Below are 72,089 nucleotides of genomic sequence, written 5' to 3' on the forward strand. Positions count from 1 at the left end.
GACCACTTCAGTTTATAGCCATTTGGCAATTTTACTGCACTTTTGTAATATTGATATATTTTTATCTGGAGTATTAAAAGTTAAGTTTTAGTCCCTGCTATTATCTTGTATATATTGGACTATTGGGCAATATTTACCTGCTTGCAGGTTTCTGCTGTTGTATCGAATATACTTAGCAAAATGAAGGTTCTTGTGTGCCCATCTACCATGATAAGGTGACCTTTCTTTGATGGGACCCTATCCTAGTGTTATGCCTCTCCTGGACTAAAATTCTACAACTTTATGGCCAGGTAGGACCTGGCACTAACTAAAAACACCTTGTGGCTAATAATAATATTTATTCACTTATATAGCGCCATTAGTTCCACAGTGCTTTACATAAAGTTGCATTACTGTACCCACAATCTAAATTGTCTATCAGTATGTCTTTGGAGTATGGGAGGAAATGAGAAACCATGGAAAACCCACACAAATACAAGGAGAACATACAAACTCCTTGCAGATGTTGTCCTTGGTGGGATTTGAACCAAGAACTCCAGCTTTGCAAGACTGAAGTGCTAACCACTGACTCACCATGCCACCCATGTCTAATGGGGAGTGAGCACAGTCAGAAGAAGCAATCTACACCTTCAATATTTACTGCAAAAAAAAAAAAAATAACTGCACCTCCAAATACAGCAAGTGCTTATTGATGGGCGGAGAGTCAGAATAGGAGGTTATTCCCCTCAAAAAAAACAAGCACTCATAAAGTCTGCCAATACTAAGAAAGTTATAGCTATCAAAATATGGTGAAAAAACCCCAAATTTGTTGAAAACTAATTTTTAGTATGCAAAAAAAGTAGCAAAAAATGACAAATTCACTAAATTTCATGATCGTAATTATCCAAAGAATAAAGTCGCCTAACCACTTGCACCGCATGACACAGGGCATAAAAAATAGATACAATCAATTTTAAATAAATATATATATATACTAGAAGGTTGCCCGATTCTAACGCATCGGGTATTCTAGAATTTATTGTGTAGTTACTGTATGATTTTTGTTATATATATATATATATATAGATGTTGTCTGTAGTTGCCAAGCGTTTGTGTAGGGCACTGTAAATGTTCTGGGTGTTGTTTGGGTGGGGGTGTGTGAGAGCGGTGTTGTTTATGTGTTGCGTTGTTTGTAGAGCGCTGTGTGTCTGCAGCGTTGTGTGTGTGTGTTGTGTTGTGTATGTTGTGCTGTTTGTGGAGCGCTGTGTGTCTGCAGCATTGTGTGTGTGTGTGATGCTGTATGTGTTGCACGGTTTGTGTGGGTGTGTGTTTTGGGGGGAGGTATGTTTTGTGCAGTGTGTGTGTGTTGGAGGAGTAGTCCTGGAGGGAGAGGAGTATAATAGGAGGGGTAGTCCTGGGGGGAGAGGAGGATAATAGGAGGAATAGTCCTGTGGGGAGAGGGGTATAATATGAGGAATAGTCCTGGAGGTGAGGAGTATAATAGGAGGAGTAGTCCTGGAGATGAGGAGTATAATAGGGGGAGTAGTCCTGGGGGGAGAGGAGGATAATAGGAGGAGTAGTCCTGGGGAGAGAGGAAGATAATAGGAGGAGTAGTCCTGGGGGAGAGGAGTATAATAGGAGGAGTCCTGGGGGAGAGCAGGATAATAGGAGTAGTCCTGGAAGTGAGGAGTATAATAGGAGGAGTAGTCCTGGGGGGAGAGGAGGATAATAGGAGGAGTAGTCCTGGAGGTGAGGAGTATAATAGGGGGAGTAGTCCTGGGGGGAGAGGAGTATAATAAGGGGAGTAGTCCTGGGGGAGAGGAGGATAATAGGAGGAGTAGTCCTGGGGAGAGAGGAAGATAATAGGAGGAGTAGTCCTGGGAGGAGAGGAGTATAATAGGAGGAGTAGTCCTGGGGGAGAGGAGTATAATAGGAGGAGTCCTGGGGGAGAGGAGTATAATAGGAGGAGTCCTGGGGGAGAGCAGGATAATAGGAGGAGTAGTCCTGGAAGTGAGGAGTATAATAGGAGGAGTAGTCCTGGGGGGAGAGGAGGATAATAGGAGGAGTAGTCCTGGAGGTGAGGAGTATAATACGGGGAGTAGTCCTGGGGGGAGAGGAGTATAATAAGGGGAGTAGTCCTGGGGGAGAGGAGGATAATAGGAGGAGTAGTCCTGGGGAGAGAGGAAGATAATAGGAGTAGTCCTGGGGGAGAGGAGTATAATAGGAGGAGTCCTGGGGGAGAGGGGTATAATAGGAGGAGTATTCCTGTGGGGGGAGCAGGATAATAGGAGGAGGAGTCCTGGGGGGAGAGGAGTACAATAGGAGGAGTAGTCCTGGGGGGAGAGGAGGATAATAGGAGGAGTAGTCCTGGGGGGAGAGGAGGATAATAGGAGGAATAGTCCTGGGGGGAGAGGAGGATAATAGGAGGAATAGTTCTGGGGGGAGAGGAGGATAATAGGAGTAGTAGTCCTGGAGGTGAGGAGTATAATAGGAGGAGTAGTCCTGGGGGGAGAGGTGGATAACAGGAGAAGTCCTGGGGGTGAGGAGTCTAATAGGAGGATTATTCCTGGGGGGGAAGAATAATAGGAGGAGTTGTCCTGGGGAGAGAGGAGGATAATAGGAGGAGTAGTCCTGTGGGGAGAGGAGGATAATAGGAGGAGTAGTCCTGGGGAGAAAGGAGGATAATAGGAGGAGTAGTCCTGGGGGGAGAGGAGTATAATAGGAGGAGTAGTCCTGAGGAGAAAGGAGGATAATAGGATGAGTAGTCCTGGGGTGAGAGGAGTATAATAGAAGTAGTCCTGGGGGGAGAGGAGTATAATAGGAGTAGTCCTGGGGGGAGAGCAGGATAATAGGAGGAATAGTCCTGGGGGGAGAGGAGGATAATAGGAGTAGTCCTGGAGGTGAGGAGTATAATAGGAGGAGTAGTCCTGGGGGAGAGAGGATAATAGGAGGAGTAGTCCTGGGGGGAGGGGAGGATAATAGGAGGAGTAGTCCTGGGGGTGAGGAGTCTAATAGGAGGAGTAGTCCTGGGGGGAGAGGAATCTAATAGGAGGAGTATTCCTGGGGGGAGAGGAGGACAATAGGAGGAGTAGTCCTGGGGGTGAGGAGTCTAAGAGACAGTGCTGGGTCACTTGTTGGTCTCCTGCTGTGCAGCACGCATCAGCGTGTGACAGCGGGAGACCAACGATCTGAATGGGCAGGGAGCCGGCATACGCTGGTAACCATGCTACACAATATTACCCGATGTGTACCATGGTTACCAGCGTACCCCGCCCGCCGCACACACGGGAGCCCACACCAACATACGCCGGCAACCCCAGCAATGCGAGGGTATGTGTCGGCTGGGTTGCCGGCGTACGCTGGTGTGGGCTCCCGAGGGTACAGCACTCACCAGGGAGTCGGGGCTCCGTGTCGGTTCGGGAAATGCGTGCTGGAGGCGGGGCCAGAGCGAGCGTGCAATGCGTGAGGGGGGCGGGGCGTGGCTGAGTTGCCAATGCGTGCAGGGGGCCGGGGCGAGAGGCCAATCCGTGGGGGGGGCGGAGCCGAGGCGAGGCGAGCGGCCAATGAGACGCTTGTCACGGTAACGACCGAATTTTGGAGCAAGACAGACAGACAGAATAAGGCAATTATATATATATATATATATATATATATATATATATATATATATATATATATTAGTACAGACCAAAAGTTCTGTAGATTCACATTGAAGGCATCAAATCTATGAATTAACACATGTGGAATGAAAACAAAAAAGTGTGAAACAACTGATAAAATGTCCTATATTCTAGGTTCTTCAAAGTAGCCACCTTTTGCTTTGATTACTGAATGCACACTCTTGGCATCCTCTTGATGAGCTTCAAGACAAGAGGTAGTCCTAAAACTTTATATATATATATATATATATATATATATATACAGTACAGACCAAAAGTTTGGACACACCTTCTCATTCAAAGACTTTTCTTTATTTTCATGTCTCTAAAAATTGTAGATTTACATTGAAGGCATCAAAACTATGAGTGAATTAACACATGTGGAATGAAATACCTAAAAAAGTTTGAGACAACTGAAAATATGTCTTATATTCTAGGTTCTTCAAAGTAGCTACCTTTTGCTATGATTACTGCTTTACACACTATTGGCATTCTCTTGATGAGCTTCAAGAAGTAGTCACCGGAAATGGTCTTCCAACAGTCTTGAAGGAGTTCCCAGAGATGTTTAGTACTTGTTTGCCCTTTTGCCTTCACTCTGTGGTCCAGCTCACCCCAAACCATCTCGATTGAGTTCAGGTCTGGTGACTGTGGAGGCCAGGTTATCTGGCATAGCACCCCGTCACTTTCCTTCTTAGTCAAATAGCCCTTACATAGCCTGGAAGTGTGTTTGGGGTCATTGTCCTGTTGAAAAATAAATGATGGTCCAACCAAAAGCAAACCGTATGGAATAGCATGCTGCTGCAAGATACTGTGGTAGCCATGCTGGTTCAGTATGCCTTCAATTTTGAATAAATCCCCAACAGTGTCATCAGCAAAGCACCCCCAAACCATCACACCTCCTCCTTCATGCTTCATGGTGGGAACCAGGCATGTGGAGTCCATCCGTTCACCTTTTCTACAAAGACATGGTGGTTGGATCCAAAGATCTCAAATTTGGACTCATCAGACCAAAGCACAGATTTCCACTGGTCTAAAGCCAGCTTTACACCTTACAATTAGGTGTGCGATCTCGTATGCGATGTGACACGCCCAGGTCGCATATGCGATTGAATGAGATTGCACGTAGGTCGTTCATTTGCTGTCACACGTGCGTTAGTAGTCTATGTTAAATTGATCAATTTTGTGTGCGATCCTTTAGATCATGTGTTCTGTGACGTATGCATTGGGCACCTTTTTTCTTTTTTTATTTATTGACTTGACAAGCGTGTGTAATGTGTAGGGATGCGTTTTTACTATGTCATCTGCCATTCAGCTCTGCTACATGGCCGCTGACAGCAGACATAGACAGTCATGTAGCAGCGGTGAATGGCAGATGACAGCAGACACAGACAGAGCCGCACTGTCAGAATGAACTCGGGTGAACCTCACCCGACTTCATTGTCATGCTGCGGCTCTGTCTGTGTCGCGCCCTGATTAGCGGTCACCTGTGAAGGACTCATCGGTGACCGCTAAACTCCTGAGTAACTGAATTGAGCAGCCCTCTCTCATATACTCACCGATCCCCGATCACCGGCGCTGCACGGCATTCACATTGCTGCGGCTTTTACTGTTTTGAAAAAGCCGGCCGCCCATTAAACAATCTCGTATTCCCTGCTTACCCCGCCCACCGGTGCCTATGATTGGTTACAGTGAGACACGCCCCCCCACGCTGAGTGACAGGTGTCACACTGCACCCAATCACAGCAGCCGGTGGGCGTGTCTATACTGTGTAGTGAAATAAATAATTAAATCATTTAAAAAAACGGCGTGCGGTCCCCCCTAATTTTAATACCAGCCAGATAAAGCCATACGGCTGAAGGCCGGTATTCTCAGGATGGGGAGCTCCACGTTATGGGGAGCCCCCCAGCCTAACAATATCAGCCAACAGCCGCCCAAAATTGCCGCATACATTATATGCGACAGTTCTGGGACTGTACCCGGCTCTTCCCGATTTGCCCTGGTGCGTTGGCAAATCGGGGTAATAAGGAGTTATTGGCAGCCCATAGCTGCCAATAAGTCCTAGATTAATCATGGCAGGCGTCTCCCCGAGATGCCTTCCATGATTAATCTGTAAATTACAGTTAAAAAACACACACACCCGAAAAAATCATTTATTAGAAATAAAAAACACAAACATATACCCTGGTTAACCACTTTAATCAGCCCAAAAAAGCCCTCCATGTCCGGCGGAATCCAGGATGCTCCAGCGTCGGATCCAGCGCTGCTGCATGGAGGTGACCGGAGCTGCAGCAGACACAGCCGCTCCTGTCACCTCCACGCAGCTAATGAAAAGAGCCGCGCGATCGGCTGAGCTGTCACTGAGGTTACCCGCTGTCACTGGATCCAGCGGTGGATCCAGCGGTGGCCGCGGGTAACCTCAGTGAAAGCTCAGCTGATCGCGCTACTCACCGCCGCTCCTGTCACCTCCACGCAGCAACTGAGGTGAGTTGCGCGATCAGCTGAGCTGTCACTGAGGTTACCCGCGGCCACCGCTGCATCCACCGCTGCATCCAGTGACAGCGGGTAACCTCAGTGACAGCTCAGCCGATCGCGCGGCTCTCTTCTGCTGTGTGGAGGTGACCGGAGTAACTGTGTCTGCTGCAGCTCCGGTCACCTCCATGCAGCAGCGCTGGATGCGACGCTGGACCATCCTGGATTACGCCGGACAAGGAGGGCTTTTTGGGGCTGATTAAAGTGGTTAATCAGGGTATATGTTTGTGTTTTTTATTTCTAATAAATGATTTTTCGGGTGTGTGTTTATTTACTGTAATTTAAAGATTAATCATGGAAGGTGTCTCATAGACGCTTAACATGATTAATCTAGGACTTATTGGCAGCTATGGCCTGCCAATAACTCCTTATTACCCCGATTTGCCAACGCACAAGGGCAAATCGGGAAGAACCGGGTACAGTCCCAGAACTGTCGCATATAATGTATGCGGCAATTCTGGGCGGCTGTTGGCTGATATTGTTAGGCTGGGGGGCTCCCCATAACGTGGAGCTCCCCATCCTGAGAATATCAGCCTTCAGTCGTATGGCTTTATCTGGCTGGTTTTAAAATTAGGGGGGAACCGCACGCCGTTTTTTTAAATTATTTAATTATTTATTTCACTACACAGTATAGACACACCCACCGGCTGCTGTGATTGGGTGCAGTGTGACACCTGTCACTCAGCGTGGGGGGCGTGTCTCACTGTAACCAATCATAGGCGCCGGTGGGCGGGGTAAGCAGGGAATATGAGATTGTTTAATGGGCGGCCGGCTTTTTCAAAACAGTAAAAGCCGCCGGAGCAGTTTGAACGCCAAGCAGCGCCGGTGATCGGGGATCGGTGAGTATGAGAGAGGGGGTAAGAGGGATAGACTGACATGGACAGAGAGTGAGGGACAGAGATAGTGACCGACTGACAGAGATTAGTGCATGACAGACATTGTGAGGCGCTTCAGAACGCAGCTTTTCAGCTGCGCTCTGAAGCGGACCTTTTTTAAGCTGCGGTGCAGAACGCACACCTGCGCACATAGCCTCAGACATCAAAATCGTATGAGGGATGTCACACGTTTCAATTGACTAGGTTCGTGCAACAAAACGTCCAATGTATGAGGAATAAACAACGTGTATGCAATCACCGTATTTGCGTTCAATCTTGATCGCACGTAGGTGTCACACGCAAATACGTCACGAACGATGCAGGATGTGCGTCACTTACAACTTGACCCCGACGACGGATTGAAAGATTTATTGAAGTGTGTAAAGCAGGCATAAAGTCCATTCCTTGTGTTCTTTAGCCCAAACAAGTCTCCTCTGCTTGTTGCCTGTCCTTAGCAGTGGTTTCCTAGCACACAAAATCTCGTCTTAACAGTTATTCTAGAGATGAGAAGGTGTGTCCAAACTTTTGGTCAGTACTGTATATATATATATATATATATATATATATGATAATATCCAATGTCATGAGATTGAGGAGGGATTCAGCCTATGGAGTGATGCTGATCCAAGAAATGAGTATGTGTTTTTGGATAAAAAACAATTATTGTGCGCCATATTGACACTGAAAAGGGATTGTACAGTAATGGAAAACACCTTGAAGTAGATCTACAAATAACTCTTTTCCCCACTCTCATGCCTTAGATTCTATATACTGCCTGTTAAATTGAACATTTAGTAGCTAGTACTGGAATGTTAATTTCATTTAAAGACTAAACTTAAGAGAAAACTGCCAGCCTTGAAGATATAGCCAGTATTTATTTGGTAACAGTGTTCTAGGCAACTGAATGCACAGGGATCTGCCAACAAATATTTTTGTTCTGTCAGCGTATGTGTGCATTTTATATATTGTATAGCCTGGCCATCATGGAGTGCACGTGCAGCAAAGCTGTGTCTTACAGTATATAACCTCCAGGGTGCAATAAGTTCTGATGTACTTATCGGCAATTTCTGGCTTTAATTACTTGTAGATTCCCCTTGTCATTGGATATCCGCCTTTCCCTTGTTTCTTATTTGCTTTTTTCCATTATGTGAATTCTCTGGAACTTGGGTTATGAACAGTAAAACCATTATGCATGTATTTTTCTATATTGCATGAAGCATATTTGCTTGTCACTAGTCAGGGCTATTTTCCATCAAACTATAGGAGAAATATGCTATGTAAATAAAAAAAGTTTTAATAAGATTTCTTGGAACATATCTTAAGAAAATCAAGCAGCGAATAAAATTATAAAAAAAGTACCGTAATTAAAGCCAATTGAATTAATTAAAAAATGAAAAGAACGTTTTCAGAAATGAATAATATGAAAAATGCTATAACCAATAATTTGGTTCAGGATTTAGGGCTATAAACAATTTACACTTTTGGATAATAAATAATTTTTGCAATTTTTCTCATGATACATGGGGCTTAATTTTTACAAAATTTTTATACTCCTCTTTTGTCTTCTTGGTATCAGGAAAAATATTTTAAAAAATGTAAATATGAGTCAATTTTTCACATTTTATATATACTGTATATACAGTGCCTTGCGAAAGAATTCAGCCCCTTTGAATTTTTAAACCTTTTCCCATATTTCAGGCTTCAAACATAAAGATAACAATTTTAATCTTATGGTGAAGAATCAACAACAAGTGGGACACAATTGTGAAGTTGAATGAAATTTATTGCTTATTTTAAACTTTTTTAAAAAATAAATAACTGAAAATTGGGGCGTGCAATATTATTCGTCCCCTTTAAGTTAATACTTTGTAGCACCATCTTTTGCTGCGATTACAGCTGCAAGTCATTTGGGGTATGTCTCTATCAGTTTTGCACATCAAGAGACTGAAATTCTTGCCCATTCTTCCTTTACAAATAGCTCAAGCTGAGTGAGGTTGGATGGAGAGCGTTTGTGAGCAGCAGTTTTCAGCTCTTTCCACAGATTCTCGATTGGATTCGGGTCTGGACTTTGACTTGGCCATTCTAACATCTGGATATGTTTATTTGTGAACCATTCCATTGTAGATTTTGCTTTATGTTTGAGATCATTGTCTTCTTGGAAGACAAATCTCCATCACAGTCTCAGGTCTTTTGCAGACTCCAACAGATTTTCTTCAAGAATGGTCCTGTATTTTGCTCCATCCATTTGCTCATCAATTTTAACCATCTTCCCTGAGCCTGCTGAAGAAAAGCAGGCCCAAACCATGATGCTACCACCACCATGTTTGATAGTGGGGATGGTGTGTTCAGGGTGGTGAGCTGTATTGCTTTTACGCCAAACATATCGTTTGGCATTGTGCCCAAATAGTTCAATTTTGGTTTCATCTGACCAGAGCACCTTCTTCCACATGTTTGGTGTGTCTCCCAGGTGGCTTGTGGCAAACTTTAAACAACACTTTTTCTGGATATCTTTGAGAAATGGCGTTCTTCTTGCCACTCTTCCATAAAGGCCAGATTTGTGCAGTGCACGACTGATTGTTGTCTTATTTTTTCTTCCCTTTCTTTCCAGAGCCATCACTTTTTTTTTTCTATCCACTTAGACATATGAGTGCCTATTTTCTTCAGAACAAATTGTTCTTTTGAATTAGACCATTCATTTTACCACATACCACAGAGTGTACTGGAAAATGGGGAAAAAAATCAAAATGGGAAGAAAAAACACAATTCTGCCTTTTTTGGTAAATTGTTTATATGGTTTACATTTTGAGTTCAATATGGCATTTTAATAAGTTTCTTCTCATAAGCACAATTACAAAAATAACAAATATGCCCATTTTTTATTATTGTTGTGCTAAAAAAAATCAAAGTTTTTCCTCCTAACATTTGATTGGTTGTGTTGGCATATTCCAAGATATGGAAAAAGGTAACATTTTTATTCTTTGGTCAATAGAGCTGTGTGATACCTTTCTTTTCGTGGGACAAGACAACATTTCTATTGATACCGTTTTGGGATAGATATAATGTTTTGATTGCTTGTTACAAATATTTTTGTGGTATTGTAGTGACCAAAAATGTAATTTTGACATTCTTGAGGTGTTTACTGATTGGGTTAATTATTTTTATAATTTGATATCAAACGGTTTTCAATCCAGCAATACCACATATGTTAATAGGCAACAAGAGGGTGACTTGAACTTTTATGTATTTTTTTAATTCTTATTTTGTAAAACATTTTTTGTCCTACTTTTCACTTTTTTTAATAGTCCTCTTAGGGACCTTGAAGTTGTGATTGTCTGATCACTTGAGCTATGTACAGCAATGCTCCAGAATTGCTGTATATAGCAGAAATTACAGTCTCCTTTGAAGTCCAGCCACAGGCGGGATTTTAATGATGCACCTGTATTATAAGCAAAAAGGTCTTCAACAGACCCCCTCCTGTCATAGCAAGGTCACAGACAGGCCAATGGGTGCTTAAAATAGTGCACCCCTATTTGGCAAATGTTAAATCCTGTAATACAACACAACCATTGCCTGCCAAGTATGGGGTGGGCTCATGCCATGAGCCTACTCTATACACCCGCATTCAACTTGCGCCATACAATTACGGCAGATGTCTTGAAAGGGTTTATGTCCAAGTTACCTTAACATATCTGTATAAAGGGCACTTTACACACAGCGACATCGCTAGCGATTGCTATCGCTGCCTATCGCACCCGCCCCCGTCGTTTGTGCGTCATGGGCAAATCGCTGCCCATGGCGCACAATATCGTTAGTCCCCATCACACCTACTTACCTGCCTAGCGATGTTCCTGTGGTCGGCAAACCGCCTCCTTTCTAAGGGGGCAGTTCGTTCGGCGTCACAGCGGCGTCACTAAGCGGTCGCCCACTAGAAGCGGAGGGGCGGAGATGAGCGGGACGAACATCCCGCCCACCTCCTTCCTTCCTCATTGTGGGCGAACGCAGGTATGGTGATGTTCCTTGCTCCTGCGGTGTCACATGTAGCGATGTATGCTGCCTCGGGAACGACGAACAACCTGCATCCTGCAACAGCAACGACAATCGGGAAAGGAACGATCAATGATTAGGTAAGTAGTTTTGATCGTTAACGGTCGTTCATGCGTTTCACACGCAACAACGTCGCTAACGAGGCCAGATGTGTGTCACAAATTCCGTGATACCAACGACATCTTGTTAGCGATGTTGTTGCGTGTAAAGCGGCCTTAACACGTACCAGGAAAACACGGACATCCCAACACCCAAGGGGGAGCCTCCTTCCTACAGGACGTATGCACTGATACCCTTAGAAGCACCTGGCACTTTATTGGGTATGTGATGCATTACTTTCATGATATGCATTTATCCTTGTGGGCTGCATGATGATGAGTGATATTTCCATCTCCCCATTGTATGCTTTATATTGGAGAAAAAAACTTTTCCTGCACATGGCACTTTATAAAGAAACCAATAATGTTACAGAGTTCATAGAAGGAAACAGCTGGGCACTATTGATACCAAAAACATTCCATTATTAACTCATCCTCTTATTTAAGGGAAAAAAATTCACACTTCTCAGACTTAGTATATACGACAGTTCGGCAGCAAAGCTATATCCAACCCCTGGCAAAAATGATGGACTCTCCTGGCTCTGAGGATGTTCATTCAGTTGTTTACTTTTGTTTAAAAAAAGCAGATCACACACATGGCCCAAAACTAAAGTCATTTCATTGGCACTTGAAAAAATCATGAAAACATAATGTGCTAGCCAGTAACGGTTACTTTTCAAGAACAAACGGGGAAAAAAATATGGAATCATTTAATTAACAGGAAAAATTATGGAATCTTGAAAAACAAACAAGGAAAAGAACACTCCAATACATCACTAGTATTTTGTTGCACCACCTCTGGCTTTTATAACAGCTTGCAGTCTCTGAGGCATGGACTTAATGAGTGACAAACAGTACTCTTCATCAATCTGGCTCCAACTTTCTCTGATTGCTGTTGCCAGATCAGTTTTGTAGGTTGGAGCCTTGTCATGAACCATTTTCTTCAACTTCAACAAAAGATTTTCAATTGGATTGAGATCCAGATTATTTGCAGGCCATGTCATTGACCTTATGTGTCTTCTTTCAAGGAATGTTTTCACAGTTTTTGCTCTATGGTAGGATGCATTATCATCTTGATGAATGATTTAATCATCCCCAAACATCCTTCCAATTGATGAAATAAGAAAAATGTCCAAAATTTTAATGTAAACTTGGGCATTTATTGAAGATGTATTTTTTTTTTAGTATTTCTTAAAGCCGGAAAATTGCCATTTGAAATGACTTTAGTTTTGTGCCATGTCTGTGGTCTGTTTTTTTTTTAAACAAAAGTAACCAACTGAATGAACATCCTCAGAGCCAGGTGATTCCATTATTTTTGCCAGGGCTTGTAATACCGTGGTACTCTACTCCAGATCAGGACAAGCCAAAACAGTAGAATTTTTTTTGCCGTAGAACCAATGGCACTCACTGGTATAGATGAATCAAAAAATACTTTATTCTTGCGTCAAGTTACATTTGAAGGCGATAGGGGAGGGGGAACACAAAGCACGTAAGACTACGGCCGTTTCGCGCCCACACACGGCGTAGATATACTATTGGCGATATGTATTAATGTCTATCATTTTATGCCCTTTATCTAATGTTGCAGAGCAATCAAGATTCTTTTTTAGTGCCAAAAAATTGTTGCTGCTATCCATTGTCCTGGCTGCATATCATGGCTCCTAGTCTACCACAGCCTCCATCACCTCAGCCAGATTGCTAAACAGTGGGTGAGCACATGGGACTTTAAGCAGTGACGTAATCTCTCCATCTGACAGCCCTTGTACTGCAATGGCCTTCAAGAAGTCATAAGCTGGAAGTAGCCTGTGAGTAAGGGTACCTTCACACTTTAGCGATGCAGCAGTGATCCGACCAGCGATCTGACCTGGTCAGGATCGCTGCTGCATCGCTACATGGTCGCTGGTGAGCTGTCAAACAGGTAGATCTCACCAGCGACCAGTGACCAGCCCCCAGCCAGCAGCGACGTGCAAGCGACGCTGCGCTTGCACAGAGCCGGCGTCTGGAAGCTGCGGACACTGGTAACTAAGGTAAACATCGGGTATGGTTACCCAATGTTTACATTAGTTACCAGCGCACACCGCTTAGCTGTGTGTGCAGGGAGCAGGGAGCCGCGAACACTGAGCGCTGGCTCCTTGCTCTCCTAGCTACAGTACACATCGGGTTAATTAACCCGATGTGTACAGCAGCTACATGTGCAGAAAGCCGGAGCCAGCAGCACAGGCAGCGTGAGAGCGGTGGAGGCTGGTAACTAAGGTAAATATCGGGTAACCACCTTGGTTACCCGATGTTTATCTTGGTTACAGCTTACCGCAGCTGCCAGACGCCGGCTCCTGCTCCCTGCTCGCTTCATTTGTCGCTCTCTCGCTGTCACACACAGCGATCTGTGTGTCACAGTGGGAGAGCGCCTTTGAAGAAAACGAACCAGGGCTGTGTGTAACGAGCAGCGATCTCGCAGCAGGGGCCAGATCGCTGCTCAGTGTCACACACAGCGAGATCGCTAATGAGGTCACTGCTGCGTCACAAAAAGCGTGACTCAGCAGCGATCTCGGCAGCGAGCTCGCTGTGTGTGAAGCACCCCTAAGAGGCCGATGGAGGATGGAGATACTGTTGAAATATTTTCAGACCATTGCACCCATCTGTCTGGCTCTCCTGTTGGGATGGGGGCAAAATGCCGCACCTTGAAAATCAACTCAAAATTCTGCCTGAAGGGACATGCTTATCTTGCCTCATTGCAGAAGAGAGTCTGCATTTCTAGATAGACTCTCAGGTATATCAAAGTCTTCTATTGCAGGCATTTGTTGTGATACCTGTGATGGCAAGTGCTAGATCTGATGTGATCTGATATTTTACTGTAACAATGTTATACTTTTGTAGATATTACAAAGCAAAAATAGTGTAGTTTTCAAAACCCTAATTTTAATGGAAAGTTTCTTAGCATGATGCAAGCTGTTTTTTTACTGTCACAATAGTATATATCAGAACAATATGGAAAAATTATACATATAATTGAAAAACCCATTTTTTGTGCACTTATTAATTTATTTAAATATGGTCATTTATTTTAATCCTAAAGCATATTTCTTTAATATGCTACACTTTAATTACATTCCATAATGTATTACACATTCCTATTTAATATGTAATTTGTATACAATAGCCTTTGCAGCCATTTGGTTTTAGATGATAACCATGCTGTTTTAGCAAAAAAAAACCCCAATTCTCTGGAAAGTTAAAGCCACATTTAATGATTGCTTATTTTATTTTATCAGATTTACTATGCACATGAAAATCCTTTTATTATTATTTTTCCAAATAATCTCCAAATGTTAAATATTTTGTTTGAATATGCCATTTTTTGGATGTTTTGTATATTTATGATATGACATTTTATAGACTAATGTTATAAACTATCAAGCAAATACAATTAGAAAATCAAAACTGGAAATATTTCTGGTTAAACATTGAATTATGGACATATGCTTGATTACTGACACCTGGACCAGCAATGAGTATAAGAAATGAACATAAGTATCTGAAACACATGTGAGTAAAGAGAATTTACCAACGACATTTAGTTTTCTTATCCACAAATACAAGTCGTCTTTCTTGAACTGCAAGTTCCCACTTCAAGTCATGGAGAAAAAAAATCAAGAAGTTTAGTCGTCTTGAGTGGCTAAACTATAGAGATCTCCATTCTTTTATAAAGCAAGCCTTAATAATGTAAATGGACAGAAACAGTCTATGTAGAGCTTCCATTGTTTAGTTTCTATAAGGCTACGCACAAACGAGTGTATGGCGCTCGCGAGTCTCGCATTGCATCACCCAGCGCGGCTGCACACTCTTCTGACAGGAGCGGGTCGGTTGCATGTATTTCTATGCAGCTGAGACACTCCTGTCTGGAGATTATGTGGCTGCGCCAGGTGATGCAATGGAAGACCCGTGTGAGTCATACACTTGTGTGAGTGCACCCTAATACTTGTAGCCTGTATACACTTGAATACAAAGAAAGCCATGGAACCCATAGGGTGTAGGGGAGACATGACAGCCCAGAGGGTAGGAAGTTGATGGGGCTAAACAGTGTTGGTTCGTTTAGGAATGAGGAATGGAAGGTGATTGGTTAGGGGGTGGAGTGTGGTGGTAGGAAAGGAGGGAGCTTCATGGTGTATATAATAGGAGGTGGGAGTCAATTACCTCCTCTTGCACTTCCTGGATGACAGCTTCCCACCCACCCTCCCTTCTATTGTGTATTGTTATTATTGGTGTTTATATGGATGTATAATTATTCAATTTTAAGAGCCGTTACAAAAAAAAAAAAATGAGAAAAGAAAGGATTGGAGAAAGTGTCTCAAATATTTCTTTGTGGATTGTGATGTATATTGTCATTTGGGATTCTTGTAAGTGGGTGAATCAGATGGGGGTAATGTGGGAATATATGTATATGTATATGATGTGTATGATGTATATGTGTATGGTCAGCATAAATAATGGGGATTATGTCCTTTGTCACAGCAGCAGGGGTAGGTCTGGTCCAGAGGAGCTCTAATTGTTACTGGTGTTTGGATGGAGAGCCACTGGGGAAGGTACAGTGGCTCCGGTTACTGGTGACCTGCAGGTACAAGGTTGTCTGCAGGGAGGAGGTATTGCTCCGTTGGTGATCAATGCCTTATATATGGGTCAGGGTTGTTGCCAAGGATTATATATTAAGGAGTTGATGGTTGCCAGGGAGTCACAGGTGGCTACAGTGCCCCAGGTGATAGGTAATTGAAAGTACGGGAGTTTTTGGTTTGGGTAAGGGTATTACTCCTTTGGTGACTTTTACCTCATTTAAATATGGGACCATTGTTATGGTCAGTGATCCATTTTGGTGAAATGGTAATCGCAGGAGGAGTCATTGGTTGGGGTCATGGTTCTGGATCCAAGTGCAGTGCAAGCACGTGGTTCTGCAAGGCATAGGGGTTTTGATCCGTAGGTGATTAATACCTCTTATCTCTGGGCTGGTTGCAGCCGGGGATGTTGTTGGATTAAAGTCGCTAACGGGCTTTAAGGTTTTTGAGGTCACAGTTACTGTTATGCACATGGGGGATTGATCCGTAGGTGATTGATGCCTCATATCTCTGGGCTGGAGGTTGCAGCCGGGGATAATATTGAGTTGGAGGTAAAGAGGAATGTAAGGTTTTGAGACACGGTTGATACTTGATGCTTCTTGGGGGGGGGTTTAATCCGTAGGTGATTAATGCCCCCATCTCTGGGTCGGTGTGTTGCGGCCAGGGATCGTGTTTCTGACAGTTGTGTGATTGAAGGGTCACTTGTAGGATATAGCAGCTTTGGTTACAGGGATCTTGCCGGCATGGGGTCCTGCAAGGTTGGGGTATTGATCCGTAGGTGATTAATGCCTCGTATCTCTGGGTCGGTGTGTTGCGGCAAGGGATTGTGTTTTCTGATGGTTTGTGTGATTGAAGAGTCACTTGCGGAATACAGTGGCTTTGGTTACAGGGATCTTGCAGGCATGGGGTCCTGCAAGGTTGGGGTATTGATCCGTAGGTGATTAATGCCTCGTATCTCTGGGTCGCTGTGTTGCGGCCAGGGATCGTGTTTCTGAAGGTTTGTGTGATTGGAGGGTCACTTGCGGAATACTGTGGCTTTGGTTACAGGGATCTTGCAGGCATGGGGTCCTGCAAGGTTGGGGTATTGATCCGTAGGTGATTAATGCCTCGTATCTCTGGGTCGGTGTGTTGCAGCCAGGGATCGTGTTTCTGAAGGTTTGTGTGATTGGAGGGTCACTTGCGGAATACTGTGGCTTTGGTTACAGGGATCTTGCAGGCATGGGGTCCTGTAAGGTTGGGGTATTGATCCGTAGGTGATTAATGCCTCGTATCTCTGGGTCGGTGTGTTGCAGCCAGGGATTGTGTTCTGGTGGTGGAGTATGGCTTCTGGACCGGACTTATGGCGGGGGTAGGTCTGGTCCAGAGGCGGTTTAACGGATAATGTTATTTTTGATTGGAGAGTCACTTGTAGGATATAGTGGCTCCGGTTACAAGGATCTTGCAGGCATGGGTCCTGCAAGGTGGGGGGTATTGATCCGTAGGTGATTCATACCTCATCTCCGGCCCGGTGTGTGTTGCGGGCAGGGATCATGTTTTGGTGGTGGAAGGTGGTTTCTGGACCGGGCCTACCCAGGGTTACGTATTGTATTACGTACTGTATTATTATTATTATTATTATGGTATTACCTATTGTTAAATGTTGGGCAAGCCCGTTGGACGGCGCCCCCTTGTGTTAGTGTGTAAACAATAGGCAATAAAGGGCTGCTGTGGCCAATATTTACCAAGTCGCAAGCAGTGTCCGTGTATTATTGATACCGGGTAAGGGTAATTGGGAATAATATAGGAATCAACGACTGGAAAATCCCTCCTGGAAATGTCATGATAATAACTCAGCGTTGTGCTAAACAAATGATCACCAAAAAGTTGCTGATGAGCTGGACAGCATGTGGAACTCACTAGAAGCAGATATCTACCTGTAGGGAGCTATCTGCACTCAGGAAAAGGTTGATAAAAGCTAGTCCCATAAAGACAAGAAAGTCATGAAGGGGAATTACCGTTAAGTGTAAACTGTAACCAGAATACTGGAGCTATTTGTATGCTGTTTTAAGAGTAATTGGCTATACCCTGGGATTTGTTGCTGCAGAGATAAAGTTCTGAATGATCCCAAACTGTTGTTAGTCATCTGATATCATAACAATAAAGGTACTGTCACACATAACGAGATCGCTAGCGAGATCGCAGTTTTGGTGATGCAGTAGCGATCCCGTTAGCGATCTCGTTATGTGTGACATCTACCAGCGATCAGGCCCCTGCTGTGAGATCGCTAGTCGTTGCTGAATGGTCCAGGTCATTTTCTTCAAAGGCGACGTTCTGCTGGGCAGGACACATCGCTGTGTTTGACATTGTGTGACAGGGTCACAGTGACTGCTGAGATCGTTATACAGGGCGCTACTGCGACCTGTATTGTTCCTGCATCGCTGGTAAGATCTGACTGTGTGACATCTCACCAGCGACCTCCCAGCGACTTACCTGCGATCCCTATCAGGTCTCATCGTTTTCGGGATCGCTGGTAAGTCGTTGTGTGTGACTGGGCCTTTAGGGCTTATACAGATAATATAGGTTAGATATCTGCTGTCCGATTTTTAATCTTATAACACAAGGACAGCACACCAACCCATGTTAAGGTGGCTTTACACACTGCAACATCGCAAACAACATCGCTGTAACGTCACCGGTTTTGTGACGTAATAGCGACCTCCCCAGCGACATTGCAGTGTGTGAAACACATCAGCGACCTGGCCCCTGCTGTGAAGTTGTGATCGCTACAAATCGTTCAGGACCATTCCTAGGTCCTTTGTTTCCCGCTGTGCAGCATGCATCGCTAGAAAGTTTCAGTGTGTAAAGGGGACTTTACAGCGACTTCCCTTTCAAATAGCAGCTTTGACACGCCCCCAACAACCAGCTAGGTCACTCTGCAGGTCCGGATCGCTGTTGCGTCATTGGCCAGGTCTGCCTGTTTGACAGCTCACCAGAGACTTTGTAGCGATCCCGGCTAGGTTGAGATCGCAGGTTGGATTGCTAGAAAGTCTCAGTGTGTAAACCCAGCTTTATTCAATAGGACTGTTCAAATGAATGATCTTTCTCAGCATGCGCTAATTTGATGTGTGTATCAGATGAGACTCAGCCATTAAAGTCAATGGGTATATAAAAAAAAACATATCCCACACTGGACATCTATGTGGCATCTAATTTCTACTGATTTCTGCAAAGTAAGTGATACATAACTGTAATCAGGTTCTCAGCTCCTACATCATGTAGCTCCTTGATGAAGTAGCAAAAACCTGGAGGTACATTCCCTTTAAGCAACTTTCTAATGTTTAGTTTATACACATTAACTTGATACAAAATGCACAAAAAATATATATTTTATTATTACATTATGTTGAATAAACCTAATGACAATCAGCCTTCCGTCCTGCTGTGTTATTTCAGCCAATTAAGGCTAAGTTCACATTTCCGCTAAAATGTATCAGTCACAATCCGCTGCTCTTGTAAACAACGGAATCCGTTTAGCGGATTCCATTGCTCCCATAGACTTGTATGAGCAGCGGATTGTGACTGATGATGCTGCGTTGCACCCTCTGCCCGACTGATCAGTCATGGAACGACTGACCGCCGGGCGGGAGGAACGCAGCATGTAACGTTTTTTTGAGCAGCGAGATCCGTCGGATTTCGCTGCGCATGCTCTCTGGCTCCCTGCACACGTCACGAGCTTTGGTTGGTTACCCGATATTTACCCTGGTTACGGTGCAAGGAGCCAGCGCTAAGCGGTGTGGGCCCGTAACCAAGGTAAATATCGGGTAACCAAGGTAAATATCGGGTGCTTTGCTACCCGATATTTAGTCTGGTTACGTGTGCAGGGAGGCCGACACTTCCCCGCTCGGCCCCGCCCCCTCCCGCACTCCGCACATGTGTGTACACACACACACACACACCTGTCCCCAGTCAAGCAGACAAGCACTGCCATTGACACCCTCATCTGGCCCCACCCCCCGCTCTGCTCCGCCCCCTCCCGCACTCCGCATGTGCACACACATACATATATACATACATACATACATACATGCGCACACACACACTCACTCACAGATACACTCACCTGTCCCCAGCCATGCAGACCGCAGCACTGCCACTGACATCCTCAGCACCTGGCCCCGCCCCCCGCTTGGCTCCGCCCCCTACCGCATTCAGCATGTGTATACACACACACACACACACACGCACTCACTCACCTGTCCTGCAGTCCCTGCGGCACTGACGTCCTCAGTGCCACGGCCCCGCTCGGCTCCCCCCCCCCCCGAACTCCGCCCCCCGCACACAATGGAATCCGACAAAGAATTCTGTTCTTTGTCATCCGTTGTACAGCGTTGAACAGCGCATCAGTCACATGCGTCAAGCGACGCATGTGACTGATACAAAACAACGGAAATGTGAACTTAGCCTAACAGAGTATTGAACACCATTGGAGTCATCATCTCCACTGACCACTTTTTTATCCAGATGTCACTGATTACATCTAGAGGACCCCCTATAGGTGGGTGAGATAATTGCTTTCTATTATAATATAATAATGCTCCATTTTGGGTATATAATCTTATCAGTTGTTAACATTTGGATTAGACCATTGTTGACCAAGTGGTTGTCATTATAAGTATTTATAGGTTTATGGGATATTTGTACCACTGTCAATTATCTCTAAAGATATTATCTTTCCTTCATTGGATTTAATTGTTTATAAAAGAGTTGTGCTTAAAGGCCCCGTCACACTAAGCAACATCGCTAGCAACATCGCTAGCAACATCGCTGCTAACGAACAACTTTTGTGACGTTGCTAGTGATGTTGCTGTGTGTGACATCCAGCAACAACCTGGCCCCTGCTGTGAGGTCGTTGGTTGTTGCTGAATGTCCTGGGCCATTTTTTAGTTGTTGCTGTCCTGCTGTGAAGCACAGATCGCTGTGTGTGACAGCGAGACAGCAACAACTAAATGTGCAGGCAGCAGGAGCCGGCTTCTGCGGAGGCTGGTAACCAATGTAAACATCGGGTAACCAAGAAGCCCTGTCCTTGGTTACCCGATATTTACCTTTGTTACCAGCCTCCCCCGCTCTCACTGTCAGTGCCGGCTCCTGCTCTGTGCACATGTAGCTGCAGGACACATCGGGTTAATTAACCTGATGTGTGCTGTAACTAGGAGAGCAAGGAGCCAGCGCTAAGCATTGTGCGCTGCTCCCTGCTCTGTGCACATTTAGCTGCAGCACACATCGGGTAATTAACCCGATGTGTGCTGTAGCTAGGAGAGCAGGGAGCCAGCGCTAAGCAGTGTGCGCTGCTCCCTGCTCTGTGCACATTTAGCTGCAGCACACATCGGGTAATTAACCCGATGTGTGCTGTACTAGGAGAGCAGGGAGCCAGCGCTCAGTGTGCGCTGCTCCCTGCTCTCTGCACGTGTAGCTGCGTGAGCTGGTAACCAAGGTAAATATCGGGTTGGTTTCCCGATATTTACCTTAGTTACCAAGCGCAGCATCTTCCACAAGGCGCTGGGGGCTGGGGGCTGGTCACTGGTTGCTGGTGAGCTCACCAGCAACTCGTGTAGCGACGCTCCAGCAATCCCTGCCAGGTCAGGTTGCTGGTGGGATCGCTGGAGCGTCGCAGTGTGACATCTCACCAGCAACCTCCTAGCAACTTACCAGCGATCCCTATCGTTGTTGGGATCGCTGGTAAGTTGCTTAGTGTGACTGGACCTTTAGTCTTGACCTGGTTATTTTCTGCATGCTGTTGTAACTCAGTGCTTGTTATGACCTCATTTCTATCATTGCAACATTTACCTTGATTGAATCTGGGCAATCTATATTATGACTCTAAGGGTTCTTTTCCACTTGTGTATTGCTTCACATGTGAGAACATCAAAAGCGATATGCTAATGACCCGATGCTGCGAGCATCAGCTGAGGGTCAAGCAACTGTGATGCAATCTTGCAATCGCATCACAGCTGTGGAGAAGATGGAGGGAGCAATTTCTCCCCATCTCCTCTGCTGTCTGTCTCTGCATGCACCGCACTGCAGTCGCATAATTTGCGAGTGTAGTGCGATGTTTCACATTCTCCCATAGGCTTGTACGGGGGTGTGTGAGCTGAGACTCGCTGCAAAACTGCCTCATTGCTTAACACTGGTGCAAGTGCAATCCAATGTTTTATCAGATCGCACTCACACATGAAAATCGCAAGTGGAAAAGAGCCCTAATGGTGTTTAATACTCTGTTAATCGGCTGAAAAACCACAACAGGACGCAAAAATTGATTGTCCGCTTTGTGGTTATATTTTTTTTATTTTAATAATCACGAGTGTGTGTTCACAATTTGTCATATTTTACGTAGTTAAATAAAAGGTATGTTTTAAAATTCTCACATTATATTGCTTTCTAGTACCTGAATCACTGCATCTTAAGGCCGCTTTTCACGCTGCAATATCGTTACCGATATTGCTAGCGTGCGTGCCCGCCCCCATCGTTTGTGCGACACGGGCATATCGCTGCCCGTTGCGCACAAAATCGCGCACCCCCGTCACACATACTTACCTGCATAGCGACATCGCTGTGACTGGCGTACCGCCTCCTTTCTAAGGGGGCAGTTCGTTCGGCGTCACAGCGACGTCACTAAGCGGCCGCCCAATCAAAGCGGAGGGGAGGAGATGAGTGGGACGAACATCCCACCCACCTTCTTCCTTCCTCATTGCGGGCGGCCGCAGGTAAGGTGAGGTTCCTCGTTCCTGCGGTGTCACACATAGCGATGTGTACTGCCGCAGGAACGATGAACTACATCGCCCAAACATCAGCAACGATAATTGGGAATAGGGGGGCATGTCACCGATGAGCGATTTTGAACGTTTTTGCGACGATTCAAAATCGCTCATAGGTGTCACACACAACGAGATCGCTACAGCGGTCAGATGTGGATCACAAAATCCGTGACCCCAACGAGATCGCTGTAGCGATGTCGTAGCGTGTAAAGCGGCCTTTAGACTGGTGAATATACTGGTCCTTTTTTTGCTGTGTATATGTTGAAAACAATAACTTTTAAATGAGAATTGAAATAACACAGTTAAGTAAAGTTCAACCAAAACAAATAAAATATGCATTTGCGAAGCTTACAATTAGCAACACCCTTCCTGAGAAAAATATACACACACACAAAATCAGAAGTTCAATTAATTATGGGAATTGTGTAAGATAGAGTGAAAATACTGGCTTTGTCTAGGCCCACTGTTGCTATGTTATGGAAAATGGTATTGGTGTATACTGATTAAATGAGATGTAAAATTAGGAGCAGTGGATGGGGGAAAAGCAAAACAAAATGAAAGGGTAAAGTTTTACCCAATATGTTGGCGCTATATATATAAAATTAATATTATTTCAGGGGGCTCAGTCTGGATGTGTGACAGCTTCTGTAGTCTGAGTTAAGGATGGAAAAGCAGATAGCCCTCAGCCCAGTAGACCACTGCGCAACCAGCTCTGTCCTCACCTATTGTACCATCACCCATTCCCTGTAGACTGTGAGCCCTCGCGGGCAGGGTCCTCTCTCCTCCTATACCAGTCTGTCTTGTACTGTTAATGATTGTTGTACGTATACCCTCTTTCACTTGTAAAGCGCCATGGAATAAATGGCGCTATAATAATAAATAATAATAATAATAATAATAATTCGGTGACGTGGCTTTGTATGTCACACAGATCAGGACGAGGATCGATTTTCTCAAATGCAGGCACCGTTGGCATCTGGAGTGAGCAAGTTGCCAACATTGCAGCAAATAATTAATTTGAGTCATTTCTGGCTGCCCACCGAAGAACATAGCCATCTTCATAAACTGATGCCTTTTATGTTTCTTATTGGCTATTTGAGAATGCCATAGGTGGAAATCTGAATAAGTAATACTGAAGAAATAGGTGGAGATCTGGCATACGGGGCAGCAGCAGACCCTGAGGTCTATTTCAACTTCCTGCTATGATATTGCTGGAGCGGGCTCTTCTTCCTGGGCTCTATCTGTCACCCCTTAGGGCCCCGCTAGTTCCCTTTTTACCTCCTCTACTTTAAGTGCCAGTAATGCAGGAGTGGCCTACCTTTCCCTAGGCATCTGCTCATTTTTCTGAGCATGACTGGAAGTTTGCAGATGATTTAAAAGTAAAAAAATAAAAATATATATATATATATATATATATATATATATATATATATATATATATATATTCATTTTAAAATTGCTCATGCTAGAACATTTAGGCAGATATCTGAACCTTATATCACAAACAGTAAAGGGTCAAACACTTTGAAATATTCAAACATTCCAAATACGTGACACAGAGATCAGTTACTGGCTCCCATGGACACTGCTCCCTCAGCCACTTCACTATGCCATGATTGCCGAACTAGGTTTGTATGAGTTAAAATTATTTGAGCTAAAGTCAAACTTGAAAGTTATCTGATCCTGGTACCTGATGGACAAAATGAACAGCAGTTCCTCAAAACTTGAGCTATATGGCCTTCGACAGGTAGAGGAGCTTCTCTTCTCCAACACTTTGTCCAGATTTCAACAATGTTTTTAAATCATCATCTGAAATATTTGCAAAAAAATTAGCTATTTACAAAAATGCACAAAGCTTGTAATTGTTTACTCAAGAAGTAGGAGGGCACCAAATCCTGGGATCACCCCTGGCACTGAAAGCTAATAATTAATAGAGAGAAAAGAAGTGCCAAAAAAACTTTTTTGCCCTTGAGAAAGTCACCAAGTGTGACGACACGCATCAGGTGGGTAAGGTGATTCCCTGGACCTTCAAACAGCTTTGTGCTTTACATTATCCTGCTTTAACCCTTTGGACTTTGGTGCATAGACACACGAGTCAAGTCAAAGATCTGTCTCCTTGAGGAAGGCTATTTTTTGCACTCATTTTCTCAGCCCAGGGCTGGGGATTATCAGGCTGCAGCTCTGGGAATTGGGGTGCTCAGGTTCAACTTGGGGTTATGCTAGTTGAGATATTGGGGTCTTTATCATTTCTCTGCACAAGGCTGCTTTGTCTCAGTATCAGGGTCTATTATGACTGCATTATAAGCTATTGCTGGGTTGAATATGTATTATAATTATTTGTGAAGCGCTACAGCACATTTTTTGCTATGTTGCAATATCATGTGCCTTGAAAATTTAACTAACTTCTGATCTGTTCATTATACCAGCTAGCTTGGTTAGAATCTTGGTCCACTTTATATAGGGAATCACATGGTCTCTGTTTTGTATGTTTTTAAATGTTTTTAAAATTTGTCTATGGTTGTTGTGATACCATTTGGTGTTGTGTGACACAAATGTGCTTTTTATGTTCTTTGATATACAATAAAACATTTTTGATTAATTATGTATATGGTGATCCCTCAGTTTTTTGGCACTTCTTTTCTCTCTATTAATTCACAGCTTGTAATTGAGAGCGAGGTAAAAAAAGAGATCTTAACTTGATTATGGAGAAATTACTATAAGCATTATTTAATATAGGTATACTCAACTAATCCATAAAAATTTGGGACTGGGCATGCATGTAACGTCAAATTATGTTTGTATACCAGCTTTGTTAAAATACACAATTGTCACGATTCCTCCTATTGGTGTGTCTTTATGCAGTGAGTCACAGTTCAGTCGCCAAATCTTGGGCATGGGTGTGACAGTATGGTGATGGACAGTTCAGCCATCCAATAAGAGGCAAGGGCATGCTGAGCTGTCAGTATGGTGATAGACAACTCAGGCATCCAACCAGGGCTAAGGCTTGCAAAGTTTCTTTCATGTGTCTCCTGTCTAGAATGATTACCTTGCTATTTAGCTGCCTTTCTACTTTCAATTGCTGTTAGTGGTAGGTTTAAATTGATGGTGTCTAGGTGACTTGTGTTCCTATGATCAGTTTAATCTATTGTTTGCCCGACCTTGGACCTTGCTTCTGATGATGATCCATGTGCCTAACCCCTTTGTCTTAAGGCCCCGTCACACTAAGCAACATCGCTAGCAACATCGCTGCTAACGAACAACTTTTGTGACGTTGCTAGCGATGTTGCTGTGTGTGACATCCAGCAACAACCTGGCCCCTGCTGTGAGGTCGTTGGTTGTTGCTGAATGTCCTGGGCCATTTTTTAGTTGTTGCTGTCCTGCTGTGAAGCACAGATCGCTGTGTGTGACAGCGAGACAGCAACAACTAAATGTGCAGGCAGCAGGAGCCGGCTTCTGCGGAGGCTGGTAACCACAGTAAACATCGGGTAACCAAGAAGCCCTGTCCTTGGTTACCCGATATTTACCTTCGTTACCAGCCTCCGCCGCTCTCACTGTCAGTGCCGGCTCCTGCTCTGTGCACATGTAGCTGCAGGACACATCGGGTAATTAACCCGATGTGTGCTGTAGCTAGGAGAGCAGGGAGCCAGCGCTAAGCAGTGTGCGCTGCTCCCTGCTCTCTGCACATTTAGCTGCAGTACACATCGGGTAATTAACCCGATGTGTGCTGTAACTAGGAGAGCAGGGAGCCAGCGCTTAGTGTGCACTGCTCCCTGTTCTCTGCACGTGTAGCTCAGTGCGCTGGTAACCAAGGTAAATATCGGGTTGATTACCCGATATTTACCTTAGTTACCAAGCGCAGCATCTTCCACGCGGCGCTGGGGGCTGGTCACTGGTTGCTGGTGAGCTCACCAGCAACTCGTGTAGTGACGCTCCAGCGATCCCTGCCAGGTCAGGTTGATGGTGGGATCGCTGGAGTGTCGCAGTGTGACATCTCACCAGCAACCTCCTAGCAACTTACCAGCGATCCCTATCGTTGTTGGGATCGCTGGTAAGTTGCTTAGTGTGACTGGACCTTTAATCTTCAACTAGTGAGGTGCGATTTTTGTCACACAACTGGTGATGTGGGGCTTCCTATACCCCAGTGTTTAGAAATCTCTAATTTTTACAGAAAATGCAAAGATCATCTTTGTTTTAATCGTCTTCTTATTGGCGATTGATTACACATGATAATACCAAATTTTTGACACCCACAAGTATCGGAAAATGTAATACATTGATGATTCATACCAGCATTTGTCAATGAATGCCAGCTGAACAAAAATTCCCTGGGGTGTTGCAAACCCCACCTCACCAGTCAAGGGTTAATCCGCTATCTTCCTGGAATTTCGGCCTCGGACCATGACCTGACTATATCTTTGTCTCCCCCTTTGTTTATTGCTAGCTCTCCTGGTATCTGACTCCTAACCTCTTGTTGACTACCCAGCTTCATGGCAAGCGCATGAGTAGCGACTAGTGTGACGCCCTGGTCCCCAGGGGTCACAAGTCACAACATCACCACATACACCCCCCCACACTAGAAATGTACCATCAGTCAACCACAAAGACCTGATTGCCTCCCTCAGTGTTAGACAGGCACACCAGGTGGGCAGAGTCAGGCAGAAAGACACGCCCCCGAGGAGTCTGCTGGCCTGAGGCAGGAAAACACAAACAGTTGAGTCCAGTGCAGAGTTCAATGCAGGACAGTGGAGTGGAGAGTTGGTCTACAACAGTCAGGCAGGCAGACGACAGTGCCACCTGCAGGAGACCGGGAACATGACCAGCGGAAAAGTAAGGGACCGGGACAGGGTAGTGGCCCGCCAAAACCGAACCGGGGAGCTAACAGGATAATGGAGCACCAGGCAGGGTACTCAGACCCAGAACTAGGCTATATGCCACCACCATAGTCGAATTAACTGATTGCGGTCTGGACCTCAGGGATTCATTCCCACCAAAGTCCCGTTTGACGGCAACAGCCCAACCCGTCCAGATAGTAGCCACCACCAAAGGCAAGAGATCCAAGGGCCAACGCCTGCGGGCAAAGGAGCTCCTCCGACATCTACACGCCAGGGAGCGGACTACCAGTGCTCAGGCACAGTGGTCAAACTACAAGATAGGTGCAGGAGAAAGGTGGACATTGCCAACCCAACAAGGAAGCTGCAGCCGGCTGCGGGCCCTGTTCATACTTTCGTTTGGATTACCAGTGACTCGGTGTGGTTTAATCGTGAGTACACCAGTGCCATCAGGCACCTCACGCGCTGCACCGCACCCTGCACCCCGGCCCTCTGTCACGCTCCCCGGGTCCCCTGCGCTGCTCCCCGGCTCACCTGTCACGCTCCCCGGCTCCCCTGCCTCGCTTCCCGGTTCCTCGGTCTGGTCACCGCCGCTCCCCGCTCTCCAGCATCCATTGCCGGCGCGTCCCCGGCGTCCTGGTCCCCGCTCCCGGCGCCCGTCGGCTTCTCAGCCCCAGCCCGGCTCTGCTGCTTCCTCCTCTCAGCTTCCTGCTCTGGCTTCTGGCACTCGGGCCGCGCGCATGCGCATTAGGGCGCGCGCGCGGTCATTGACCCTTTCTTAAAGGGCCAGCGTCCATTAACAGGAAATGAAGCACACAGGTACAGGGTATAAAGGGGTTTAATGTCCAAGTGGGCGGGGCCTGATCTTCGTGTTTCTCAAGCTAGGAGTCAGGTCTCCTTGTGTTCCTGTGAGATACTCACCTCTCTCTCTTCTGGAGCCGAGCCTGCCTCGCCATCCGGTCCTGCCGAATCCTGAACCCCGAACGCTGCCTATCTGCCATCCTGACAGTCCGTACCATCTCGGATCCTTGCGGTGACCCGTCATCTCGCTCCAAAGGTTCCGGACCCCGCCTGACATCTTCTCGGCTTCCGAACCTGAGCTCCGTCACCCGGACTACCATCAGTGACTCCGTGGTCCCAGGGACTTCTCCGTTATACTCTTGTGCACGGACTGTTCTGCTGCCTATAGTGCTCCAGCTACCGGACCCCTTACCATCATCAAGGAGTTCGGCCCAGTGGATCCACCTCCTGGGTCTGCCCGTCCACCTGGCCCTAACAGTAAGATCAGGCCATGGATCCCGCTGCAGCACTAGCAGCCGTACAGGAGGAACTCCAACGCCAGCGTGAGACTCAGACCCGCATGCTGCAATTCATGTCTTCTGTGGACGCCCGCCTGAACACGCTACAAGCGGCAGTTACGTCTTCAGCATCCCGGGCTTCCACTAGTCAATCCACGGCTCCAGCTCCCGTGGCGACTTCTTCGGATGCTTCCCAACTTCGTTTGGCCTCACCACCCCGGTACGCCGGAGACCCCAAGACCTGCAGGGGTTTCATAAACCAATGCTCCCTCCATTTCACGCAGCTGCCGCATTTGTTTGCCTCCGACCAAGCCAAGGTCGCCTTCATCATGTCCCATCTAGAGGGTGAGGCACTGGCGTGGATGAACCCCTTGTGGGAGAAGGGGGATCCTGTGACCACGAACATCCAGGAGTTCCTGCAGGCATTCCGTGGCACCTTTGACGAGCCCAGACGCGCCTCCGTGTCTGCTTCGTCTCTTCTCCGGTTACGTCAGGGGACTCTGACGGTGGGTCAATACGCGATCCGGTTTCACACCCTGGCCTCGGAACTCAGGTGGAACAACGAGGCCCTAACCGCCGCCTTCTGGGAAGGACTCTCGGGGCGAATTAAAGATGAGCTGGCGGGTCGTGACGTACCGTCCACCCTGGATGCCCTGATTACCCTAGCGACTCGAGTGGACATTCGCTTTCAGGAGCGATCCAAGGAAGTGTCCCGTGAGAGACGTCCGGTACGGCATTCCTCTCCTCCGCAGAAGTCCTCCGTACTTCAGTCAACGGCATCTGGGGCCCCCGTCCACGAGCCCATGCAGATCGACCGAGTGCGGCAGTCTGAACAACGTCGAGCCGAGCGGCTCGCCAAGGGCCTCTGCTTTTACTGCGGAGAGGGCACACACCTGCTACGCTCCTGTCCAGAGAGGCCGGGAAACTCCAAAGCCTAGGGTTGGTAGGAGAGGCCACCCTAGGTGCTGGGACTCTCTCAGACCCGGTTACGTGGACTGTGCAAGTGACAACGGGAGAGACGCGGTTCACGGCTGAGGCGTACCTCGATTCTGGGGCCGCAGGCAATTTCATCCAGCAGGCCACGGTGGACAAGTACCAGGTGCCGGTTACTCCACTCGACAAGCCCCTAGTGATTGCCTCTGTGGATGGGAGACCCCTCTCTGACACCATCTCCTGGATCACCAGGCCGGTCGAACTGCGTATCGGTGCCCTGCACACCGAGAACATCGCTCTCTACGTCCTCCCACACATGTCCCATCAAATCTTGCTGGGACTCCCCTGGTTACGGACACACGAACCATCAGTCAGCTGGGGCACTGGTGAAATCACCCGATGGGGCTCTTCGTGCCATGATAAATGTCTGAAGACCATACAACCCATCCGACGACCTCCGGTTCCAGAGAACCTACCGGGACTGCCCTCGGCCTATTGGTCCTTCGTGGACGTCTTTGATAAGAAGGAATCTGAGGTTCTTCCGCCACATCGCCCTTACGATTGTGCCATCGACCTGCTCTCGGGAACAACACCACCTCGAGGACGGATATATCCATTGTCTCCAGCCGAAACAAGGGCCATGTCTACTTACATCACAGAGAGCCTGGCAAGGGGATTCATTCGGAGATCCTCCTCTCCTGCTGGAGCAGGCTTCTTCTTCGTGAAGAAGAAAGAAGGCGACTTACGCCCATGTATAGACTAACCGGGAATTGAACCAAATCACCGTGAAAAACAAGTACCCTCTGCCGCTCATCCCCGAATTGTTTGACCGGCTTAGAGGAGCTCGTGTGTTCACCAAGCTGGATCTTCGGGGTGCCTACAACTTAGTCCGCATCCGCTCTGGGGACGAGTGGAAGACCGCGTTCAATACTCGCGATGGACACTACGAATATTGCGTGATGCCCTTCGGCCTGTGTAACGCACCAGCAGTCTTTCAAGAATTGGTGAACGACGTTTTCCGGGACCTTCTCTACGTCTGTGTGGTGGTGTACCTGGATGATATCCTTGTCTTCTCTCCGGACCTCCAGACCCACAGAGAGAACGTGCAGCTGGTTCTACAAAGACTCAGAGAGAATTGTCTGTATGCCAAGTACGAGAAGTGCATCTTTGAGCAGTCTTCTCTCCCCTTCCTGGGTTACATCATCTCCGATAACGGACTGCAGATGGATCCAAAGAAGGTCTCCTCCATTCTCAACTGGCCTCCTCCTTCTGGACTGAAGGCAATCCAACGCTTTCTGGGATTTGTCAACTATTACCGCCAGTTCATCCCTCACTTCTCTGCTCTGACTGCCCCTCTCTCCGCCTTGACCAAGAAGGAGGCTAACCCAAAGGACTGGTCACCTGCGGCCGACGCCGCGTTTGGCTCTCTGAAGCGGGCATTTGCCTCCTCTCCTGTACTCCACCGTCCGGAGTTAAACCGCCAGTTCACCTTCCTCGGGAGCCGGAGCAGTGCTCATGCAGAAGTCCTCCTCCGGGAAGAAGGTGACTTGCGGTTTCTTCTCCAAGAGCTTCTCAGCGCCTGAACGCAACTACACCATCGGAGACCGAGAGCTATTAGCAGTCAAACTGGCTCTGGAGGAATGGCGCTACCTTCTGGAAGGAGCAGTGCACCCCGTCATCATTTACACGGACCACAAGAACCTAGAATACCTGCGGTCCGCTCAGCGATTGAACCCACGGCAAGCCAGGTGGTCCTTGTTCTTTGCCAGGTTCGATTTCCAACTCCATTTCCGACCTGCGGACAAGAATGTATGCGCTGATGCCTTGTCCAGGTCTTTCATGCCCATGGAGCAAGAGGAGGAGACATCCCAACCCATCATCTGTCCTAGTAAAATCATTCAGGTGGCCCCTGTCACCCTGGCCCAGATACCGCCCGGGAAGACCTATGTCTCTGAGATTGACAAGCAAAAAGTGTTACACTGGGGCCATGCCTCGAAAACAGCCGGTCATGCTGGTCAGAAGAGAACATGGAGTGCGATTGTACGTCCCTACTGGTGGCCATCCCTTCGCACGGACGTCGCTGCTTTTGTCTCTGCCTGCTCCTCTTGTGCCAGGAACAAGACGCCCAAACACCTGCCTTATGGCCGTCTGCTGCCTCTGCCTATACCCTCAATTCCGTGGCAACACATTGCGATGGACTTCATTACGGACTTGCCCCTGTCCTCCGGACACACAGTCATATGGGTCGTGGTGGATCGGTTCTCTAAAATGGCTCATTTCGTCCCTATGGCTGGACTGCCCTCCGCTCAGGAACTCGCGGACGCCTATATACATCACATCTTCCGCTTGCATGGCTTTCCATCACATATCGTGTCCGACAGAGGAACTCAGTTCACCTCCCGCTTCTGGAGGGCTCTCTGCAAACATCTGGGAGTGACTCTGGACTTTTCTTCCGCCTACCATCCTCAGTCTAATGGCCAAGTGGAAAGGGTCAATCAAATCTTGACCTCCTTCTTACGTCACTACGTCAACGCCCATCACGACGACTGGTCCACGCTGCTTCCTTGGGCTGAATTCTCCCATAACCACCACGTCAGTGAGTCCTCCTCCAGCTCTCCCTTCCATGTCGTTTACGGACTTCAGCCCTCCGTCCCATTGCCTGTATCCCCTTCTTCGGATGTCCCTGCTGCTGATGCTGTAGCCCGTGACTTTGCAACCATTTGGGACTCTGTCAAGGCGTCCCTTGGACGTGCTTCCCTGCGGATGAAGAGACACGCAGACAAGAGACGTCTGGACCCTCCGTGTTTCTCTCCTGGAGATCTAGTCTGGCTTGCTTCCAAGTACGTCCGATTGAAGATACCATCCTACAAGCTGGGTCCTCGCTACATCGGGCCGTTTAAAGTCCTCAACAAGATTAATGAGGTCTCCTACAAACTGCAGCTCCCGGCCACGATGAGGATACCCAACTCCTTCCACGTCTCTCTGCTCAAGCCGGTTGTCCTTGGTCCCTTCTCCGCTGCTGCCAGTTCGGCTCCTCCTCCTATTGCCGATGACGACATCTATGCGGTAAGGGATATCGTGGCCATGAAGACCGTACGGGGTCGACAGTTCTTCCTGGTGGACTGGGCAGGGTATGGTCCTGAGGATAGGTCCTGGGAGCCCCGGAGAATGTGGGCACTCCGCTGATCCGTGCCTTCCTGTCCCGGTTGCGGGGAGGGGGGCGTGGGGGGGGGGTACTGTCACGCTCCCCGGGTCCCCTGCGCTGCTCCCCGGCTCACCTGTCACGCTCCCCGGCTCCCCTGCCTCGCTTCCCGGTTCCTCGGTCCGGTCACCACCGCTCCCCGCTCTCCAGCATCCATTGCCGGCGCGTCCCCGGCGTCCTGGTCCTCGCTCCCGGCGCCCGTCGGCTTCTCAGCCCCAGCCCGGCTCTGCTGCTTCCTCCTCTCAGCTTCCTGCTCTGGCTTCTGGCACTCGGGCCACGCGCATGCGCATTAGGGCGCGCGCGCGATCATTGACCCTTTCTTAAAGGGCCAGCGTCCATTAACAGGAAATGAAGCACACAGGTACAGGGTATAAAGGGGTTTAATGTCCAAGTGGGCGGGGCCTGATCTTCGTGTTTCTCAAGCTAGGAGTCAGGTCTCCTTGTGTTCCTGTGAGATACTCACCTCTCTCTCTTCTAGATCCGAGCCTGCCTCGCCATCCGGTCCTGCCGAATCCTGAACCCCGAACGCTGCCTATCTGCCATCCTGACAGTCCGTACCATCTCGGATCCCTGCGGTGACCCGTCATCTCGCTCCAAAGGTTCCGGACCCCGCCTGACATCTTCTCGGCATCCGAACCTGAGCTCCGTCACCCGGACTACCATCAGTGACTCCGTGGTCCCAGGGACTTCTCCGTTATACTCTTGTGCACGGACTGTTCTGCTGCCTATAGTGCTCCAGCTACCGGACCCCTTACCATCATCAAGGAGTTCGGCCCAGTGGATCCACCTCCTGGGTCTGCCCGTCCACCTGGCCCTAACACCCTCGCACAACCGGGCCCCGGGACCAACATCCCCTACCCACCCGTAGAACGCGAGTACGGATCCGAGCGGCTCGGCGGCCGAAGCCGAGGCCGCAGGGCAGTATACTAGCGTCACAACAACGTTCTCAGGCAAGAAAAAAGTAAACATGTTTTTCTTTACGCTAAACAAACAAGAAACTTAGAAATGACTCCCTGGTTCTGGGATAACAACCGGTCACAGTCCAGGTACAGTGCCATAGGATAGGTTGGACATCCATGTGAATTTTTTAAAAAACAAAACAGCAAATTTAGGTGAAATATGACCCCGAAGATCAAAGATCACACATAAAATGTTTAAAGTAATCAATTTAACAAAATAAATAAAACAATGTATCATTCCAGAAGTCATCAGCTATGTTCATATGCATTTTTAAAGCTTTGTTTTGCTGTGTTTTTTTACTCAAATTAAAGATTTCATTTTACAGTATCATTGAAAGCTATGAGATTTCAGAATTCTCCTGCACATGCTTGTTTGTTTTTTTCCTGGCTGAATTTAAGAACAGCAGCATTTTTTCTAACTTTGAAGCAAGTTCATTCTATCAGTATTTTTGAAGCTTTTAGTTCACAATTACAAATCAATAAAAAAGTGAAAAATGCTGCAAAAAATGCAAGAGCATTTATTACTGCTATTTTTGAAGAATGTTTTGGTGAATAAAACGATCTTTATAAAACATGTACTATGGACAAAGCACAAAAGTAAAAATAAAATGCTATTAAAACAAGAATAAATATAACACTAGCACAGAATTGTGAAACTGATGTATATTGGTTATTTAAAACTGTGAAAAAAACCCCATTTTTATGGCAATTATTAACCCCTTCCCCACATTGGACATATTAGTATACCCTATATTGTAATGCATTCCCGCAAATGGACATACTGGAGATCATGCGGACACAGGAGCTGTGCTCGGACGATTGCCGCCTGCAGATTAGCTTACATGACAGCCAAGACCTGGCTCTCACTGTCTGGACCAGTCTCCACATCATCCCTGACTGTTTAACCCCCTAAATGCTGCGATCAAGATCAATTGCATCATTTAAGAGGCTGAGAGAGGGAGAGTGCATCTTCCCCCACCTGATTGGGACCCCTGTGATGTGATCATGGTAGCCTTATCATTGCAATGGCAACTCTGGGTCAAATGATGACCTCAAGGTTACCTCGCTATGGTGGTCTGTTAGACCATGCCAGGATGGTTTCAGAGACTATCTGTCAGTTTTACACTGGCCGGTATACTGCATTGCAATACTTCATACAGTAAATAAAAATAGAACAGCGGAAAATGTCATCTAGTCACTTAAAAAACAAGCCAGCATAAAGCTTTGTGAGCCCCCCCAAAAAAATAGCTTTCAATATACAGCAATGCAGAAACTATTATTTTTTTCAGTAAAATAGTTTTACTGTGTAAAAGCGGCAAAACATGAAAAAATCAATATAAATGTGGTAACCTTGTATTTGTACTGACCCATAGAATAAAGCTGTCTTATCACTTTAAAGGCAGCGTTACACGCTATGATTTAACTGACGATATGTCGTCGGGGTCACAGATTCTGTGACGCACATCAAGCATCATTAGCGACGTCGTTGCGTGTGAGACCTACGTGCAACTCCGAACGATCGCAAATAGGTTGAAAATCGTTGATCGTTGACACGTTGTTCACTTTTAAAATATTGTTCATCATTTGAAACGTAGCAGACATAAGGGTGCTTTACACGCTGCAACATCGCCAGCGATAGCTAGCGATGTCGTGCGTGATAGCACCCGCCTCCATTGTTCGTGCAACATTTGGTGATTGCTGCCGTAGCGAACATTATCGCTACAGCAGCATCACAGGCACCTACCTTTTCAGCAATGTCGCTGTGACCGCCGAACAATCCCTCCTTCAAGGGGGAGGTGCGTTCAGCGTCATAGCAACGTCACTGCGGCGTCACTAAGCGGCCACCCAATAGAAGAGGAGGGGCGGAGATGAGCGGCCGGAACATGCCTCCCACCTCCTTCCTTCCTCATTGCCGGTGGAAGCAGGTAAGATGTTCATCGTTCCTGAGGCGTCACACATAGCGATGTGTGGTGCCGCAGGAACGACGAACAACCAGCGGCATGCACCACCAGCGATATTATGAAAAGGAGCGACATGTCAACAATCAACGATTTTTGACGTTTTTGCAATCGATCGTCGCTTCCTGGTGTCACAAGCTGCGATGTCGCTAACGGCGCCGGATGTGCGTCACTAACGACGTGACCCCGTCGATATATCATTAGCGATGTCGCAGTGTGTAAAGCACCCTTTATTGATACGTTTGACACCCTGCAAACGACGAACAACATCCACACGACAGCCTTGGTCAAACAATATATCTTTCAACGATTTTGCGTCGCTTGTGAGATCATTCGTGTGACCTCTAATAAACAACCTATCTGCGATCTTGGCAAATTGTAACTATGATCTGGGTGTGTCACATCACTAATGAGATCGTCAGATAAATCGTAGCATGTAACGGGGCCGTTAGACACAATAAACAGCTTAACAAAAGATAAAAGATTGATGGTTCAGATTTTTTCCATGTTTTTGTCAGATATTTATGTGGCTACTGAAGTACAATTATAAGCATTTGATAGGTTTTTACATTTTAATTGACAAATGCATTATGTTTATATAAAGACTCAACATATACAGTGTTGACGTTTATTTTTCAAGTCTTCAGCAAGTATTCTCCTTGACGTGTTGGATATCAGCTTCTGACTGATGACAACCCATTCTTACCTAGTCAGTGATTATTGTTCATCACAATTTCTGCGTTGCTGTTTGTCCACCTGCTTTTTGTGAATTGATCATAGTTACTAATTGAGATTTAGATTTGGGGAGTTTCCTGGTTATTGACCTAAAATTTTAATGTTATGTTCACTGAGCCACTTAGTTATCATTGTTCATCTCCAAATTGCTTATAGATGATTATGAGACGTTGACCTTGAAAAATTTTTGGATACCATTCTTTATTCATGAGACAATATGAAAAACTTTCAGCTCACCCATTCCATGTGCTCAGATTTCCCTCTGCTGCTCGGGCTGCAGGTGCTGTTACCTGACTATAATGAAGAGGAAAGAGTTCTGCGCAGCGCAAGGAGGAGAAATACGTCATTAAATTTCCAGGTGCTTTATTTTACTTGGTTTCCAATAAAACGATCATATAAACATATGAACAGTTAAGACATAGTCCTCCGTGGATATTGACACAACAGCGACGCGTTTCGGCTACTGGAGTGTAGCCTTTGTCAAGTCACTTGACAAAGGCTACACTCCAGTAGCCGAAACGCGTCGCTGTTGTGTCAATATCCACGGAGGACTATGTCTTAACTGTTCATATGTTTATATGATCGTTTTATTGGAAACCAAGTAAAATAAAGCACCTGGAAATTTACTGACGTATTTCTCCTCCTTGCGCTGGGCAGAACTCTTTCCTATTCTTTATTCATGGTAGAGTTCTTAGAAAGTTTTTTGAGTCAACCAACTTGCTTGGATGCAAAGCAACATAGCCTACTCCTCTGTTGGCATGATATGTGTTTGGTGAGTTTTTCAGTGTTTGCCACTAGTGTTTACGCTTGTCCATTTTTGATCTGTGCCATGGATTAAAATTACCGGTGCATGTGTCGGACATTTTTAGCAGATACACAGTCCACAAAAACACATGGGCACGTGAATAGAACAAAAGACTATAGTGGGTAAATGTTCCATCCATGAAAAAACAGATGTCTTCATGAGGCCTAAAGGCCGCTTTACACGCGGCGAATTATTGTGCGATCGCATGTGCGATCGCACCCGCCCCCATCGTTTGTGCAACACTGGCAATTTGTTGCCCGTGTCGCACAAAGTTGGTAACCCCTGTCACACAAAGTCGGTAACCCCCGTCACACGTACTTACCTCCTGCACGACCTCACTGTGAGTGGCAAACATCCTCCTCCTGAAGGGGGAGGGACGTTCGGCATCACAGCGATGTCACACAGCGGCCGGCCAATAGAAGCGGAGGGGCGGAGATGAGCGGGACGTAACATCCTGCCCACCTGCTTACTTCCGCATTGCCGGTGGGACGCAGGTAAGCTGCAGTTCATTTTTCCTGGGGTGTCACACGGAGTGATGTGTGCTGCCTCGGGAACAATGTACAACCGGCGTGCAGAAGGACGTTTGATTTTTTTGAAAATGAGCGACGTATCAACGAGCAACAATAAGGTGAGTATTTTTGCTCGTTCACAGTCGCTCGTAGCTGTCACACGCTACAATATGTCAAACGATACCGGATGTGCGTCACTAACAATGTGACCCCGACATCATATCGTTTGATATATCGTAGTGTGTAACGGGCCCTTAAGTGAAAAAAAAGCTATGCATGTGTGGTACTGCTTTAATTGTAATGACCTGGAGACTCATCCAACCTAGTCACTTTCTTGCTACACAATGAAAGCTGTAGAAACAAAACCCAAGAAATAATGGTGACATTTCATTTTTCTCACTTTCTTCTCTTCCTGTTTTTTTCAGTACATTTTATGGTGAAATGAATAATGTCATTCAAAATAATATCTTCTTCTGCACACAGCAAGCACTAATACAGGTAGTCAAGGGGAAAATATTAAAGTTGTAGCTCTTAGAATCCGAGAAAGAAAAATCAAAAGCCTTAAAAAAGATACCGTAATTTGCCTTCTTTGATATACTTGTGATTTGTACATTTCTTTTCTTTGACAAATATGGTATTACATATGTTTAACTATTTTTTTTCCCACAAAGTGATTGTTTTCTTTAAACATCAGCCTTTTCTTGTGTAAGAAATGGTAACAATTAAGAAAGATGTTTCTGAAATATAACTAGTGTCCATGACTGATCTATACCCCCTTCTATAAGCCCTCCGGTGGACTTAGTAAGTCAATAGTTAACATGGAGATATTCTGAATGACCACCATGTCATGCTACATGTCAGACCAGAAGGAGCTGGAGCCAGTGGCTGACAGTTAAAAAAGGGTTGTCCTACTGAGAAAAAAAAAATGAAAAAAACCTTGAAAAAGAAAAATATATATTTTTTTTTTAGAGAACTGTATATTTTAAAAACTATTTCAATCTCTGCTGATGAAAAAAAAGTCTGCAGAGTAATAAAAACTGAGCTTGACTGTATAATTTAACAGAAAGACCAAGATATGCTGGCCACAATTGCAAAATCATGGCAGATGTATATAAAGGAATATAACTAAGCCTCAGTATTTGTATTGCTTGATATACAGTTCAGACCAAAAGTTTGGACACACCTCCAAAGCAAAAGGTGGCTACTTTGAAGAACTTAGAATATAAGACATATTTTCAGTTGTTTCACACTTTATTGTTAAGTATTTCATTCCACATGTGTTAATTCATAGTTTTGATGCCTTCAATGTGAATCTACAATTTTCAGAGTCATGAAAATAAAGAAAACTCTTTGAATGAGAAGGTGTGTCCAAAGTTTTGGTCTGTACTGTATGTTAAATGGAAATTTGCTGAGGATTAAAGCTATTCTGGTTACAAGTAAGCAAATCAGTAGAGATGAGCATATCTTTGAAAATTCAATTTTATTTTGGCTTTGCCAAATAATTTCCAAACATTTGATTTGTGGTGGAACAATTTGTCCCAAATTGCAAATACTGCAAACTTTCCACTCATCCTAAATAGATTACAACACTGAGGTCTCCTACAACTGCACCCAACCCTTTTCATACAGCTAAATGAAAACATAGCGTTAGTAATTTCAAAGTGACTTCATCATTTAAATGAATATTATCCCTGTATTAATTAGCAGCCCATTCTAATAACATACTGCACTTAAAGACTTTTCATACCTTTTAAAAAACTATTCACTCTTTTGTATGTGCCATACTATTCTGTCTCCCAGTTTAAGGCCTCTTTCCCACATCCGTGAAAATCACGCACGTTTTTCACAGACGTGATAGGTGTTATTGCTCTCCGTGTGCCGTGTTTATGGCACACGTGTGTTCTCCGTTTGCTATCCGTAATAACACACGGAGAACGGGAACTTTCTGCTCACCAATCCCTGGCGTTTCTGTCCGTGGTGCTGATCTTCGGTCTCCGGTCCTGCAGACTCCCCGCTGCTGCTGCTTCTGGCCCGCAGTGGACTGAATATGCAATGAGCATAATGAGCGGGGGTTGGAAGCAAGTGACAGCAGCGGCAGAGACAGCAGGGCTGGAGAAGGTGCGTACAGAAATTCTTTTTATTTCACAGGCACGTGTGTTTTCTCCGGTGCATGTCACACGAATCACATCCATGCGCAGTGCATGTGACACCCGTGATGCCGGAGAAAATGGTCATGTCTACGTGTGGAGCACATGGGCACACGTATGCTCCACATGTACACATGGTCCATGGAAAAACACGCACGTGAGCGCAGACCCATTGATTTTAATGGATCTACGTGTGCCCGTGTCTCCGGCACGTGAGGATACGGACCAAACACGTACCGGAAACACGGACGTGTGAAGGAGGCCTAAGTCAAGGAGAGCTACTGTAATTTCCTGCATAAGTGCATAGTATGAAGGATCCACTTTTTTCTAGGTTTAAATGAAGGAAAAAAATAAAACATTTTTAACGTCATTTTCGTAAATCTGATCAGTATATTGTACAAGTTGTTGCAATTACAGGGACACCAAATATGTTTATTTGCTGATTTATGATATTTATTATTTTTAAAAAGAAGTGTTTTAAAAATGAAATATTGTAATTTGCAGCCTATCTCCTGCAGTCCCACTGTTCCTGCTTTTGTCCTGGCTCCTCCATTCAGTGCAGTGAATAAATTAACTCAAGAAGACCAGTGCATTAATTAAATTTTCAACTGCTCTGATGTCCCAGGACAACAAACTCATGACCTTGTGATGAAAACTTTGTTGACAGGCAGTAGCTTTACCCCTGAGCTACTGCCTATACTGTAGAGCAGAGGAGGATTTGGTAAAATTGACCAGTGTTGAAGGCAGAGAAACCAGAAGCAGATTATTCAGCTGCAAAGAAATATAGGTAGAGATATACAGTACCTCTGTGTAGCTGAAGGAAAAAAACTCTGATTTTTTTGTTTCTATAAAAAACTATAAAGAAATGAGAAAAAATATAATTCTATTTTCAAATTCCAACTTTCAAACACATTACAGCAGCCCTAGCTGTTGAGCCACCAGCTTTGATAATGACAGGGAGAGGATTTTATATAGATGAAGCTGCATTGCAGCCTCTAATTACGCAGGACACAGAGCTCCATTCTACGGAGAAGCATATCTGTGTCCTGTACTCTAGAGGACGAGTAAAAGATTTTTTTCTTCTAATAAAATTACTAAAAATAATTTAAAAAATAATGTAATTTTGTTGCGCTTTTTTAAAAAATAATACATATCACAAATCAGCAAATAATATGGACATGTCTGGTGTCCCTGTAATCATAATGACACGAACAATGCAGCAATCAGATTATTTATGGGGATCGGCAAATGGAGAAAAAAGTGGCGCAATTGATTATTTTTCTTTATTAAAACCCATAAAAAAATTAATAAAAATGTAACGCTGGGGCCGTGCTCACACGTAGCGTAAATGCTGCATTTTTTCTGCAGGTGTTGGCACCATGCAATGCAATAACAATCTTCTCTGATTGTTGCTGACTATAGCAGCAGTCCACTCCTTGTGAATCTCCCCCAAATTTTTCAATGGCCTTTTCTTAACAATCCTATCAAGGCTGCAATTATCCCAGTTGCTTGTTCACCTTTTTCTACTACACTTTTTCCTTCCACTCAACTTTCCATTAAGATGCTTGGATACAGTAACCTGTGAACAGCCAGCTTCTTAAGCAATGACCTTTTGCGGCTTACCCTCCTTGTGGAATGTGTAAATGACTGCCTTCTGGATATCTGTCAAGTCAGCAGTCTTCCCCATGATTGTGTAGCCTACTGAACAAAACTAAGGGACAGTTTTAAATGCTTAGGAAGCCTTTGTAGGTGTTTTGTGATACTTGTTCTAATTTTCTGAGATAATGACTTTTTGACTTTTGGGTTGGCCATAATCATCAACATTAATAGAAATAAACACTTGAAACAGATCACTCTGTTTGTAATGACTCTATATAATATATGTGTTTCCCTTTTTGTATTGAATTACTGAAATAAATTACCCTATTGATGATATTGTAATTTATTGAGTTTCACCTGTATGTGAAACAGTATGAATAAGTCATTATACTGCAGTCCGAAAAAAGGCAAAAAAAAGGCACCATTGGACTCCAAGAAACTCAGGTGGGATAAGTTTGAAAGTTGCTATCCTTCTTCCATTGTACCCCCTTTGTCATTGTTAATCCTAACATAATTAAGAGCGTAATATCATAGTAGTCCCTATTAACAAATTTTGCAGCCTCTGTAAAAGGGCTCAGTAATCACCCCTCAATACAGGACAATGATGGATCTCAAGGTAAACATCCATTTTCTCTACTGTATTACTGTATCTTCCATAGCACTGCTTAATGGACTGAAAGTGTACCGCCCCTGACCTGGTGAGGCACCACTGAGTAGTGCACCCATGCTGGGAGCAGTACAACACAGGTAATCCAGAAGGCTGACCAGGGTGCGATTACACAGGCGCATAGTTGTCACGCTCCCCGACTCCCGTACTGCACTCCCCGGCTCCCGTGCCACGCTCCCCGGCTTCTGTGCCGTGCTCCCCGGCTCCCATGCCACGCTCCCCGGTTCCTGTGCCATGCTCCCCGGTCCTCCGCTCCACAGCCTCCTTGCTCCCTCTCCCTCACCTGCGTCCTCCAGGTGTCCTGATCCCCGCTTCCGGCACCCTTCCGCGACACTGAGCCTTCTGCCGGGCACTCCTGCCTCCTGTGCACCGCTTCCTGCCCTGGCTTCTGGCACCCGGGCCTCGCACATGCGCGTTAAGGCGCGTGCGCTGTCATTGACCCTTTCTTAAAGGGCCAGCGTCCAATGACAGGATATTGAACACACAGGTACAGGGTATAAAGGGGTTTCTTTTCCAAGTGGGCGGGGCCTGTTCTTCATGTTTAGTAAGCTAGGAGTCAGGTCCCCCTGTGCCTTGTCCTGTATTGACTTATCTGTCTTGTACAGCCGCTCCTGCCTTGCCAACCGGTCCTGACGGTTCCAGAACTCCGGACGGTGACCGTCCGCCATCTCTTTAGTCCCTACCGTCTCCGATCCCTGGATCCGTGTGGTGACCGATCCCCTTAATCAGCTAGTTCTGGATTCTGCCTGACATCATCCCGGCCTCCGAACCTGAGCCTCACCACCCGGACTACCTTCAGAGACTCTGTGGTCCCAGGGACTTCTTCACTCCGGTCCTCTGAATGGACTGTCCTGCTACCTGTAGTGCTCCAGCTACCGGGTACCCTGCCCTCGGTGGAGTGCTCAGTCCAGTAAAATCACCTCCTGGGCCTACCCGTCCTCCTGGTCCTTACAATAGTAAGCAGGTCTCCCACTTTGACCTTTGAAGAGACCCCTGGGGAATACAGGAGGGGGCGAGGCCTCCATCTCCACTCAAGGGGTGTGGTATAGAGCCTGGTTGCTAAGTTGTGGAGGCAAGCATAGAGGGGAGGGAGTAGTGAGCCAGTCTGAAGTGAAGCTCAGGGAGAGCAGTCGCAAGGAGGAAACCTGGGGGCTGTCACTAGTCAGACACCACAGGTGCAGTGGTTACTGATGGAGGAGAATGGTCACCTGGTAGTGCCACCCGAAATCCACCCAAGGCTGGAGTGCAAAGGGGTGGCTGAGTACGGGGACTGCCAGGAGAGGACCAGGCCACATGGGGTTACAGGTCCCCAGCGCAGGGTCCCATTCAGTTGGCCTGCCAAACCTGCAGGTGGGGGTACTTCATGCCCTCAACCACAACACCACAGAGTCCAGAGCCACATAGCAACGAGAGGGCCCATAGTTCACAAGAGGCAAGCAGCCAGAGTGACCTGGTCCAGGCTACAAGCAGATGGGCCGAAAAAGGGGAGAACAGGCAGAAGCAACTTCCCTGGGTGACCCCGTAGGACTACAAGTCTGGGTCACCACAAAAACACAAGGGCTAGGAAGGCGAGTCAGTAGCTACCCTCACAAGTCAGCCTGAAGGAATTCCTGGTTCCACCTGTTCATCACAGCTTCGCCCGGGTTACTCACCCCTGCCACCTGAAAGTGAGTAAAACCCTGAAAGACATTCTTGCTGTGCGTGTGAGTCATTCTGCGACCTGTGGTTCCACGCACCCAAACAGGGCCCTTGGGCCAGCCTCACTCTCGGGAAGCAACTACATCTAACTGCATCCAACATCAGCCCCAGGCGTCCCCTAATCTGCAGTGGCAGTCGCCCTGACTGCAATACCGAGAGTGGCGTCATGAATCCAACAGAAATCAACCTACCTGTGACCAGAAGATCTCCAAGCCTGTGGTGACCCTGCGATGACCTGCACCTAAAGGTAATGCACGGGGCGGCACATAGTCTGGCGTCACGAACAGGATAAGGACTAGACCTGTTAAGACAGGTGACCATGTGCTTTGGCGGTCGGCATGAAAAATTTGAAGCGCCACCATGTTGCCACCACAGAAAGCACACCAAAGAACAGCAGCAGCCCGCGCTAGAAGAAGTAGCCGCCCACGAAGAGGTGTGGCTACCCAGAGAACCCCAGCAGCGCTCTGACCTTGCAAGAGAGGATGAAGACGGAGTTGTCCAGAGACGGCGGGAAGAGTCAGAGCTGAAGGAAGTGAAGGTGGAAGACTGTGCAGAAGCGACGCTGAGAGAAGAGAAGATGGCGTCTGCATGCATATGAAGATCCAGAGCCAGGCTTCGCTGCCTGTTGGGACTGGGAGCTTGCCCAGTTCTTTGACCAGCTGGAGGCCAGGATCGTGCAGCAGCTCAGGGAAGGACGCACGGAGCTCCGGGAGATGGCTAAAGCAGTACAGGCCTACGAGAGGTGGACTGCGCGACAAGTGACACACCGGGCGGCGACCACCCAGGTGTTGATGATGCTGCCAATGAGTGAGTTCAGTGTTGCCCCTGCCCTCTTGAGAGTACCGACCCTGCCGGCGCTGTCCCAACCTGCGGTCGCTGCGATGCCCACGGCGCGCCACACTGTCACACCCGCGAAGATCCCTGCTGCGACCCAGGAGGTGAAGCCCGCCACGTCCCACACTGCGAAACTTGCGGTCCATGCAGAGACGCCGGGTAGAATGACACCCAGCCCGGCCCGCCAAGACCAGGCTGCCGCCACGCTAGGCTCGGCCCGCCAAGACCAGGCTGCAGCCACACCAGCCTCGGCCCGCCAAGACCAAGCCGCAGCAGCGATGCCCAGCCCGGCCTGCCAAGACCAAGTTGCAGCAGCGACGCCCAGCCCGGCCCACCAAGACCAGGCTACAGCAGCAACGCCCAGCTCGGCCTGCCAAGACCAAGCTGCAACAGCGACGCCCAGTCCGGCCTGCCAAAACCAGGCTGCAACAGCGACGCCCGGTCCGGCCTGCCAAGACCAAGCTGCAGCAGCGACACCCAGCCTGGCCTGCCAAGACCAAGTCACAGCAGCGATGCCCTGCCCGGCCCGCCAAGACCAGGCCACAGTCACATCAGGCTCGGCCCGCCAAGACCAGACCACAGCCAGACCAGGCTCGGCCCGCCAAGACCAGGCCGCAAGGACATCTACTTTACCTTGCAAGGCAGCAACAGCCACCACACTCCAGCCGCTGACCAAAGAACCAGGTCCTGCGTCCTTATTGGGAGAAGACCCTGCGTTCTTGAGATTCAAGGCAGAGCTGGAGGCGTGGTTCCCAAAAGACCTGGTGGACCAGAACGTCGTCTCCAGGTGGTTACACGGAGTGATCCCAGCGGCTGCCCTGGCACAGATAAGCCCACCGCTCTGTCCCGAGGGGAGAAGCCTGTCCCCAGCACTGCCACCAGAGGAGTGCTCAGAAGAACTAAGGGGGAAGGGACGCCAGAAAGGCTAAGGAGTCGACCCCATCAGAGGAGGACGCAGCATCTTGTGTGATTGAAAGGGGCCCAGAGCCATAAATGCTTCCCTATTCCCACTGGGATGAGGAGAGCCTGACGTCCCCCGCTGAAGATGAACCTCTGCCCATCACCATACCACGAATGTACGTAGCCTGGGAGCCTGCAGTTACAAAAAGTCCCACGAGCAGAGCACGATGTCGCGCCAGAGCAAAGCAGACCGCAAAACATACCGCAATGCAGCAGTCCCCAGATCGGCATAAGGAAGCCGTTGCAGCCTGGGACTTAGAAGATAAGCAGTTCTTAAGAAAAAGCCGTCACCAGGAAAGAGGACCCATTTGCCGTGGTGTAGTGGAAGAATTTAGTCTCAAATCAGGGTACGGCTTCATCGTTGCACCTGGTGTCAGAGAAGGAATCTTTGTCAGCCGGAGGGATGTGAGAGCCCATTTGCCCAGAGGACATCCTGGAAGAAATTTGCATATGGGAGACCTGGTGGAGTAAGCAAAGCATCAGGGAGAACATGGCTGGTTTGCGCTAGACGTCACACCATGCCCCAGAAATGCCTATAGCAGCCCAGCTGTCTCCACCCAGCCTACCCTAAGGTCAACAGCCATAGAAACAGAACAAGAGAATAGAGAAACAGAGGAAATAACAGAATTAGACAAAGAACAAAACACAGATAACACAGACGACGACAGAGACACAGTGATTGACAGGTGCCACAGCCCTACAGGCCAAAGCCCTGGTAAGAAGAAGGAAGAAGAGTCAATGTAAAGTAAAGAAAAGTACAGCAGAGTTAAAGTTTTGAAGCGTTTGCAACGCTTACAGAAAAGTTCAAGAAATGTGCCCACAAGTACTGTTGTGAGAACCCTTTTAAGTCCATTTGCACCTGGTTTTGTGCACTTTTGAAAAATAAGGACCATAAGGCTATGAACTGGCTATAGCCACAAACTCTCACAGTGTATTTAGCTGCCTTGAATGGTACCTCCGCCAGAACCTGCCTGTTTATGGGCCTGGCTCGCCTGTGACCAGGGAGCACGCCTGTTTATGGGGCCTGGCTCTCCACCACAAAGTGGGTACCCTGTCTGTATCAACTGTGGATGTCGCCTCTACAGTACATTCCTGCCAGAAGAGGCTGAAGGTGCAGCTCCACAAGGCAGGGTATACCATGTTAACCACCAGACCAAGAAAGCCGCCTCTACATCCTGCCAGAAGTGGCTGAAGGCGCGGCTTGACGGGAGAGGAAGATTGGAGGAAAGTTCTGGGGAAATAGATGGCCCAGACCTGGTTGCTAAAAGGACCGGTGACCTGCACCCTGAGAGGGTTTTGGGTGGGTAACGGACTTGTGGGTGGATGGTGGTGATGTATGGTAACTGGTGGTTTTATAGTGTTATATAATGCTTTTATGATGTTTTACTGTTTTATGCATTTTAAAATGTTTGTCTTGCAGCCCGAGGATGTGCTGTTGATAACTAAGGGGGAATGTGGAGCCCCTGACCTGGTCAGGCACCACTGAGTACTGCACCCATGCTGGGGGCAGTACAACACAGGTAATTCAGAAGGCTGACCGAGATGTGGTTACACAGGCGCATCGTAAGCAGGTCTCCCACATTGACCTTTGAAGGGTCCCCTGGGGAATCCAGAAGGGGGCGAGGCCCCCATCTCCACTCAAGGAGTGTGGTAGAGAGCTCCGTTGCTAAGTTGTGGAGGCAGGCACAGAGGGGAGGGAGTAGTGAGCCAGTCTGAAGTGAAGCTCAGGGAGAGCAGTCGCAAGGAGGAAACCTGGAGGCTGTCACTAGTCAGACACCACAGGTGCACTGGTTACTGATGGAGGAGAACGGTCACCTGGTAGTGCCGCCCGCAATCCACCCAAGGCTGGAGTGCAAAGGGGTGGCTGAGTACGGGGACTGCCAGGAGAGGACCAGGCCACATGGGGTTACAGGTCCCCAGCGCAGGGTCCCATTTAGTTGGCCTGCCAAATCTTCAGGTGGGGGTACTTCATACCCTCCACCACAACACCACAGAGTCCGGAGCCATGTAGCAACAAGAGGGCCCATAGTTCACAAGAGGCAAGCAGACGGTGTGAACTGGTCCAGGCTACAAGCGACAGGCCGAAAAAGGGGAGAACAGGCAGAAGCAACTTCCCTGGGTGACCCCGTAGGACTACAAGTCTGGGTCACCACAAAAACACAAGGGCTAGGAAGGCGAGTCAGTAGCCACCCTCACAAGTCAGCCTGAAGATATTCCTGGTTCCACCTGTTCATCACAGCTTTGCCTGCGTTACTCACCCCTGCCACCTGAAAGTGAGTAAAAACCCTGAAAGACATTCTTGCTGTGCGTGTGAGTCATTCTGCGACCTGTGGTTCCACACACCCAAAATCGGCCCTGGGGCCAGCCTCACTCTCTGGAAGCCACTACATCTAACTGCATCCAACATCAGCCCCAGGCGTCCAGTAATCTGCAGTGGCGGTCGCCATGACCGCAATACCAAGAGTGGCATCTCGAATCCAACAAGAATCAACCTACCTGTGACCAGAAGATCTCCAAGCATGTGGTGAACCTGCGACGACCTGCACCTGAAGGTAATGTGCGGGACGGCACAAAAGCAGAGGTGAGAATGATAGAATTAAAAGAATGCAATCAAAATGATAGATACGGCGCAGGATGAATGTGAAGGACACTGGCTAAAACGTATGATGTCTCTGTCAGAGGTATCATAATTATGCTCTGAAGATTAGAGATGAGCGAACCGGACGTGGACGGAGGTCTCAATCGAGTTCGGTTCGGCGAACCGCTCGAACCGCATAGGAAACAATGGTAGGCAATCACAAACACATAAAACACCTAGAAAACACCCTCAAAGGTGTCCGAAAGGTGACAAACAACTCAGAACACAACACAAACACATGGGAAAGTGACAAGAACAAATTCTCATGCGAAAACAAAACAGCGTAAGGAGGAAAAAGAGGACGAGACACAGATATAGGCATGGCATGCCCTTCTAAAATCATGTAAAACACCGCATGGTGACTCCAAGCGGAGTCTCCCTTTTTTCCAAAAAATTGGGCCACACAGACACCCCTTCAGTGGCAGCACTTCTGCCCTAGTTGTACACTTCACAGCTAGATTTGCATCAAGCACATTCAAAAATACGTCATCCTTAACCGTCCCCAGGATGACACCGGAGTAGGTAGCAAAGTCTTTGCTGATCCCAGATCTGTTCATCTTGGATCATTTTTAGAAATACTGCAAGCAAGGGTTACTCCAAGTGGAGTCTCCCTTTTTTCCAAAAGTTGGGCCACACAGACACCCACCCCTTCAGTGGCAGCACTTGTGCCCCAGTTGTACACTTCACAGCTAGATTTGCATCAAGCACAAGCTAAAATACTCCATACTTAACCGTCCCCAGGATGACACCGGGGTAGGTAGCAAAGTCTTTGCTGAACCATGAATTGTTCATCTTGGCTCGTTTTAAAAAACACAGCAAGCAAGGGTTACTCCAAGCGGAGTCTCCCTTTTTTCCAAAAATTGGGCCACACAGACACCCACCCCTTCAGTGGCAGCACTTGTGCCCCAGTTGTACACTTCAGAAGTAGATTTGCATCAAGAACATTCAAAATTACGCCATCCTTAACCGTTCCCAGGATGACCCCGAGGTAGGTAGCAAAGTCTTTCCTGATCAAAGCTCTGTTCATCTTGGATCATTTTTAAAAACACTGTAAGCAAGAGTTACTCCAAGCGGAGTCTCCCTTTTTCAAAAAATTGGGTCACACAGACACCCACCCCTTCAGTGGCAGCACTTGTGCCCCAGTTGTACACTTCACAGCTAGATTTGCATCAAGCACATTCTAAAATACGCCATACTTAACCGTCCCCAGGATTACCCCGCGGTAGGTAGCAAAGTCTTTCCTGATCCCTGCTCTGTTTATCTTGGTTTATTTTTAAAAACACTGCAAGCAAGGGTTACTCCAAGCGGAGTCTCCCTTTTTAAAAAAATTGGGCCACACAGACACCCACCCCTTCAGTGGCAGCACTTGTGCCCCAGTTGTACACTTCACAGGTAGATTTGCATCAAGAACATTAAAATTTATGCCATCCTTAACCGTTTCCAGGATGACCCCGGGGTAGGTAGCAAAGTTTTTCCTGATCCAAGCTCTGTTCATTTTGGATCATTTTTAAAAACACTGTAAGTAAGGGTTACTCCAAGCGGAGTCTCCCTTTTTTCAAAAAATTGGGCCACACAGACACCCACCCCTTCAGTGGCAGCACTTGTGCCCCAGTTGCAAACAGGATGTTTGGATTTGCATCAAGCACATTCCAAATCCACAAGCATTTACTCTCCCCAGGATGACACAGGGGTAGTAAATTCCTTGTGGATCCATGACTTGTTCATTTTGATGAACGTTAGTCTGTCCACATTGTCACTGGACAGACGCGTGCGCTTATCTGTCAGCACACACCCAGCAGCACTGAAGACATGTTCAGAGACAACGCTGGCAGCTGGACACAACAAGATCTCCAAGGCGTAAGTGGAGAGCTCTGGCCATTTTTCAAGATTTGAAGCCCAAAATGAGCAAGGCTCCATTTGCAAAGTCATGGCATCAATGTTCATTGGGAGATACTCCTGTATCATCCTCTCCAGCCGTTGACTATGTGTCAGACTTGTTGTCTCTGGTGTCCTTGCAAAGGATGGTCTAAAAAAATTATGAAAAGATTCAATAAAATTGCTGTTACCAGAACCACATACGGTGCTGCTAGTACGGGTAGACTGTTGAAGATGACGAGACCGTCCTATGTTTGTCAAGTTACAACTGGGAGATTCACTCCCTGCACCACGGTTGTTTGGTGGAAAAGCCGAGCTAAGATCGAGTAACAGCTTCTGCTGATACTCCTCCATACGTGCGTCCCTTTCTATGGCTGGAATTATGTCACAAAATTTGGACTTGTACCGGGGATCTAATAGTGTGTCAAGCCAGTAGTCATCATCACTTCTAATTTTGACAATACGAGGGTCATGTTGGAGGTAGTGCAGCAAAAAGGCGCTCATGTGTCTTGCGCAGCCATGCGGACCAAGTCCACGCTGTGTTTGTGGCATAGAGGTGCTAACCGTTCTTTGTTCCTCTGACATCTCCCCCCAACCTCTTTCAACTGAAGTTTGACCAAGGTCTCCCTCATCCGCTGAGTCTTCCATGTCCATGGACAGTTCGTCCTCTATTTCTTCATGTTCTCCAGCACCTTCCTCAACATTTCGCCTGCTACCATGCGCCCTTGTTGATCCCTGTCCCCCATAGTCCCATGCCTGCCGCCTTGGTGATGACGAACGTCTGGACCTTGGTGATGTTGTCCCTTGCGCATATGAATCCTACTGTAGTTCCTCCCCTTCCTGTTGTCCCACCCCCTGAGACCGAATAGTGTTTAGCATGTGCTCCAGCATGTAAATGACTGGAATTGTCATGCTGATAATGGTATTGTCAGCGCTAAACATATTCGTCGCCATGTCAAAACTGCGCAGAAGGGTGCATAGGTCCTTGATCTGAGACCACTCCATCAGGGTGATCTGCCCCACCTCTGCATCTCGTTAGCCCAGGCTATATGTCATGACGTATTGCACCAGGGCTCGACGGTGCTGCCACAGTCGCTGTAACATGTGGAGAGTTGAATTCCAGCGTGTCGGCACATCGCATTTCAGGCGATGAACCGGCAGGCCAAAAGTCTTCTGGAGCGATGCAAGTCGCTCAGCTGTGGTGGTTGAATGGCGGAAGTGAGCAGACAGTTTTCGTGCCCTGTTCAGAAGGCCATCTAGGCCAGGATAGTGTGTTAAAAAGGTTCAACACGTGAGCCATACAAGGCACGTGTGTCACCTTGCCCAGGCGAAGGGCCGCACCCAGGTTTGCAGCATTGTCGCACACGGCCTTACCAGGCTGCAGGTTGAGTGGAGACTACCATTTACCAAACTCAGTTTCCAGAGCTGCCCACAACTCAGCTGTGTGACTCTTATTTCCAAGACATTTCAAGCTAAAGACCGCCTGATGCCGTTGCGCTCTGCTGCATAGTAATGAGGGGTGCGTGATTCCTTCTGCGCAGTTAGAACGCTGGTGGCATGACCAGGCAGGCTTGGGGTGGAGGTGGAGGACCCAGACGAGGTGGAGGAGGCCGAAGCAGTGGCGGAACTTGGACAGACAGAGGATTGACACACAAGTCGTGGTGACGGCAAGACTTGTGCAGCAGACCCTTCACCATCTATCACCATAGTTACCGAGTGCCTAGTCAGCGACATGTAACGTCCCTGTCCATGCTTACTGATCCAAGTATCGGTGGTGAAATGCACCCGTTGACACACAGAGTTACTCAAGGAAGCGGTGATGTTGTGTGCGACATGCTGGTGTAGAGCAGGCACACCTTTCTTAGAGAAGTAGTGGTGACTGGGCATCTGGTACTGGGGCACAGCGACAGACATAAGGTCTCGAAAATCCTATTTGTCCACCAGGCGGAAAGGCAGCATTTCGGTAGCCAAGAGCTTACAGAGGGATAAAGTCAACCTCTTAGCTTTGTCATGGGTCGCAGGAAATGGCCTTTTATTTGTCCACATCTGAGGGACAGAGATCTGGCTGCTGTGTGTAGACGGTGTTGAGTAGGGTGTCCCTGGAAAAATGCAGGTTTGTGAGGAAAGTGCAGGCATAGACATGATGTTGCCTTCATCCAACGTTGGTGCTCTCGATGTCTGAGAGAGCTGTACACACGCACTTGTTTCCCCTTCCAAACCAACTGACGACCTACCAAGAAAACTACCTGTTGCGGTTACAGTGGTGGAAGTTGTGTGTGGAAAACCAGGTGTGACAGCTGTCCCCACAGTCCTAGAAGATGAAGAGTGCGCGGATGCACTGGAAGGGGCAGGCGGTGGATGGTTCGCTCCGCTAGGCCGCATTAAAGCACGGTGAGCTTCCCACTGGGACATATGATATTTATTCATGTGACGATTCATGGAAGAAGTTGTCAAACTGCTGAGGTTTTGCCCTCTACTAACAAAATCACGACAAATTTTACAGATCACATAATTTGGCCGATCTTTTGCTATGTCAAAAAAGGTCCAGGCTAGGCAAGGCTTAGAGGGCATGCGACCTGCTGAGCCCCCCCGACTAGTGCTCAGAGGCAGATTGGTGGCTGAGGATGCAGTTGTAGATGTGCTACCAGTGCTCCGACTCTGTCCAGGAAGGCGCAAGGTAACTTCATCGTCGGTTGCATCCTCCTTCACCGCCTCTGTTGACCTCCTCGAGGGCCTGACTGTGGGTTGACAGTAGGTGGGATCTAGAACTTCCTCATCAATTGTTGTGTTTGCACTCCCCTCACCCTCAGACCGAGCCTCTTCTTGCCCTGACAGAATATTTAAGTTGTCATCCCAATCTGGTATCTGCGTCTCATCGTCATCAGTATGTTCCTCATTGTCTATAACAACAGGTGTTACAGTTTGTGAAAAACGGTCAACATTATGCTCAGAAACTTGGTCCTCACGGCCTGAATCTGAGTCACAAAGGTTCTGGGCATCACTGCAGACCATTTCCTGGTCTGTACTCACTGTAGCTTGGGAGCAGACTTCTGATTCCCAGGCTATAGTGTGACTGAACAGCTCTGCAGACTCAGCCATCTCAGTTCCACCATACTGTGCAGGGCGGATGGAGACTTCAGAGCTGGGAGAATGCAAGTGTGATTGGGCTGACAACTCAGAGGACTGGTGTTTTTTGGATGCGGTAGTTGAGGTGGCGGAGAGGGCACTTGTTGGACCACTTGAGATCCATTCAAGCATTTTCCTTTTTTGGCCATCATCTACCTTTGTTCCAGTTGTTCGTGTCCGTAAAAAAGGGAGCACATCGGATTGTCCATGGTAAGTAGTAGACATCTTACTTTTGCTGGAAGATGGTCTATCTTCAGCAGATGTTAATGGAGCTTTGCCACCTTCCCAACGGACAAACCCTTTTTTTCCTTTTCCAACACGCTTCTTCCCCTTTCCACCAGCATCTCTCATTTTGCCACTCATTTTGATTGCGACAAGATTATGCACTTAAAATGTGCTAGTAAAAATTGAGAGGTGGTGTAGATTTCAGCGGTGGTCTAGCTTTATTAACAGCAGAATAAACAACAATAATTATCCCTGACAATGCAACTACGGCCCTTAAACTGGCAGCATAGTTTGCTAGTATAATGGCTTAGTAACAATGAGTTTGAGTGTGCAATGCAGGCAGACGTGCTGCAAATATCTTTGCACTAGTGGGACAATACAGAAGTCCAACAGCCACTTTTAGGATGCCACTAAGTTTCCTCAGTGTTTGCTAGTATAATGGCTTAGTAACAATGAGTTTGAGTGTTCAATGCAGGCTGACGTGCTGCAAATATCTTTGCACTAGTGGGACAATAATGAAGTCCAACAGCCACTTTTAGGATGCCACTAAGTTTCCTCAGTGTTTGCTAGTATAATGGTTTAGTAACAATGAGCTTGAGTGTGCAATGCAGGCAGACGTGCTGCAAATATCTTTGCACTAGTGGGACAATAATGAAGTCCAACAGCCACTTTTAGGATGCCACTAAGTTTCCTCAGTGTTTGCTAGTATAATGGCTTAGTAACAATGAGTTTGAATGTGCAATGCAGGCAGACGTGCTGCAAATATCTTTGCACTAGTGGGACAATAATGAAGTCCAACAGCCACTTTTAGGATGCCACTAAGTTTCCTCAGTGTTTGCTAGTATAATGGCTTAGTAACAATGAGTTTGAGTGTGCAAAGGGCAGGAGGGTACAGTGGCAGGGTTGTGGGTCTGGGTAGAGGAAAGGAAGCCTCCCTTTCTATCCCTCCTAATGGGGAAATGCAGCGAGGAAATCCCTGACCTTAGCTACACAGATGCTGTCATCTTGTGTAGCTGTTAAAATCTGTTTTCACGGACCTGACTGTCACCTATGGCTCTGATCCTGACTGACACCAAGACGCAGAAGGCAGATACTGGCGTGCTGGAGGAAAATGTCAGTTTTTAATGCAGAGACATGTGACATGGACATCCTATCACACATGCCGTTGCTTCTCTGGCTAAAAGTCCACTTAGCTGTGTGTGTGTCTGGGATTGGCTGACATGCGGGCCCGCCCCACTACACGCGCACGCTTAGGGAAGGAAGACAAGGGAAAAAAAAAAAATGGCGATCGCCATTATCCATACAGCAGTGATCTGAATGCGCTGTTCCCGCACACTATACACTGAAATGTCATAATAGTGTGAGTCACAGAGTGACTTACACTATTACAGCGGAAAGCCAGCTAGGAATTACCTGGTCTTTTTGCTGCTAGAACCGTTCTCGAACGTATCTAGAACTATCGAGCTTTAGCAAAAAGCTCGAGTTCTAGTTCGATCTAGAATAGCCCCCAAAATCACTCGAGCCGCAAACTGGAGAACCTCAAATCGCAAACCGCGCTCAACTCTATTAATGACTCCTCGACCAACCAGTGCGCCTTCAAACACTTAATTGCCTTCTTGCACTTTGTCTTGGTGAGTGAGGTTAACAGTTCATTGAAGGACGCTTCGTTGTAGTGTTGCGACTGGAACCAGGCATTTGCCCATTCATAGCAGATGAAGTCGCATGCTATACCGAGGACGCGGCGCCACTCTGGTATCAGAAAAAATGCTATAACAGCATATACAGCTCGGGATTTCCATCTTGCTATGTGCAGGTTTGGGAGTTTCTTCCAACTGATTCGAGGCCAACGTGATGTTGTTTTGTAATGACAATATGCCTGACATAGTTCATATAAGAACTTGAAATCATCTCGCCATCCAGGATTCTCGCCTGTGTTGACATCATCTGTTGCAATTTGGTGGTAATCAATCTGAAGTGAGGCATAGTTTTATGTTAATTAAGTTAATGAAGAAATAATTGAGTTCTGGTTTCTTCGTTGACTCTGGAATAAGGAAATTCATGATGTGCTTCAGTAGGAGGTCGAGTACATGGTGTTGACAGCCAATGTATAGTGGCTTCTGAAAGCCCTTTTTCAAGACATCATCCTGTATCAGCGTTACAATCCCGTTCAAATGACCAGTATTTACTGCTGCCGTGTCGCAGATTATCATGCGAATATTTTCCCAAGCGTCGTATTCATCAATTAGCTGATGTAGTTCCTTGTGAATAGCTGCGGCAGGACCATTCTCACATTTCAGAATACCGAGTTTGATTTCTGTTGTGGTATTTTTCAGCAGAACTACTTGATACTCTTCCCCATGGATTCTTTTACAATCGAAGTGGAGACAATAGGGATCTTTGCTTTGAAGTTTTTCAAAAATTTTGGTTTTCATTTTCTGTCCTTTTGAGATTATTTGTCTCCAGACACCCGACTGACTTGGAACCGGTACATCATGACCTTGTTCAGCAATGGTTGCAAGCACTTTATTTGCTTTATGTGTAGAAATGTTGTTTTTCAGTACCAGTAATCTCGCTGTTGTAGTGCTTGCTCTTTTGTATTTCGGTGTGCGTTCAGGAGAAGATGACACGGAAGAAGAGGTTGGCTTTGGAGTCTTGGGTAAAGATTCAGAGACAGTATCATGTGTGGGTTGCGATTGCGAAGTGCTGGCTTGAGCTTGAAATATTGATAGTCAGATTCATTTTCTTGGATGAATTGATTCCAAAGGAGCTTGTTTGAGTGTCGAATAACCAACCTTGCCTCCACTCTCAACTTGCCTCAGGTAGAGCTCTTCGAGTTTTTCCATTCTCCATTAACATTGGTGACATCAAATAACTGAGAAAGTGTTGCAGTGAATTTATCAGAAGGTTTCTTTTTGTTTTTGTCATTTAGATCAATCAGACGATTGAGTTTCTTTCTGATGAGTGCACTGGATAAAAGTGGGAAGTCTAGAGTTTCCCTCCAGAGCAATTCTATATCCATTATCATATTTCTTATTCGATCCAGTCACCGTTTCTCGCTGTTGAACAGAAAACTGAAGTTTCCAAGAATTTGGCAGTTCGTTGGCATCCGCGTGAGATTGGAGAGCTTTTCAACATATGGAATACTTGGATTAAAAAAAATCGTGTTTTTGAAAATTTTGAAATGAAAAAGAGGGGGAACTTTTTTGAATATTTTACAAATTTGATGATACTAATGTCATTTGAATGCAATTGTTCCTCGAATGTAAGGGGTTTCATTTTCGTTTTGCAAAATTTTTAAAATAGTCATCACACTACTCTCCATCTCTATCTCTTTGTTTCTTAGTTTTTTCTCTCCATCGCTTTCAATTGAAACTCAATGTTTTTTTTTTCTTCACAAACTACACTTATCAAGAAATTGACTCATCTCTAGTTATAAATAATCTTGCGATAGATGTATGATTGATATAGAAAGGCTGAATTTGATGGACTGGTGTTTTTTCATCCTGACAATTAGGTAACTTTGTAGTATATATGAATTGAGAAGTCAAAATGGTAAATTGACACTGTGGTTTTTCAACTGCTTTTTACAGCACGACAAGTGAAGAATGACCGTGTGATCTATCATTATTCTGTCATTGTTCTAGAATGCAATAAAAAATGACACTCTATATAAAGATGTATGAGTGGTTAAAAGTGTGTAAATCTCGAATGCAGAACATTGCAATGTTTTGTGGCTTCTTGAATAAGTTTTCATTCTTCCTTTACTATTTCTTGAATGCCTGGTACTCATGAAAAAAATCACCACTGTTTTGAATCTGTTACATTGCTGCTGATGGTTTTTATGTGGTTTGATAGAGTTCTTATGCCTTAGTAGCCCTGATTTAATAATTTTTAACATGCGCAATAAACTGCAATAAACACCAGGTTTCCCCTTTGCAGTCTCTGTCACTAATGTTAAGTCTTATCTGAACTAATAGAGATCAGCTATTTCCATGTCTCACATACACTCATACAAAGTGTATTAGAAACATGCTGCAAGTCTAAAGGCTGCTTTATATGCTGTGACATCGCTAGCGATGTCACTAGAGATTGCACTCGCCCCCGTCGTTTGTGCGTCATGGGCAAATCGCTGCCCGTGGTGAACAATATGCCGGTACGCGTCACACATACTTACCTTCCTAGCGACGTCGCTGTGGCCGGCGAGCAGACTCTTTTCTAAGGGGGCAGTTCGTTCAGCGTCACAGCGACGTCACTCAGCAGGCCACCAATAGAAGCAGAGTGGCGGAGAGCAGCCGCATGAAAGTCACTCCCACCTTGTTGCCGGAGGACGCAGGTATGGTGTTGTTCGTCGTTCCCGGGATATCACACATAGTGAAGTGTGCTGCCTCAGGAACGACCAAAAATAGCAACAAAAAGAGGAGAAAAACTCCCTCAAAATTTGGATACACTCACAGCAAAAAAGAGGGCAAGCAGTCCAGTTAACCCAGGCCAACACATCTAATGCACAAACAGGATGCAGACAAACATCTCAACATGATGGACACTTCACATGTGCAAGGTAAATTGCACACTAGTGGCGTGCATAGATCGCTGTTAACACTTGTATGAGCATGGTGTCCAGCCAGCAACCTATTACCACGCCTTTACTATTAGATTAGGCGGGTTACCCGGACACTACTAACTGCAGCACACAAGGGACAGAGACTCCACTATGCACAGCATATATTAAGAGGCCTGGCTGCACCCCGTATAAAAAAGTGCAAAAAATATATCAAATATATATGAGGTATTAGTTAGTAAATTGGCCAATGTACATAAGCCTGCAGCAACGACCAACAACCTACGTCCAGCACCAGCAACGACATTTTGAAAATGAATGACGTGTCAACAATCAACGATTTGGTGAGTATTTGGGATCGCTGCTAACGAGGCCGGATGTGCATCACGAATTTCGTGACCCCAACGATATCTCGTTAGCGATGTCTTTGGGTGTAAAGGGTTTGCTGCACAGAGGAATAGTAACTAATGCATGCAGGAATAGTATGTGTTAAATCATTTTAACCCCTTCGATATTTCCGTCATGGAGCGTGTCCCGTTAAGCCCTGCCCCCTGCCGTGGGCAGGCGGCGTTCATCGGCACACATATCAGCTGTTTTCAACAGCTGAGATGTGTGCCTGCATGTTACAAATGGAATCGCATTCCACCCGTAACATTAACCCCTTAAATCTCGCTGCCAAAGTCTGGCAGCGAGATCTATATGCGCGCGGCCATGTTTTTTACTTACCGCCATCCCCACCGGAAGTCACGTTAGTGATCACGTGACTTTCGGTGGTTGCCATCGTAGCACAGGGTCATGTGATGACGCCTGCAGCTATGATGTTTCACTTTCGTTTTCCCTTGGCCCGGAGCAGAGGGAAACAGGAAGTGACTGTATCTGCTGTTTACAGCTGTATAGCTGTGATCAGCAGATAGATAAGAGCGATCGGATTGCTGATCGCTATAGCCCCCTAGGGGGACTAGTAAAATAAAAAAAAGTTAAAAAAAGTTTTAAAAAATAAAAAAAAAAACCTAAAAGTTCAAATCACCCCACTTTCCCCCAATTGAAAATTAAAGTGTTAAAAAATAAATAAATATACACATATTTAGTATCGCTGCATTCTATCGAAATATAAAATCAATTAATCTGATTGGTAAACGGCGTAGTGGCAAAAAAATTCCAAACGCCAAAATTACGTTTTTTGGTTGCAGCAAGTTTTACGCAAAATGCAATAACAGGCGATCAAAATGTAGCATCTGTGCATAAATGTTAGCATTAGAAACATCAGCTCGAGATGCAAAAAATAAGCCATCACTGAGCCATAGATCCCAAAAAATGAGAACTCTACGGGTTTTGTAAAATGGTGCAAAACGTACACCACTTTTATTGGACAAACTTGTGAATTTTTTTTAACCCCTTAGATACAAGTAAACCTATACATGTTTGGTATCTACAAACTCACACCGACCTCAGGCATCATATGCACACAACAGTTTTACCATATAGTGAACACCGTGAATAAAACATCCCAAAAAACTGTTGTGCCATCACACTTTTTTACAGTTTTTCCACACTTGGAATTTTTTTGCTGTTTTCCAGTATACCATATGGTAAAACGTATGATTTCAGTTAAAAGAACAACTTGTCCCACAAAAAACAAGCCCTCATATGGCAAGATTGACGAAAAAATAAAAAAGTTACGGCTCTCGGAAGAAGGGGAGCAAAAAACAAAAACACAAAAACGGAAAGTGCCCCGGGGCTGAAGGGGTTAAAGGGATATATATGTTACTTAAAAGGAATCTGTCAGCAGGTTGTTTTTATACAGTTTAATCTGAAAGCAGGCCAAAGTATTGGCTGAAGGCCTGATTCCAAAGATGAGATACTTACTAGACAGTTTAAACAAAGTCCGTCTTTTACCACCAGGAGAGTATAACAGGACTATTTGACTATTTGACAGGACTCAAGTGTTTTGTGTAGTCATGCACCTTACCACTGATTAGCAACTTTAGTCAGAAAGTTGTCCATCAGTGGTATGGTTTGAGTTACATTAGGATTAGCATTTTGAGCACTAGTAGATCTTCAGCAGAGAAAACATTGATTGTATCAAAATAACAGCAAACAGACACACTGCTAGAATTAGGGTCTTAGCACCTACAACATTCTGCTCTCAGATTACATAGCAAAAACCTGGTGACAAATTCTCTTTAATCATTTTGGCAGATTATATCAGTAGCTCTAGTGTGAGAGTGGAGTTGTTACGGTTGCTGTGGCACTGGAGACTATGTTCGGATTTCTTGCTACTGCACATGTGCGAGCACTGGAGACTATGTTTGGATTTCTTGCTACTGCACATGTGCAAGCACTGGAGACTAAGTCCTATCTTGGAGCCATTGCACATGTGCGGGTGACATCATCGCTGACACGTGGTCACATGTCTCTGACACCTTCTATGCCGATTGGTCGCTGGTCATGTGCTTGTGACGCTTTGCTCGGTGATAGGCCAGCGTGACGTCATTACTGTCATTCTGGCAGCGGATTGGCTCTGGTGTCCTCCATCTTGGATGAGGCACAGAGTCTATATAAGACCCTGACGCATGCCGCCCGGCGCTCAGTCCTCTTGGTTCATGCATGAGAGTAGACGCTCTGTGCACGTCCCTCTAGGCATCTCTCTGTCTATGTTAGGTGAGCGCTACCGGCAGGGTAGCGTTCTTATACCTTACAGCTTCAGCTGCGGTCCGTATCCTTACCTCTTAGTGGAGCGGACATAGGCAGGTGCCTGAGGCACATGGTCCGGCTGGGCCTTGTGATTCTACTCGTAGGTGGACGTTGCCGCTAGGGTAACGTTCCTTATACTGCGTCTTGCAGTTGTTCGTATCCTCGCACACTAGGGGAGTGAACATAGGTAGGAGCTTTGTGCGGCTTACGCTGCTGTCCGTCTCCTGGCACCGCTAGAGGAACGGACCTAGGTGGGTGCCATTTCACACTCATTGCTTTTGTCTCTGTGACCATTAACAGAGACCATACCACACACCCTCCAAGTAAGGGAGGAATTGCTTTATTTTCTAATTATATTCCTCTGTGAGTTTAACAGTGGTATTGCACTCTGCACTTGTGCTATTACTATTTACAGTGGCACACTTATATACCCCTTATCCTCTGCCATAGTCTGCAGCAGAGTCTTTGCACGGTGGACCCTGACTGTCTGATATTCCTTTGGGTTTTATTATCAGACAGTCCCCCGTAACATGAGTAACAATTCTGGCACAACTAATACCACCACTTTTTTTTACTTTATCAAGCAGTAGTTACCACGCCTTGTCCTACCCCAGCTCCTTTCCAACATCACCCACTCTGATAGAGTTGTCCAAAATTAGCGTGAAAATGCTTAAAATGTAGTGACTTTTCAAAGATCTTTAGGCAGAATTTCCAGTTTTGACAAATTTCTTCAATTTTACAGGTTAGTGAAGAAATTCGGACAGCATTCAGATGCCATGTGTTCTGTTTTCACTGACTGTTTTTTAGGAGAACCCTGAGAAACCTCAAATATTCTTTTTTCGTAAGAGAAAAACTGCTGAAAGTTTGATAGTAAAAAACACTGATCGTAATCTAATAAAAACCAATGATTATTTTTTTTTTTGCAAGTGAGAAAAATCACTGACTTTTAAATGAGCCCTTACAATTTGCCTCTGTGGCAAACCATTGAACAGTAGAGACTACCTTACTGATAACTTGGAATCCTTTGTGCTATCTTGCTGCATATAATGAGTTGAACACATCATTCTGTGGAGGCATATACAACTACATATCTCTTCTAAGGAAATTCTCATCTTATAACAGATGGACCTTGTTATATTACGTTTTCAGATCTGTTTCTAATATCAGGTTTGTAGATTCATTAAACCATACAGTAAAGAAAAAGAGATTGTAAAAAATATATGATTAAGGTGCTATTGAAATTGTATTTTCAAGAAAAGGTAGTGATGTGAATCACCTACCCAAAAATGTGTGCTTTGCAGATTTGACCAATATATTATATTATATCGCAAAACTTTGAAATATAGAAGAACTTTGTACATCTCACATAGGGCTGATCGACTCCGGACCAGAGGATCCCTGCCGGATTGAACAAAAAAAACGGATCCACTCCGGATTCCAGTTCCCATATAAGTCTAAGGGGTCCAGAATCCGGAGATTAAAAACGGTGGTGGAAAGGATAGGGGGTAGGAGCGCATGTACCCACCTAAGGCTGTGTCATGGCAGCAAACTCCTTCCGGGTCATACTTTTCCCTTTCGGAGACGACAATGCAATATTCATTGTTTTGCCCACCCAGAGGCACATGTAATTGGTTGCAGTTAGTCGTGCCCCCACCCTGAGTGTCAGCTGACTGCAACCAGTCATAAGCGGCAGGACGGCCGGTAGGCGGGAAAAGCAGTGCAAGTGTCTGCGGGTCAGTATGGTGAACGTGTCTGTGTTTCACAAACACATGTACGTTCCTGTCAGAAGTGTGCGGCTGTGCCGGTGCTGCGCTATCAGACTTGTACAAGTCTGACATAACATCAGCCGCCACAGCCTGCACTCTCTGAGCATGACCGTGCATGTACACAGAAACACATGCAAGTACTGTCAGAGAGTGTGGCTGTGTCAGTGATGTGGCTTTTTTTTTTTTTTTTTAATGTTATTATTTAAATAAATAATTTAAAAAAAAAACCTGACGTGCGGTCCCTACTAATTTTGATACTTAGCCATGATAAAGCCAGCTGGGGGCTGGTATTCTCATCCCGCAGCCACTCAGTATTGCCACATCTATTAGATGTGACAACCCCGGTGCAATACCGGCTTTTCTCGATTGCCCTGGTGCGGTTGCAATCGGGGTAATAAAGGGGTTAATAGCAGCATATAGCTGCTACTAAGCCCCAGGCTAATGATGGCACAGGCGTCTATGAGACACCCCCAATATTAACCTGTAAGTGAAAGTAAAAAAACAAATCAAATCCTTTATTTAGAATAAAGTACAAAACACACACTCTCCTTCACCACTTTATTAACCCCCAACACCCTGCAGGTCTGGCGTAATCAACACGGGTCCCACGCTGCTTCAGCTCTGCTACAAAGCCAGTGGCCATTGAGCATGACCGAAGGCTATACAGACAATGACAGCCACAATAACGGCACGGAAAATACTGTCGCAGGCTGACAGGCTTGGGGAGCGGTCTTCCTGCAGCCAAACACAGACGAGAGGACAGCGGGCGGATGGGGAAAACATGGAAAGCTGTGTGTATAGATGCACATTACAGGAAGTGAATGCATGACCTGCAAGCTTTGTGCCCCCATGACACCGTGTCTCGGTAAGTATGAAACGCTGTTTTGCTGTTTTCTCTTTGTTTTTATTCATTTTCCAATTATTTTCGCCAGTGCCGGATCCGGATCCTGCACCCGGCATTCTGGATTTGGATCTGGCACCCGGAAATCTTTGAAACCGCGTGGATCTGGAGTTTTACAATCCGATAATAGCCAATTCTGCCACAACTCCAGGGCAATTGGGAAGATCCAGAGTGAAATGACAGAACTACTGCATCTAATGTGATGCACCAATTCTGGGGAGACTGCCGACTGTTACTTTTAGGCTGGGAAGGGCCAAATAACTATGGTAACTTCTCAGCCAGCAGCTACCTGCTTTACCTTGGAAGGTGATTAAAAATAAGGCGGGCCAAATATCATTTTTTAAATTATTTATTTATTTATTAGGTTAAACAAGGCTAAACAGCGTATACGGCATGAAGTCCCCTTTATGTGTAATAACCAGCCAATTTTGGAGCTTTACTACAGCTATTCCTGATTGCCCTGGCAATCAGAGTAATAGTCACAATACTGAAAAGCTTTTAATTGGTCACAAAATACATATGGGCAAAGAGAGAGAGAAAAAAACCTCAATGACCATAAGTGCTTACACTTTACAGACAAGAGAGAGGACCCTACTGATCATAAGACCTTATAATCTACACGAGAGAGAAAGCATCCTGTTGACAATAAGAGCTAAGGGTACCTTCACACTTAGCGATGCAGCAGCGATCCGACCAGCGATCTGACCTGGTCAGGATCGCTGCTGCATCGCTACATGGTCGCTGGTGAGCTGTCAAACAGGCAGATCTCACCAGCGACCAGTGAACAGTCCCCAGCCAGCAGCGACGTGCAAGCGACGCTGCGCTTGCACGGAGCCGCCGTCTGGAAGCTGCGGAGACTGGTAACTAAGGTAAACATCGGGTATGGTTACCCGATGTTTACTTTAGTTACCAGCGCACACCGCTTAGCTGTGTGTGCAGGGAGCAGGGAGCCGCGCACACTGAGCGCTGGCTCCTTGCTCTCCTAGCTACAGTACACATCGGGTTAATTAACCCGATGTGTAATGCAGCTACATGTGCAGAGAGCAGGGAGCCGCGCACACTGCTTAGCGCTGGCTCCTTGCTCTCCTAGCTGCTGTACACATCGGGTTAATTAACCCGATGTGTACAGCAGCTACATGTGCAGAGAGCCGGAGCCGGCAGCACAGGCAGCGTGAGAGCTGCAGAGGCTGGTAACTAAGGTAAATATCGGGTAACCACCTTGGTTACCCGATGTTTATCTTGGTTACAGCTTACCGCAGCTGTCAGACGCCGGCTCCTGCTCCCTGCTCGCTTCATTTGTCGCTCTCTCGCTGTCACATACAGCGATCTGTGTGACACAGCGGGAGAGCGCCTTTGAAGAAAACGAACCAGGGCTGTGTGTAACGAGCAGTGATCTCGCAGCAGGGGCCAGATCGCTGCTCATTGTCACACACAGCGAGATCGCTAATGAGGTCACTGCTGCGTCACAAAAAGCGTGACTCAGCAGCGATCTCGGCAGTGAGCTCGCTGTGTGTGTGAAGCACCCCTTAGACTCTACAATAGACAGAGAGAGGACCCTGCTGATAAGAACTTTTACTCCATAAGATAGAAAAGATCCCGCTGATTATAGAAGCTTGGGAGGCGAATAAGGATGTACCAGTACATCCTTGGCCGTATAGGGGTTAAAGTTTACTGTACAGGGATAGAAAATGTCTCTACAAACAAAATTGTGCAAAATTTGTACAGATACACTCTATAGCACAGAGCAGCAACACTAAGGCGGGCTTTACATGCTTCAACATCGCTAGCAATTGCTAGCGATGTCAAGCGCGATAGCACCCGCCCCCATCGCACATGTGATATGTGGTAATTGCTGTCGTAGCTAACAGCAGCTTCACATGCACATACATGGTTGGCGACGTCGCTGTGACCGCCGAACAATATCTCCTTTAGGGGGAGGTGCGTTCGGCGTCACAGCGACGTCACCACGACATCACTAAGCGGCACACCAATAGAAGCGGAGGGGCGGAGATGAGCGGGACATAACATCCCGCCCACCTCCTTCCTTCCGCATGGTCGGTGGAGGCAGGTAAGGAGATGCTTGTTGTTCCTGTGGTGTCACACACAGCGATGTGTGGTGCTGCAGGAACGACAAACAACATCGTACCGGCAGCAGCAGCGATATTATGAAATGGAGCGACGTGTCACTGATCAACGATTTTTGACGTTTTTGCGATCGGTGATCGTTGCTCCTAGGGTTTATACGCTGCGATGTCGGTAACGGCGCCGGATGTGCGTCACTAACGTGACCCTGACGATATATCGTTACCAATGTCGCAACGTATAAAGCCCGCCTAAGGCTACCTTATTACCATCTATGGAGATCAGATGAAATAAAAAGAACATTGAGATGATAAACTGTCCATAATACTAGATAAACATCTTGTTCAATCATATGATTTTGATGACTTATCCCATATAGTGGCTGCTCCCATGGCAGATTAGCCACTGCCAGAGCAGGTAACATTTGATTGGTTGCATTGCCAAATATTGGATACCTCTCTAATCTGATATTGAGTAGTGATGAGTTAAGTATTCAGTGCTTGAGTGCTCGTAACGGGTATTTTGATGCTCAGGTGCTCAGTACTTGTTTAGTGAGTATAATGGAAGTCAAGGGGGAACTCGAATATATATCCAAAAAAATCTTTAGAAAAAATGCTTGAGTTCCCTATTGACTTCCATTGTACACAGTAAGCCAGTACTGAACACCCGAGCACCCGTACATTGAATAGTTCGCTCATCACTAATAATTAGTTCATCATTATCTAAGTAGTGGGCAATCCCTTTAAGAAAACTTTCAAGCATCACATAGAATCCAAATGGATATGACTTAGATTGTATGCAAATGGTAAAAATAAAATCAATTCCGTCCAGCAATAACAATGAATTTAAATGTAAATTATTTTTCTTAAATATTATGAAATGGTCATCTATACAACATACAAAAGTAACAGAATCACAGAAACACTTGGGCAGTGATTGCTTTGTCTGACGAATGGCAATGATATTTATCAGCTGCTGCAGTGATTGTCAGTTTCATTACCCCAATACACTATCTGTTACTTTCTTTATTTGCTCTGTAAATGATAGTGGTTTCAGTATAGACAATAATATAAATTAGGCTTAGCTATATTTATGTTTTAGCTCTCCTGCCAAAGATCCCAGTGGGGAGCCAGACGACTTCTAGGAACACATGTCAGCTTAGACAACGTGCAGGAAGGGTGTTAAACCCTTGTTTCGAACATATTAGGTCTCCTTGGTATTCATCTGTATAATCTAGAAGCTTGTGTATATGTAATACTTAGAAAAACAAAATTGATCAAAATATAAAAAGACAGCAACACATGGCTTTGCCACAAAGGAGGCAATGAATGATAAAGTCAAGAGAGCCTAACATGCACATTTCATTTAAGTAAAGTCTAAAATATTTCCTTGTGATCATATATTTCCCAGAAAATAAATATAAAATTAGGATTTCTTTAACTCTTAACATTGACAATGTTATAAATTCATTTGTTGCCCACAAGAAAAATGTTTACTTACCCATTAAGTACTAAAAAATGTTTTTCTTTTGTTTTTTTTTCTACTTTTACTATTTCCTCACTTTTTTCAAAGAGAACTTTTTGATTTCTCCATCAATGTGGATGTATGAAAGGGATTTTTTTTGTCAGATGAAGTTTTGAAAGTTTTTACTATACAATACAATATATGGAAAAATGGGATGAAATGGTGAAAAAGATTTGTATAGAATTTTTTTCTATTAATGTTCTGTAAACTTTATTTTACTTTGTGTTGCCATTTTCTCCATTTTCTAAAACCTAGATCATTTTTTATTTTTTCTGTTGATAGAGCTGTGTGTGAGTCTATTACTGACATGGCGAGCAGGCATTTTTATAGATACCAAGTCGGGGTATATGACTTTTCATTGCATTTTTATAAGGAAAATGACCAAAAGAAATGCAATTCTTGTGTTTTGACTTTATTTTAATATTTACAGTGCTCAATATATGGGTTAATTAATTCTATAATTTGATAAATCAGTCTTTTACAGATGTAGCAAAACCAAAAATGTTTTGTTTTTTTAACAATAGTTTATTTTTAACTAGAAGAAAAGGGATGATATATATATATATATATATATACAGTTAGGTCCAGAAATATTTGGACAGTGACACAATTTTCGCGAGTTGGGCTCTGCATGCCACCACATTGGATTTGAAATGAAACCTCTAAAACAGAATTCAAGTGCAGATTGTAACGTTTAATTTGAAGGTTTGAACAAAAATATCTGTTAGAAATTGTAGGAATTGTACACATTTCTTTACAAACACTCCACATTTTAGGAGGTCAAAAGTAATTGGACAAATAAACCAAACCCAAACAAAATATTTGTATTTTCAATATTTTGTTATGAATCCTTTGGAGGCAATCACTGCCTTAAGTCTGGAACCCATGGACATCACCAAACGCTGGGTTTCCTCCTTCTTAATGCTTTGCCAGGCCTTTACAGCCGCAGCCTTCAGGTCTTACTTGTTTGTGGGTCTTTCCGTCTTAAGTCTGGATTTGAGCAAGTGAAATGCATGCTCAATTGGGTTAAGATCTGGTGATTGACTTGGCCATTGCAGAATGTTCCACTTTTTTGCACTCATGAACTCCTGGGTAGCTTTGGCTGTATGCTTGGGGTCATTGTCCATCTGTACTATGAAGCGCCGTCCGATCAACTTTGCGGCATTTGGCTGAATCTGGTCTGAAAATATGTGCATATTATATGAGCGGGTGCAGGAGATCAAAGGCTGCCGCCCGCAGCTTCACAAGCCTCTACCAACCCCCCAGCCCCCCCAGCATACAGAATTTGAGCCTGCACTCATTGGATCACTTGTACTATATAGTGCAATACAGAATATTACAGTAAATGCTGAAAGTTATGGTCTTCCATGGAGCTTAGCCTGTGGCTGAGCTTCATAGGTGTTTTAAGATGGAAGCCATGGGAATTTTGGTCTCTGGCTGCATTGGTAGCCTACTTTTCCCACTATTGTATCATGAGGGGGTCAATGGTAACTGATGAGAGATGTATGTAAAAGCAGCATAAAGCAGTGATAGATTACATCATGCAGCAGGCAAACTGGAGATTGGGTTACTTTTGAGATCCAATATTGGCAGCTGATGAATGATGCTGAAGCACTTCAAAGACACTGCAAAATTTGTCAGTAGGGACAGATATCAATGAAGTCATCCCTCTTATATTTTGTATACCCAAGTTTTAGCAGCAAACTAACTAGAGAACATAAGTAAAGCCAGGGTGCATATTCCAGTAGAGTTGGCCACTTGCTTAGTAAGCTTTATAAAGAAAGAGGTGAAACAAGTTCAAAATACGTTTTTCCTCAAAACCAATTTGTACCATTTTATCCATATCCATAAAGATACACTGCATTTCTAAACATATTTTCTTATGAGCGCAATGTTTCAGATCATAGATCCTTCATCGGCCAAGAGCAACTGGTAGGAAACATCAGAAGATCATTGTGCTTTTGGCGTTGTGGGTATTTTCATTTTAAGACTCAGACCATTTGGGATTATAGCCAGGGAATAGAGGTGGTGTTCTTTATGTTCTGATCTCAACCATATTTATCGTGTCAAAAGTACTCAGCAGAATGCAGAACAGTGGGTGAAAGAAGAGCAGAAACTTGTAAAAGTTCATTTCGATCCTGTGTCTATTGGGGATGCACAAGGTCTATATTACAAGTTCAATGAGTTAGAGTACAAAGAGCAGCAATAAAAAGATGTGGCTAAAAAAATGAGTTAGCACATGCAAAAGACAAGGCTGAGAATCAAAGTAAAAATATTGGTGATAACTAGTGATGAGCGAGTACTAAAATGCTTGGGTGCGCGTTACTCGAATCAAACAAATTGGAAATTTCAAATGCCATCTCAAGTAACGAGTATAATGAAAGTCAATGTGAAACCTTAATATTTTTCCTGAAGACTAGAGATGAGTGAACTTGTTTGGTTTTCGTTCACCAATTCGGTATTGGCATATCCCTATTCAGTTCTAGGTCGTGTACACGAGCATTTTTGGGAAAACCTGGTAATGATCTGCTATGTTAATTTTCCAAAATGCTTTTCTAATAGCATATGATGCTTTTGGATATGATAGTGGGGCTGAATGATGAATGGGGGATGTGCTTAATGATGGGAGGGGGTGGGGAAAAACCAGAGGAGCAGCACACTTTTTTATCTTAACTTTATTTGTGGATGTTCCTGCAGCCAATCATGGTGCAGAAAACATCTACAAGGTTCAGACACAAGTACTTATTTCATTGGCTGCCTTAGTCACATGTCTCCCTGCATATAAAATTAGAACGTGCGGCATCGGTGCCATGTGAATGTTAAAACTTAGGGAAGATGCTGCCGCTGCTGCTGACAAATAGTTAGATTAGCTAAGGGTTTAATCATAGGTAGTAGAGATAGATAGGAGAGCAATAGTGTAGAATAGGGACGTGCAGTGTAGGGAAAGCTGTGTGCCATAAATCAGCATTTCATGATATAAATAGGGAATGCTACTTGTGAGTGTGTGCAGAAGAGTTGCCAGTGAACAATCTAAATAGGTATTGCTACTTTTTAGTGGCTGCTAAACATGTTCCAGTGAATGATCTCAATAGGTATTGCTACTTTTTAGAGCATACTAAAATTTTGCCAGTGAACAATCTCAATAGGTATTGGCATTTTTACTGCATGCTAAAAATTTGCCAGCTAACCATCTAACTAGGTATTGGTTCTTCTGTGGGCCATTCTAATATTGCCATCTCAGCCAAGAAATACAGGTGTCTGACAGGTCTGGGCCTAAAGTTGCAAAACATCTGTCTCAAAGGGGAAGGGTACATCAAACATGAGTGGTAAATCCCAAGATTGTGGTCGAAGGGGGAATAGGCAGGATGTTCTAATGTTAGTCAAATCTCTACTGAGCAAACACCAGCTTGTGCTATCCCCAGAGAACTGAGAGCAAGTTCTGTTACTGGACAACCTACTCCCCTCCATTTATCACTTAAGCTGGGTTTACACACTGCAACATCGCAAAGGACATCGCTATAACGTCACCGGTTTTGTGACGTAACAGCGACCTCCCTAAGTCTCTGGTGAGTCGCTGGTGAGCTGTCAAACAGGCAAACCTGGCCAACAACGCAACAGCGATCTGGACCTGCAGAGCAACCTAGCTGGTTGTTGGGGGCGTTGATAAGAAGCTTTTTGAAAGGGAAGTTGCTAACAAAGTCGCTGCAAAGTCTTTCACACACTGAAACTTTGTAGCGATGCATGCTGCACAGCGGGAAACAAAGGACCTAGGAATGGTCCTGAACGATTTGTAGCGATCAGCAACTTCACAGCAGGGGCCAGGTCGCTGATGTGATTCACACACTGCAACATCGCAAACAACATCGCTATTGCGTCACAAAACCGGTGACGTTACAGCGATGTCGTTTGAGATGTTGCAGTGTGTAAACCCAGCTTTACACATCGCTTCAACTTGTAAATGAGGGCCAGAAACAGCATGTGCTAGAGTGGACGGCAAGCGCTGCAACAAGTGGCATCTCCTCCTCTTCCTGCACCTCAACTTAACACACAGTTCATTCCTTACAGGTGCCACCCCATTTACACTTATTTACCCTTGCATCACAACTCTCCAACCACCCAACTGACTTTGGGGAACCACACATGGGTGAGTCTGCAGAATTGTTCACACATTCTATCCCATGGGCATCAGAGGTCTGCTCCAAAAATTCCCAGACTTAAGATGAGGAAAGCATCAGCACTGTTGCCCAAAATCTTTGTCAGTTGGATCTGGGCCCAGACAAAGATGGAACCAAGCAGGATCCAGACCCTCATGAAGAGACGTTACCTTCCCGGGGTTTGAAGTAATGATAATGAGACTCCGATACCTGAGGTGTACGCGTACTGTACTGTGATTTCAGGTCAGGAAGAGGAGGAGGGTGACTGTCAGGATGAGGAGTGGGACAACAGAGAGTTGGACCATGAAGTTGTAGATCCCACTTGGTGTGAACCCAGAGGCACACAGCTGAGTAGCTCAAAAGAGGGGGTGGAGGAGGAGAAAGACGAGCTACCTCCCACACAGATATGGAGTAATACAACAAGGACAACCACTGCATCCTCAGCCATAACTCTGACTGTGTCCAGCAGGGGTGGCAGGTCTACATTTCGCATGGGCGACAAGGGTTGCCTAGCTTGGTTCTTGTTTGCAACCAGAATGAATGACCCAACTTATGTTCTCTGCAAACTTTGTAAAAAATGACTCAGTGGAAGCAGAAATACAAATAATGTGTCTACTACATGCATGAACCATCACATGACCAACCAACATGGTTTAGTCTAGGTATCGTACTGCGCTAAAATGCGGCCTAGTAGGCATCCCCAACCACTTGGTGCCTTGGTGCCTCATCAACTGCATCTCATGCTTTTTCCTCCTCTGTCACTCTCAACTGTTCTCACCCAGGTCTTCATCTGCAGAACCTCCATTTTTTTACCAACTACAGTTGGGGTGAGTG

This window comes from Anomaloglossus baeobatrachus, chromosome 1 (assembly GCF_048569485.1).
Source record: "Anomaloglossus baeobatrachus isolate aAnoBae1 chromosome 1, aAnoBae1.hap1, whole genome shotgun sequence".
Lineage (NCBI taxonomy): Eukaryota > Metazoa > Chordata > Amphibia > Anura > Aromobatidae > Anomaloglossus > Anomaloglossus baeobatrachus.